A 72,089-nucleotide genomic window follows, 5' to 3' on the forward strand; every position below is an offset into this window, starting at 1 on the left:
CAACCATTACTTTTGTTTATCAGGCTTTGATTTAAATATGAAATTATAAGAAAAAATGTTTGAAATTAACCCTGCTACCATCTGTCAAAGTTTGTCATGGAATTTTGTAGAACACTCTGTATATAAACGTATTAAACCTCACTCCTCACTGATCTTTTATTACATTGTGCAAACAAGACATCGCCGAAAGTTTGCCAAATATATGATGTGCGAGCCGCTGTAGAATAGTTTCAGAGGTTGATACTGTTGCTATTCAAGGCCATAGACCGGACCTATTGAACAGTGTAAAAAAGTGACATTACACATAAATCGGACAAAATATTTTAAAGTTGTTTGGAAAAAAAATTTTGACCCCAGGAATATGTGTCAGTTTCCTGTATATTCTACCTATGTGAAAAAAAAATAAAGCAATAACTACCTAAAGCCAGTATCGAATATGTTATTGATACTATATAGAACCTTCTATTTAGTGATTTTGGATATCCATAAGAATTATTCATAATTTTATCGATCCTACACCATAACGTCATTAATTTGGGCCAAGAACGAGCTAGATCTACATACAGTATTAGAGTCACCAATGCCGATGAATAGAATATAGTTATACCTGGAAATAATAATAATAATTGTAATAACATAATTGTAATAGCATTAATAAAAATTAAATGACCGAAGTATTATTCAAATTTATTCAACTGAAAGTATAAATATTTTCATACCATACTTTTACTTATTTTTATTAATTTATTGGATACATCGACCGGCAGCCATCGGCAGGTTGAGAACATTAAAATAATGTAAATCACTATCAATACTAAAACAGAAACATTTTTCTAATATCGATTTTAGTGCAAAAAGTATGTCAATCTGCAAGTTATTTTAGTTAGTATACATAAAAATGATTTTAATGTCAGTGCACGGAATCGGAAAATGAAATGTAATACTAGATCTTGCTACATAATTTCTGGAAAATCGTATTTGAAAATTTTCTGAGAAGATCGCTTTGAGATATTCCTATATGAGGAACTACTTCCAATTTTGACCTTATAAGACTTAAAAAGGGTAAATAAATATTGGTTCTGAAAAGCCTTGTTTCTATGACAAATCTTACATTTTTGGAAACAGACGAAACTACCCTTTTAATATGTGCGACAAGTGTCACACCTAGAACAAAAAAGTATTCAGGACACGTGAGGGACGATCCATTTTGGTCGGTCCATCCATAGTCAAATTCAACGGCATGATTCCTACAATGATAAGAAACAATATGTTTCTTAATATTTAGCGGAAGTTTGTTTTTACGACACCATTAGATTTTGTTCAAGTTATTTTGAATCCGCCATTAATTAAAATTATAATTAAAAGAAGGCCCAATATGGAGCCTTGAGGAACTCCAGAAGCTGCCGCGATTGCAACATTTATTCTATCAGGGAATTAATTTAATTTGTTAATTAGCATACTGTGATCTTATTAAATGCCTTTGAAAAAACAGACACATCAACCAATAGGTACATAAGGATTTACTAAGCTCGAAGTAGTGTGCGATATAGTAAAATTGGTAAACTTTGAGCAACCGTGGATAAGTCTATTTTGACTATATATAATTTGACCCTGTACGTGGGGTATGTAAGGCCTTCTAGCATTCCTCCCAGGCCTGGAAGCATAGCCTCCAGGAGTGTATATACTCGGGAGGAAAATGTTCGACGAATTGTACGAATATGTTCAATAAATGATTTTTTTATGAATTTGGTCGCATTACTTATTGAACTTACCTTATATAACCATGAAACTCTGAGGAATTGAGTGTGTAGTACTGTTGTAACATCGTAAAGTCACCCAAGGCTTTTGTTTGTATATACACTCAAAAAATGTAATAGTACTTCCTTGACTGTACAATCAGTGATTACGAGTTTTTGAGATCAAAATCTTCAAACAACAGGTATAGAGGTTATAGAGTTATGAGGTTATGGTACAACGAGATTATGAGTTCTAACGTTTTTCCGTGTCACTGACTACTCAAGTCGGTTCGAAATCGTGAAACCCCATTCTAGAAGAGTTTCTTAATGGGATAAAAAAGAATTGATTCAGGAGTTCTTTAGGAGGACTTTAAATTGGAATTCAGATTTTATCAGAGACACTGGCCTGGGCTATAACCCAGCCCATTTTTTATTATGGCGCATTATTTTTGTCAGTNGAGCAACCGTGGATAAGTCTATTTTGACTATATATAATTTGACCCTGTACGTGGGGTATGTAAGGCCTTCTAGCATTCCTCCCAGGCCTGGAAGCATAGCCTCCAGGAGTGTATATACTCGGGAGGAAAATGTTCGACGAATTGTATGAATATGTTCAATACATGATTTTTTTTATGAATTTGGTCGCATTACTTATTGAACTTATTTATATAACCATGAAACTCTGAGGAATTGAGTGTGTAGTACTGTTGTAACATCGTAAAGTCACCCAAGGCTTTTGTTTGTATATACACTCAAAAAATGTAATAGTACTTCCTTGACTGTACAATCAGTGATTACGAGTTTTTGAGATCAAAATCTTCAAACAACAGGTATAGAGGTTATAGAGTTATGAGGTTATGGTACAACGAGATTATGAGTTCTAACGTTTTTCCGTGTCACTGACTACTCAAGTCGGTTCGAAATCGTGAAACCCCATTCTAGAAGAGTTTCTTAATGGGATAAAAAAGAATTGATTCAGGAGTTCTTTAGGAGGACTTTAAATTGGAATTCAGATTTTATCAGAGACACTGGCCTGGGCTATAACCCAGCCCATTTTTTATTATGGCGCATTATTTTTGTCAGTGTAGATACAAATAGAAGAAATCCAAAGTGACTTTGCAATATAATACATATTAGAGCTATAAACGAGATAAAAAAGACGGTTATTTTTATTAAAAATAGTGGTTAATTCTTAAACTTTAATAAAACAGTCCAAAGCTATAACTTGGAACTGTAAATGTGACATGTTATTGGACTGATTTAATTAAATATTCCAAAACTCGACAAAGCATTTAGAGTACTAGGTAATTAAATTTAATAACTCGTTATAGACATTGTAACGAAAAATACATAGTAATTATTTTCATTAAAATATTACCTAGTGAATTAAAGACGTATCCAGCATAAAACCAATCCAACAAACATAAAGTCGATGCAAAACTCGTCATTCCAATAAATAACAGAGTATAAAGAACTTTCCAACTCTTCCATCGAAACCGTAGTTTATTTGGAACTGTAATGTTTTCCACAGGCAAAATTCCCAAGAACTGGGAACATATAACAAAGAACTTCAAAGAGTTAAGTATATTTTCTCGGCTCTCCTTCACATATTTGGGTTTTATGTTGACGTTAAATACGTTTTCTTGTGGAATTACATACACCATTACAGCCTTTGACGTTTCCGGTTCAAGTTAATGAAGTAAAATAAATTTAATGCATGAAGTATGGCTTCATTGCGTGCTGCTCCAAATGCGCCCTTAAACAATGTTACAATAATTAATGTCAATAATTTTTAGTTATTATTTTTATTTTATCGTAAGGGGCGTATCCGAACGTGACATTCGATAATAAATTTGTTTTTTCATGTTCTATTTTCCGACGAAACGCGATTAATTATGGAATTTATACAGGATGTCAAAATAAACTGATATATTTTACTGGATAAAGAATACCTCTTTAAACGCTCGCTTAAAAAAAAAAATAAAAATTTGAAATACTAAACGAAATATTGCTCTATTTTAACCAAATTTGTCTTATAACTTTACTCAAGTCTTTTTAAATCATACTTGAGCAACAGAGTACAGTATGTTAATCTTAATGGTGTTACTTCTGATTTACTTCCCGTTACATGCGGTGTTCCCTAAGGATCTGTGTTGGGGCCGATTTCATTTTTGCTCTACATAAATGACTTACCCATGTCACTGTCTGACACTGAGCGTATTTTTCTTGCCGATGGTACTACCTTGCTTAGTAGAGGTGTGAGCTTTTTATATGATGATGGTTTGAATAGTGCTAAAATTTGGTTCGGGAGTAATAAACTGAAACTCAATGAAGCTAAAACTAAAAATATACTCTTTAGTTCTGATAAAAGGACCGTACTCCAGTCGGCAGAGGCCGAAAAGTTACTGTTGGTGACATTTTCTTGATAACTCGGAAATAACTACACAGGAATACTTTAAATGATGAGTACAATAACAGGCTAATTTGCTGACAAAGTATTTTATCAGGAAAAAAGTTAGTAACAATTTAATCGTGAAAAAAATTTTTTTTAGTAGTTTTCTTTAAATAACTCAGCGGGATGACTTTGTACGAAAAAATGCTTAGGACATGATTTTGTTCGTAATAAAAATAGCTACAAAATGGCGGTGGTCCGATTATGAAATTTGCAATAACAAAGCCGTGAGATTGAAAAAACGGTATAAAACGCCAATTTTTTTAAGTTGCTGTAAAAATGTCAAATATAAACAAAAAGTGATAAAACTTTCGAAAACTATAGTTCAATATATATACAATAATGACGCTAAAGCCGAAAATCAGGAGAGCAAAACTTTTTATTCTATAAGGTTTTATACATCCATCGGCATCTGAAACTCGAAACTTTGCCAAATTTGTTCGAAGCTTTGCTGACACTTGAAATTTGGTATACACATTGTGTAAATATGCAGAAACCAATTGCAATTTGCAAAATCAAGTATCTTCATTTTTGCAGTTTTGGTAAGATTTTATACGTCACCGTTTTTTTAATTTTTGGACGCATATTTATAAAATATTCCATGACTAAGGTCACTTGGTCCAAATCTGATTACTTTGACTCACCTTTGAAGTAATGTCCATTCGCTAAGAACGCCCCGTATTTTGATAATTAAAAGTGTATTTAATTTAAAACAGTGATAATCGTCAATTGAAAAACATAATAATTATTAACTGATGATATTGAAGGAAAGAATAACTTTGTGGACCAACTGGTCAGTGTTATAAACTTATTAGTTTTCATTGTGACAAACTGATGTGAACTAATAACTTCTAAACTGATATACATCTAATGATGTTACTGACGAATGGTCCTAATATTTCCTAAATATTGAGGTTTTAATTTAATAGACCGGGAGATATTAGACTGAAGTTCGACGACGTCTTTCTCGTTTATGCCTCTGAGAGTACTGAAAGGTAACCGAAAGACAAGTACAATAAACTAAATTTAAAAGATGGGTTGCGGGACACCTTTGTGAAAATTCGTTAAAATTGACACTTTAAAACCTAGGATTTTAAACTTTAAACAATAAATATACACAAAACATTTCACACTCAAATATTTTTAGGAACAATTTTGTTTTTCCTATTATGTTTCCAATAAATTTCCAATTGGATTTAATATTTTTTTGTTTTTTCTACGCAAAAATAAGGAAGGTCCTTAATTTGCTTTGCTAATCACAAGTTACGATTTTGTGCTGCTATTCTAGCTGCCTATTTTATAATACGAAATGGTGTACAGTGTACAAAATAATGTGTACAGCGACGTATTTCTCACTTATGCCATGTTCATAAGTTGAAGAGAAGTATCGATTATATAACAAATTTTTTTTGGCATAAGTGCCGCAAGGGACCTAAAAATGGAAAACTTTGTAAGAAAATGTGAAAAACATCTTTATTTGTCTACCAATTTCTCATTAATGCCAATTAGAAATATGACATTATTATATTTAAAAAGCTCATAAAGAACATTTGCATAAGTCTTACTAAGGACTAAAGAAAATAGGGCTTTGGAAAAGCTACGGAAATTTTTTTTCTCGTGAATAAATTAAAGCTTATTGCAAAGAAAAAAGTGAAAATATTCATTTTTTAAAGGGCATAAGTCCCTGGTGAGGACTATATGCTAAAATTTTTTTGAAAAGTTGTAGGAAAATTAATGAAAATTGTTACGTCTATCTCGCTTATGCCATTTTGCATGCATGTAGGAAACTACATTATAAAGTCATATAAATGTAGGCATATGTCCACATTGGATTTTCATGTTGTAAATTATTTTGAATTTTAATACGAGTCAGGTAGACAAAGTAGAAAAATAATAGAAAATTTCCACAATTTTCTCGTTTATGCCGCTTCGTACACGAGTAGAAAATATTATTAAAAGCCATTTTCAAGAGTGGCATGGTACCGTCGTATGTAAAAATTTTTAAAAAGTTTATTTCATCGCCTACGCAATTTTCGAAATACTTATACTTATTTTTAATTTTATAAATATAAGTAATTCATGTATTTAATGAAAGTTAATAATACATTATTTCGGTATAAGCCCGCCCCATTTTAGAAACGATTTTTAATAATTTTTTGAGTCATGATCAGAAAAAGAAAAATTATATAATATTGCCACAAATTTCTCGTTTGTGCCTATGAGTAGAGTATTTTATCACAATAGACCATACGTATTTATGAACAATATATTTAAATTTTAAACATTAAAAATATTATATAATTTGAATTAACCGCTACAGTGCAAGGATGATCTACTTGAATTGAGCCGACTANGGATTTAAAAAAGGTAGGTGCCTGGCATGTTTATTTGCCACTCTGAGTTGTTGAAAAGTCGGAGTGGTGCGTATTTTGTTGGAACGGTCATACCGTTGGCAGTCTGTGCCATTTGCCCATCCTTTTTGCCGTTGAAACGTGTGGCCTTTCATGCCGGAACAATCACGCGAAATTTAATAAAAAAAAAAAAACAAAGTAATAATAAAAAAAACAACGTAACAATGTCACTACTCATACAATTCCGACTCCGGTATTCCGATATGTTAATACAATCCATTAACAGAGGGCAGCACAATTTCTCTAACGTGAGGAGCAGCCCTAGAAAGAGTGATGCCAGATCTACATATTTTTTTGGAATTTGGGGAAATAGGAATTTTTCTTTATTTCTTGGTCATTTTAAAAAGTATACTTAAATAACAACTAAATGAATTTTAAATGCAGCTGAGCACTATACTCCATTTGAATAACTTCTCAGTAGGGGAAACAAGGTCACGAGATTTACAAACAGAGGTATCTACTAGCTACTGTAAAAAGTTTTCTATGTTACGCTCTTTTTCTTGGTGGCCACTATGTGGCGTGTATGAATTATGATTTCGGAATAATCCCAGAATCCCAGATTTCTGTCAAGCAAGAGTATACAGACAGACTAGCTCTGTGGATTAGCTCGAGCATAGACTGTACAAAATTGATTTTTTGTTAAATATTTGTAAAAATATATCAGTTTTCGAATGAATAAAATATCTGACTTAACCATGTACATCACTAATTCCTTCAATTTAATACTAATTGAATTGAAAAATCGCTGACAACTTAGTTGTCAGAATGCTTCCTCAAAGAGTTAGAATTACAAATTTTTAATTATAATTAACACAAACAATAACACTTAAAATAATACAAATTTTTATTGACTTAAAAGCATATCAAAAATATGAGTTTTCGGTTTTATGATTTTTCACATTTTAGGTATGCCTACTTGGCACAGTACATTATTTATAGTAAGTATCATAAATTTTCAACGGCATAAATGAGAAAGTTATAGAATGAAAATAAAAATATTCCGCAGCTTTTCCAAAGCTCTATTCTCTTTAGTTCTTAGTAGGACTTATGCCAATGTTTTTTATGAGCTTTTCGAATATAATAATGTCATATTTCTAATTGGCATTAATGAGAAATTGGTAGACAAAAAAAAAGTTTTTCACATTTTCTTACAGTTTTCCATTTTTAGGTCCCTTGCGACACTTATGCCAAAAAAATTTTGTGATAAAATCGATACTTCTCTTCAACTTATGAACACGGCATAAGTGGGGAATACGTTCGCTGTACACATAATTTTTTTGAAAAGGAAATTCGAATTTTCACAAAGGTGTCCCGCAGCCCATCTTTTAAATTTAGTTTATTGTACTTGTCTCTCGGTTATCTTTCAGTACTCTCAGAGGCATAAACGAGAAAGACGCCGTCGAACTTCAGTCTAATATCTCCCGGTCTATAATGTTGGTCGAGGCGTTCTTTCCTTTAAGATATCAGTTAAAATTGTTTTCGACATTTAGTCTTCCTTTCATAGCAAAGCATCTGCGAAATAGTCGAAAGTAGCAAGTCGGTCTCTCTCAGTTTTCCCAGTCAATTTGCATTAATCATGTTCTGTTTACGTTTTCCGATTTTTTTTTAAGATTTTATGAAATGTTTACTTATTTTTTCTGTTACTCTGACTTTATATTATATCTATTTTATAAATTATTATTTCCTTCAAACTGAACTATATTTTCACAATTTCTTACACATGTAAAAAAAATTCGATTTACTGATGGCAGGTAGGAACATCACAAAATAAGGGTACAATAGATATCATATTTTTGTTATATCTTAAAAGTCTTTCGAAATATGTTATTCATATGTTTTTAGCCTTAGAGCATCTACATACTAACATAGGCAGTATTATTCAATTTCCATATATTGGCTAAAGGGTAGTCTTAAAGTCACTGTTATATTCCTAAAAGGCATCCTTATGTTTCCTGTAATCTCCGTCTTGAAAATACCGGGAGACAATTTAAGACCGCCCTGTATTATTAAATATGTTATTCAAATGAAATGTAAAATAATATTTTCATAGTCGGTATGAAGATATGATTGACTAAAATCATAACAAAACCCACTATTAATGCGGGAAAAAATTGATAGACAAGACTTTAACGAAAAATCTTGACAGGAGACTAGAGATATGGTTAGAGGTCGAAAAATTCACAGTACACAAACCGTGCTGTATCCATTTCTAGCTTTGGCGCAATGTTTTGCTGTTTTTCCAGTATCGGGGTTAAAAGGAAACGATTTCAGGACCATCCGTTTTTCTTGGCGATCGAGACAGTCAATATACGCTTTGCTATATTTAATTTTTAGTTTGATAAATCTATGTTTCTACCTTATGAAACATCTAAATAGCTTGGAGTCCCTCTCATCGTTTGGTAACACATAAAACGTATGGTTATTTTTTTTTATTGAATGTATTTTTCAGTCGGATTAATATATTTTACAACAACACTACTTATACAAATATTTTTCATTGACTTAGCTAGACAATGGCCATGTTTAATGAAAAAATGGGCAGAAGTGGATTCATCAATGAGATCGTATGCATATTCAAGCAATTTATATAAAAAATTAAAAATTACATCAATTTTCGTAATGCTAGCTGCATTTGGTAAGTACCTACATTTATTAGTTTTTAATATGAAATTAAACTGTTTTAGGTGAACATGGATTATTTGTCGCAAATAAAATTGCTGTTATAGAGACAAATGTGACTAAAGCAGAAATGATTGAAATATATTTCAGGAGAAATTATAATCAAATCTTTAAAATTATTCCATACAATCTTTGGTTTGGCATATTCGTAGAGGTAACTCTAAAAAATTTTTGAAAGCAATTGCTTTTGTTTTTAACAAAAGCTTTATGTGGTTTTAGATTTTTGAAGTGTACTCTGTATTCACTTGGAACTATAATGACCTCTTTATAATGTTGATAAGTATAACACTTTCAGAAAGGTATTCGCAAATTGGCAACAAAATTAAACTAATGTCAAAATACAAGGCAAGTATTTTACATTACGGATATTTCATTATACAGGGTGATTCAGTCATAATGTCATTAATTTTAAGGGAACATAGGGAAAGATGAGTAGAATACAAATCCTCGATTAAAACAATTTTAAATTGCATATTTACGTTGGAAGAAAATAATTTCAAATCATTATTTAAACCCCTTTTTGGACCAGTCCTGGTAAACTCGATGTCGGCCTGAAGCGACGTTGCCAAATTTAAATATTTTTCTAGTATTAGACATCTTAAATAAACAGTTTTATTGACTATCTTAGAAACTTATGTTTTTTCTTGCTCACTTCAGCCAATAATAATTTAAAATGTTAAAATATGTATTAATTAATATATGTATATTAATGACTTGCTTGCCTTTGCCGAGCATGCCTTGCCAAAAAATATTATTAACATACTAATGTTAATTTTGCAAGCAACTACTGCTGGTGAGATTCCAGGTATGCCATATCTCAATAACCAAACATGGGACATAGAGAACTTTTGTAGAAGGAGACCGATTTTACAATTTACGAAAACAAGTTGAAAAAACTATGTTCCTCACTTAGAGGTTTTTAGATTGGCTTCTTCAATTATCGCAAAATATTTTGATCATAAATGTCAAATTCAAGTTTATCGAAGTATTTAAAATTTTATTATTTAAATGATGAACAAATATTTTCAAAATATATTCAAGTCATTTTGTCGTTGCTCTGCGGTATCAAAGACCCGATATCGCGAAGACGTTGAAAAACTCGCACGAGGATTCGCGGACTCGGAAAATGTTGTCTACGAGGGAAACACCTCCGATATTCTGCTGTGGCGGCATTCGCATTTCTCCATATAAAACCACCATTTCCGCATATTCAAAATTCGAAAAATTAGCCGTTACGACCGACACGCGAAACAATCCAAAATAAACTGCAGGTTGTATTGCATTCTGCATACTTCTACACATCCTCTCTCCATATCTATAACGCGTGATCTACAAATCTGTGGGAAAACAATGCGGAAGATGCTATTAATAGTGGTAGATTTGAATATTTTATTATTATTTATGTGGTGCTGATGTGGCAACGCTGTTGCGCTTCTATGTTCGAACGGTTTATGGTCTCAGTCAGAAAACGTAAGGGTGCCGAATTGGCGGGAGTTAAGGGGTAATTTACTTACTGAAAAGGTTAAAAAAACAAATTTATTTTATTAGGCCTTCCGAGTTAAAATTAATGATATTATGACTGAATCGCCCTGTTGCTAATAATTAATTTATTTTTAGATTATCGATAGATCACATTGGCAATCTGTTCGAGAGGACTATATTAGATTAAATGCACTTTGCAAACTAACCAACCATTTAATGACAAATATCATTGTACTTTCTTTCATGCATAACTTATTTGTGGTCCTCATACAGTTTATGTATACACTTCACTAGTAAGTAGGCTGTTTTAGTTAATTTATTAATTTTTATCAGTACAGAAACTATGACTATGACAGTTTACCCCCCCGTCCAAGAATTGAAATAACGTACAAAGACGTTTGATGGTTCAAAATTTTTATGTTATGCGTAGCCACTTATTTTGTGAATCCAATATGGTGACACTATGTAGCTTCACTTTTAATTTTCTGAATATCAGTATATTCAACAACAAAAGGGCTTTGTTCGTCTAAAAATAGTCAAATCACACTGGTACTTCACAATTATTAAATAATATTAAACCCTTGAGCCTAAAACCTAGGTACATAAGTTAGAAAATTTATAAGAAAAAGTACAAGGAACTTTTCTAATCATTTTTTGTGATTGCAGATACTATACCATGAAACCTGAATAACTTTATTACAAGAACAATAAAGAGTATATGTTTTGTATGGACCTATAAAACAATAAATTCCTAAGATAATAATCAAATAAATGTTTTTTTTTTACAGCGAAAGTAATCAGATGTTTATACGGCGTGTTTACTTTATATATTCCTTTGGATTTTTAATAATTCGCACAATCTGTGTATGTTTGTTTGCAGCAGAAATAGATTGTGAGAGCAGGAATCCTTTAGATGTACTAACTTCTCTTCCTTCGAAAATTTATAACATTGAGGTATGTTACTTTAATTAGATTTTTAAGAAGATCGTTTTGTATGTAGTACCTAAAAATTAAGAATTCTCTTAACGTTATCACTAGGTAACATTTTGATCTACAGGGTGATTTCCAAGTTGATACAATTTTAGATGCATATATAAAACAAATTAAATTAAAAAAAGATTAATATTTTGTTTACGTAACTCAAATACAATAAGGAAAATATACAGGGTGATTCAGAACTTATCCAAAAAAATTTTTAGATGTACAGGGGACTCTTACAAATACAATTTTGTACAGAAAAAATCAAAAATTGCAGTTCGAAAATGATTTAAAAGTGCACTTCTGCACAGTACTGGAAACTGGTCCACTGTAAAAGCTGACCTCGTACAATGCGACCGGCACGGTCGCAAAGTATGATAAAAACGGACAAAAACTTGAAAGAATTTCGCAAGTAAATAGAATTTTATAACACCTATTTTATATCAGCAAATTCAACTGCTTTTGCCGCTATTACTATTATTAATTAATAAAATTAATTTGTGGTTTGAATTAATAAAATAATTTGACATATCTGTTACCTGTTACAACAACTGTTCAAAATTTTGTTCATCGACGTGTAAACACATTTGGGCTCGTCTAACCCAGTTTCTACGAACTAACACAAATGTTGTACTACTTCACCATAACACAAATGTTTCACCATAATACAAATGTTGTTTTACTTCACCATAAATTAAAACGATATCAACTCCGAGTTGCTATCGTTACACACGTACACGCAAACCATTTTTGACACTAACTACTAAAAAACTATTGTAAACGCCACAGATAACAGGTAAACGCTATTGCAACGACGATTGCAAAATCAGATTTCAGTATTCAGAGTCGCTGAGGCCACGTGGTTCTCCACGCGTATTGCGAATTACGCTAGAGACTACAGTTGTCCAGCTATGTAGTGGTTGAATGTACTAATACTTCAATATTTTTTTTCTTGGAAACTATAAGGATTTTACAAATTTTTTTTTACTATATTGACTCCATTTCTCCTGCCGCATCTATTCCCAAATTTTTTTGGATAAGTTGTGATTCACCCAGTATAACCGCCAAAAGTTTCCTTGTATCGAATTATTTATAACGTAAAAAGTTTATTTATCCTGTTTATTTTTTGTAATGAAGCATGTGTGTCATATATATCTAATGTCATGTCATTATCGCTTAGTTTATAGTCAATCAGCCCGTTGTATTCTTTATATCAAAATTTGTTTTTGTAAATGAATATCACTCTGAAAGATGAAAAAATCCTTATTGACAGTTAAATTTTTTTCGAAAAAAACGTTACAAAACGTTTTATATTTCAGATAGAAAGATTTATAGTACATATTGCAAAGGATCCGGCCCACTTAAGTGGTGGTGGCTTCTTCATCATATCAAGATCACTTTTGTTACGTGTAAGTTTTTTTATCTTAATCTTAATAACTATATTGAGTTTATTATTGGTTTTCAGATAGCTGGAGCTATTGTTAGTTACGAATTAGTTTTAATACAAATGTATACTATCAAATAATGTATTTTGCAAAGCTGACGAATGAAATATAAAAAAGTAATAAACTAACTATATGTATATTAAATCACATATTTTGGTTTTCTATTTTATTTTGTATTTCTGACAACAAAAAAGGATTTCCTACCTAAAACACTAATATATACTAGACTAACAAAATCCTGATTTATAAAAGACTATAAGCAGTTTAGGTGGGAAACTTTTTACTGTCTACGCCGTTCTTTACAACAAAATAACTGAGTTTAATCAGGGTGTTTTGGAAAAACGTATAAATTCAGAGGTTGATAGAACAACAACAAATAAGACAATTTTTTTCTATGGACCATGAACTTATTGACTTTTATTTTGACAAGACAACAAATGCGTTTATCTTTAATTAAATTTTAGTCAAATCTTTTTTAAAATACAAAATAATGCATTGAAATTTAATAGAAGCTCTGAGAGTGATACATATGTCAGCATTATTAGTTTTTTACCATCAGCTAGAGCTGCTAGACAGGTACCTAATTAACTAAGAGGTTACCAAGTGACATTTTATTACATAGCTCTTTTGTGGTTGGCCATATGGGTGGATAATGCAATGTAAATTTTTATTTTTCATAAAAAACGTACCTACTCTGGTTATTAAAATCGCTAAAATTGAACCGTTTCTGAGAAAAACGCAATTGACTGTATTAAAGTCGAACAGACTTTACTCCATAATATACAGGGAGTCCTGAAATGAATGGGTAAAACTTTGAGGGCCCATTGGATAATAATAAACCAATTTAAGTTAACTTATCTTTTGGATTTGTGATACATTTTCCAAAACACCCAGTACAAAAATAAAAATCAATAGTAGGTATATTTTGCACTACCAAAAATAGTATTTCCTATCAAGTTTTGTCAACTGTTAAATTTATTAATGATTACATTTTTAGTTGCTTCCACAGAGTAATACATATAAGATGACATTTTTTGTCGATTTAAAAAAACTGTTTTTAGATTCTTTTCAAACTAAGTTAATTCATGAAAATTTAGTTAGTTTTTTTAATTAAGAAAACTTACATTTTCATTTTCGTTTTAAGAGCGAGAAATTGTCAGTTTCTTATTAACTGAGCAATGAAAAAATCTTTAATTTTGTATGAGTAGAAAAACATTCTTCTAACCAACGCTGTGAAAAAAATTACTCAATTTCACTTAATTTTACTCAATAATGAATCAATATTTCTGTCCTCACCCAATTGAGTGAAATTTTCACTCTATTAGTAGGTATGAGTATAACTAAAATTTTATGAGTGAAACTATTGCAACAGAAGTGACTGAATTTTACTTAAATTCGAGTTTCTGCTAACTATCAAGTGAGTGACTTTTGACTATTCTGAGTTTCTAAGACCAATTAATTTAACTATTATTGAGTCATTTTTTACTCAGGTTTGTTTTCTATTATTTTTAAATTTTAATTTAAATATCATTGTCATAAACTTCTAAGCTGCCACAGTGGTTTCGATACAGATCTGTTTGAGAGACAATATTTTACGCCTCGATTAAAAGAAATGTTTAACTAATCGGACGAATAGATTGCCATAACCTATATTGTACGTTACAAATATGTAAGTAAGTATAGGTAACAATCTAACTATCCGTTTACTTAATCAAATATTAATCCATCCTCAATATGTTATTGTTTTTAATTATTGTAATCAAACCACTGCATTTAAACATAATTTTCCCCAAAATAAATGGATAAACGGATACTTGTCCAGCACTACACGCCATACACCACGCCACGAGATATCCTAATGGGGGCGATGGGAATAGACAATCACAACGCACGACAACCATAGCATAGGGAGGGGTCACTTAATAATGGCATTTATTCTGATTTAGGTACAAATGTACCAAACACGAGTTTATTTGGAGAATTTATTTAACGGGTAATTATAATTTTAGTTAAAATACTCAATTTTAATTAAAATATTATCACACCGATTTTTTTTACAGTGCAACAAATTATTTTTTTGCTCTTTGTGAAACGAAATAAAATTGTGTACCCAAACAAAAATCACAGAAGTAAAAATATTTATATCTGACTAAACGGTTTGATATTTGTATGATAATTTACTTACCTTTCGAATATTTTTCTTCTTCTGAATATAATAAAATATTCAAGTCTTTGCTAGGTACCTGTGCAGAAATGTAAAATGATAAATAATAAATAGATATTTGTAATACCAAAAAGAATACCTATATTCAAAATAATATCTGTTGCACGGAGTTTTAGTAATTCTGATATGTAATATGTAGTGAACTTCATTGGGTAAGATAAAATAAACTACTAGCGATATTCAATGACGTAAATATTTTATTAGAGTGGCATTTGAAAACAACATTGAGTGCGAGTTGATTTAGTATTGTCAAATCGTTAATAAAAGCATCGCGTGCTATGTGGAGCGTATTTTACAAAATGAAACGACAGAACAAAATAGCAGCTGCTATTTCTAGGAACACAGCTCAAAAAAACATGTCTTTTCACGTCTCGATAAGAAATATATTGTTAACAGCACAAATTTTGGGATATATGCCTGTAAAAGGTATTTATTACCCGCAAATCTCAGGTGTAACATTTTCATGGTTATCTCGCAGAATGCTTTATTCGCTATTGACTCTAGCTGGAGCGATATTTTTGACAACGATTCAATTGAAGAAGAGCTTTTATGTTAAAATTAAAATGCCCGATATCCATAAGCTTTGTTTATATTTGATGGAAGTATGTTCTAGCATTTTGTTTATAAAGCTAGCTAGGGAATGGCCCCAGTTTATAAAAACTTGGAGTAGAATGGAAAATTCAATGGCTCTCTACGGATGGCCTCCTAAACTGAACAAAAAAATAAATAGTATCATTGTAGTATTCATCGTTCTTCTCTTGAGTAAGTAATGTCAATAGTTCAATTTATTTTATTATCTTTGAGTTACTCTTAACATATATCAGATACCAACAAAGCGAAAAATTTCTACTAATCATTATACCATCTAAGGTACGTAAAGAAAAACATTCACCTACAGTGATTAGAGATATCTTTATAGAATATACTTACAAACATACTTATTCAGAACATAGGAGAAAATCAATTTGTACATTGTATTTTGTTAATTCTAAAAATACTTATATACAGTGTATCTCCAAATGGGGTACCGCCCATTTGTAAATTATTTTAATGCTGATTTTTCGATAAAAAGTTTTGCTTATATCTTGGGAAGCTATGGGCAATAATCAAATATGTAATAAATTATACAGGGCGTGAAACAATTTCAAAATGTGAAATTTTCTTTAAGCAAAGTGCCTTTAATTTTTGTTTTCGTTAAAAACTGTATTTAACTCAAGAAAAACTTATATACGAGGTTTAGTCAGAAAAGATCAATAATCACATTTTCCAAACAAAAAGACGCCGGAATATTTAACTATCTTACATACCATATAATTACCATGGATATTTCCTTATTAATGTAAAAGTCAACATATTTATTTTATTAACTGCCCACCGAATAATTTTTATTAATAATGCTAATCCTGGTGCAACAAATTTATCGTGTGAAATGTTATGGAATCGGTAATGTTTCATATCGATATGATAACTCTGTAGCAGACAATCCAAAGATGTCACTCAGGAAAAGGTCAGAAAACGTAGATATTAGCAGGTCATATTCAAAGAATTTTAGTAGAAGATAGATAGAAGAAGATAGATAAAATAGAAGATAGAACAAAATCTATCATTCCAAATCAGTGTTTAATCATAAATTGCTTGATGGAGATGATGATCGTCAGTGGCGACTCGCCAGGTGACACAAATGACGCACCGCTTCACCTAAAATTTCCGTTTTTTATGCAATTTAAAATTATTTTTAATTTTATATAAATTTTATAATTTAGGTAAGTATAATTCTATATTGAAAATGTATTGTGTTTGTTTTATACACAGAAATGTGCGATGAACGCCTTCTAAAAAAAACATTGCCTTCGTTGAACGCGAAGATCAACCTCGTATAGCAACAACAACGTATACAACGTATTGCACAAATAAGTGACGCGGATCGAAATCAGTATGTATTCCGCTTCACTTCATAGCGTAGTTTAGGGCGGTTGTCATTGCAACGAGGCAGCCAACACGTGAGTAAACTACGGCGTGGGGGAACGAGTGACGTGGAAATTGAAGCAGCATCGCCATCGCCCATCGCCTACCTTTAAACAGTTTATACGATACATCTCCGTCGCCAGTGCACGATTACAACGGTTCTTTGTTAATATTTGTTTTGTATCAAAAATTGTAGAAATGTTTCCTATGTATGATCCAGTATGTATTTTATTGGAAACGTCTTTTTCCAGATGGAAAAAAAAGGATTTTTTAAATTGCGAGAGACCTGTGCCTTCTCTAGATGTGGAAAAAAGGGGAAGTATCTGTAGCTATTTTTATATCCACGAGCCGAACTAATAATTCTATTTTTTATAAAATCTAAATGAAAATCCTTCTCGCGGACGTCAATTTTTCGGTAATATTGCAAATGCAATTAAAAATCCCTAGATTCATTTAAAGCCGTTTGACCTTGAAAATTTGAAAAATTTTGCCTGCGGCACTTTCTTTTCTTTTTAGTCAATCATTGAATATGCTTCACCTATTCTCAATGTCACAAGCCGCCACTGTTTAACAATGGGTGAGAATCAGATTCTTTTATCACAATATTTTATTTATTGACGAATTTACATTCACAATTAATAGCCTGGTTTCCTCTCAAAATTGAAGATACTGGGTTAAGGATAATCAAAATATTCGATTGATAACTAATAGTCAAAAATTTAAAAAAGTAAATGTCTAGTGTGGCGTGGCATAATATATCATAAAATAATTGCTCCTTATATTTTTGGAAGAAAATCTTAAACAAAATTCCTAATTGGAAATTATCAATAATTTTGTTTTGGCAGAACTAGATAACGAAAATTTAGAGTTCATGAGAAAACTAATACCTACTTCAACAAGACGAATACCCTGTACATTCCACACTTCTAGTGAGAAACTGGCTTGACGTTCACTTCCCAATCAAGTGGATCGGACGCTATGGACCAATACCTTGGCCTGCACGGGCACTCGACTTGTCCCCATTAAATTATTTCCTATAGGAACATCTAAAGCAAAAAATGTATACAACCAATTTTGACGATAACATTAATATACTTAGGCAAGAAGTTCAGGAGGCTGTTTCCACCATAAATAAAGAAATGATCTCGCATATGCACTGTAGTATAACAACCTCGGGTTCGATCGAAAAAATAATATAAACGTAGTTGTGGCCAAAAATACGTCATCGTCATAAGAAATACCTAGGTTGTATAGATATATTTTTAATTGACCGAAAGGCGCTGGCTACTAACTTTAAAGAGGGGAAGTATGGTTTTAATTTTATAAAACAAAAGCGGAATAAATACACCTAACTTTATTATTTACGTACAACAGTCTTCAAATTAAACATGTGACAAATAGAAAGAACAACAAAAACATTAACAACCATTTAACATAAAATGTGAGTGCCAGGCTCACCTAGAGCTCCTGTGGGGAAAGAGGATGGCAGAGAAACCCACGATCGTTGCTCTAACTACCCAAATATAAATACAAAACAACCGGTGACAAAAGGCATAAACCTTTGCTAATGATGAATAACGCCCGACTTATCACTAAATGCCACCACACTCGAAATAAACATACACACTTCCAAATAAAACTGAAGAGGTTTGGTGTTAGTTAGCCGGCAGGGCCGGAAAGTACCGGAGTCCCATACGGGAGGCAATCCAGCTATGTGTTGAGATTTCGGAAGATCTGTTTTAGCTATTCTTTTTTTTTGTATTTAATTATTCTTTTTTTCCAGATTCGTGCCTCAAGGGCGAAAATGTTAGTAAATTCAACAAGGCTCTTATAGGCGTATGACATAAAGTGAGCACAAGAAACGCTTTATTAGTCGTTTTTCGAACAATGTAATCATGACAAAACAAGTTAGATGTGAAACAAAGGAGTTGTTATTGCAATATCTGGGCAATCACGACAATACATACATAACGAGCGTTCAAATAAAAACGTGGTCGAAGTTGGCTCTGACACATTGGACGTAGGGAGTAGCTTATAGCGACCAACTTAACCTCATTTCTCAACGAGCTGTATAGCAGCTGTCAGTTTCAATAACGTTAATGACTATATAACTTTATTTTAAAGAATAATCGTGATAACAATAACAAACAATTAAAGGAGCTGCGGAAAGTGTCCCCCTCCTTGTTATAACAATAAATTAAAGCAGCTGCTGAAAGTGTCCCCCTCCTTGTTCCAAGCACTTTTCACACCTGTTCCTCAAAGAATTAAAGACATTTTCTAAGATGCTCGGGGTATTGTTAATTTCACGAATCTTGTCTATAAGTCGAGCCTGCAGATGGTTTAAATCAGGAATAGGCAGNATACACCTAACTTTATTATTTACGTACAACAGTCTTCAAATTAAACATGTGACAAATAGAAAGAACAACAAAAACATTAACAACCATTTAACATAAAATGAGAGTGCCAGGCTCACCTAGAGCTCCTGTGGGGAAAGAGGATGGCAGAGAAACCCACGATCGTTGCTCTAACTACCCAAATATAAATACAAAACAACCGATGACAAAAGGCATAAACCTTTGCTAATGATGAATAACTTCCGACTTATTTAATGTATCACTAAATGCCACCTCACTCGAAATAAACATACACACTTCCAAATAAAACTGAAGAGGTTTGGTGTTAGTTAGCCGGCAGGGCCGGAAAGTACTGGAGTCCCATACGGGAGGCAATCCAGCTATGTGTTGAGATTTCGGAAGATCTGTTTTAGCAATTCTTTTTTTGTATTTAATTATTCTTTTTTTTTTCAGATTCGTCCCTCAAGGGCGAAAATGTTAGTAAATTCAACAAGGCTCTTATAGACGTATGATATAAAGTGAGCACAAGAAACGCTTTATTAGTTGTTTTTCGAACAATGTAATCATGACAAAACAAGTTAGATGTGAAACAAAAGAGTTGTTATTGCAATATCTGGGCAATCACGACAATATATACATATTTTAACATGTAATAAATGATGAGCAATCGCTAATAATAATTGTAACAATTTTATCTTAGAAAAATATATGCCCTTGAGCATAAAGCAATGGTGGCTAAACATACTAAGAATTATTATCATTAAACATCTGTAACCATCACAATCATAAGATTACATAGAACAATTAACGACAAAGTACTTACAGAATAATTACCTGCTAATTAATACGGATCAAACACTTTGATTTTTCACTATTTTGCCTCACTGCCCACCGATCGTCTTACTCCCATCTCCACACTGTTCTCACTTCAACTATTTAAGCTTCCTTCCAGAATTCCCCACCTAAGCGTTTGTTTTTGCGCTTCCTTCTACCAACGGTTAATATTACGATTTCATTAATATACAACACCCACGTAACAGGTGACGTCGAAGTTGATACGATAAGTATGGTTTTGCACAGCACCTACAAGGAATTTAGAAAAAGATTAGAAAAATGTGTATTACTTGAAAGTTTACAAGTTGAATAGTACTTGCTTCTTTGCTGTTGTTAATTGAAGTTCTAATTTGTTATTTTTATTTTTTAATTAGAAAATCATTTACTTCGTTTGCAGCCTTATGTGGTAGTTGTTAATATGTAGTAGAACAATTTCCGGGCCGATTGCCTCGTCGTCAGTTTAGGTTTCTTGACGTTTCGAGAGACATACCGCTCTTTTCAAAAACTCGAAAACTTTCAGAGTTAACTTCTGAGGACGAGAGCGATGTGTCTTTCGAAATGTCAAGAAACCTAAACCGACGACGCGACGCGATGTGGCAATTATATTATATTTTCAAAATAAAAGTTTACTTATTTTTAAAAATTCCGGCCGCCTTAAAGGAAAAAAGTAAAAAACCCCGCCTCCTAAATGAAAAAAGGGAATAATCCTCCTTTTTTAACAAAACCCAAAATTAAACAATTCCTGAAGTCCCCAAAAAACTTGGTAAAAAAAAGTTTTAAACAAAAAAAAAAATAAAAAGGTTAAGGGAAAATTTCACATTTTGAAATATTTTGGACGCCCTAATCCCTGATGTATGTTTTATTACATATTTTCTCGAAGAATCAACAATAAAAAAGATTACAAGAGTGCGGTACCCCATCCTGGGACATACTGTATATATTACTACTCGTTTTAGTTGAATATGGTTTAATGCAGGCAGTAGAATTTTCCTGGGTAAATTACTGCGAAGGTTACCTAAACAAAAACAATTTCTGCGAGGTTTATTTAACAAAAAACTTTTTCAGCCATTCCTTTTTCAGTTACAATATAATTTCCACAATATTTATATTGGTAAGACGTGTTTAACATATAATATACATATTAATATATATAATTCCAGTATGCTAACTTTCAAGCGTTCTTTTCTTGTACCATTGTTGACGTTATCATAATGGTCTTGAGTATATCTTTAGCAGCAAGACTGAAACAAATCAAAAAGAGAATCAAAACAGTTATCAGCCTTCAAGTAAGTACAAGATTATGTAACTTATGTAAATTAGATATAATCTTTTTTATACACATACTTAAGCATAAACGCAAATTGGTCAGATAACTTCCAAACGTTTTGACTCCCTATTTCTGAATCATAGGTTTGTTTATTCTTCAACAGTGACGTCAACACAGACATTTTTCTATAAAATTTTAGTTGTTCTTGATTTTAAATGTATTGAACTAATTCAATTAAATTTAAAAAAATTGTTTCAACCAGTGTTTTCTGATACAAAAATCTAGCTAGGTATGCAAAGTATATCTATCCTCATAAGCAAGGTTTTTAATTGATGATATTGCTCGTTATACCATCAATTCTCTACTAATCAGCTAATATTTATACAAGGTGTAACTTCATATTTATACAGAGGCTACGTTTGACCTTTAGAAATACTTATAAATAGTATATTTTTCCAAATTTGGCCTTGAAAACTTATTTTTTTTTAACCTTTTTTTAGTAATTTTCATATATCCTGCCGCTAGACAAACTAGTACGACCTCAAACAACGACGCGTTTTAGTCGCAGAGCATACACAATTGGTAACTGGGCTGTAAATCTTATATTTAAAAGAAATGTTATTAAAGAGCAAATCTCACAAACATTTTCTTATTCGGTATTTATAAGTGGGCAAAATCTATATGGTATCGTCTTGTTTGCTCCTGATAAAAAGTAGCTTCTAACCATATCAATTCTTTCTTAATTCGTATACATGTTTTTCTCATAACTTCACACAAAATCTTGAAAATTAAAACACAAAATTACACCGTTCGTCACTATACACTGAAATAAATAACTTTATAAGATTATAAACTTACACCACATAAAGGCACTTTATGAACATCCTCTCGTAAAACGATAAAGTTGAAAACTATACGAAAAATTTAGCCAAATGAAACAGTAAAGCATTCGGCAATTCAGGTTTTATTCCAGGTGTGAAGACAGTCGCTGTATCCGCTTTCAAAGGCGATACTGCAACAGAACAATAGCTAACCTTCGATGCACCTCAGAAGCGTTCAGGATATGATAGAATTTTTCTTAAATTTAAATTATTCACGGTTTAATTTTTGAATTTCTTTGAATTAATTTAATACCTTTAAAATTAAGTAAAAGTACAAAAGCTAATAATAAAATCCTTAGGGGTTATTTTCTATTTATTTATCTATCTCCCGTTATGACCAGTATCATAACGATATTAACTTGCAAAAGAGCTTACTATTAACTTCTCGAAACAGACTTTATAATTAATTATCATCTACACTTTAATTGATGCGTGGGGACTTGGAAATGCTGTACGTTCAGAGAATGAGGAAAGTTTTTAATAACAATAAAAACAAAGCAAACAAACAAAATAACGAAGGCACAATGGATTCGAACAAACATTATTAATTAATTTACATGCGATAACGCAATCTGAGCTTCAGGGAGCTCAAAGTGATTTCATAGCAAAATTTCGAAAGACTATCCATTATTAAATTAACCCGAGACTCTAAAATTAAGAAAACTGCCAGTGTGGAATCCATGGAAAAACTGCCTTTTTTTCGGAGATCTCTATTGAATTTGACACCTCGCTTCGACACGCCCATTTCTTGGGTCGGAAATTTCAGTTCTTATCTTATTGGCGGGATCCCTGAATATCGGGGGTTGAAATAGCTTAACTATACAATGTTAATATCTAATTGAATGAATTTACAATTTTATGGATAATTTTGTGATTAAACTGAACTTACAAGTAACACTACACCTTCCTCTTGTGACTCCGTATAGCAACACGGGACGGATTAGTCAATCTCATTTAATATATTCTTATAGCTTGGAAAATCCGCCTAAAAACCAGCTATTTGATCTATTATTATTTTCCTCACAACATTCTAACAACTTATTTAAATATCTTGGAATTCATATGTCTTTTTGAATGTATTTTGCGCGTTATTAGAAATATCGATTTTTCCCTTCACCATGGGCTAAACCAACGAAGTTATTCGATACCGGATGCCCAACACATGGCCCCGACGATCTAAGTCTACTTGTTCAAAATCATTGCTAGATTTCATGAGGCCTTCTCCCAAGGACTGCGGTGGTCGAGCTTTACAAATTTATTATTCCCGGTGACAAGAGGCACCAGTTTCTCAACGACTTTATGGCGACGCTAAACCTACTTGAAAACCCTTAACTTTTCAATAATTATTGTCGACTGAGTTGACTCATCCGTACCGAGAACTAACAAATAATCTATCACGAGTCCCGGCTTTTGTTACATATATATATTTTAAAAGATGTATTAATTTTCATTTTAAAAAGAAAAATAAGATTATTTAAATTAATGTATTCGGGTAAAAGAACTTGCTCACTTTGTACAGAAAACTTAAATTTCATTGAAATTTTATATGCAACCGTTATTATTGAGAACTAATCTTTTAATACAAAAGAAAATTGTCTTTAAAATTGAGGCCCGTATTTAATGTTTTACTTTTTAGGATAACTTCAGCTTATTGTTATTGTTTTTACCAAACCGCAGTACAAATGTTTTTTTACTATATTTCTATTTTAGTTATATAACATTCCTGTTCCAATAAACTTTAATATAACACAAATTTTTTGAACTTATTGCATGTCTTTTGTACCAGGTATTTTCTGTTTATTTTTAGAGCACCGAAGAAAATATTTGGAGAGAAATTAGGGAGGACTATGACAGACTAGAACATTTATGCAAATCAGTAAATTCCACGTTTTCATGGTTTATCGTACTCTCCTTTGTAGGGAACCTGTCTCTGATACTTATTCAGCTTTTTATCACTCTTCAACTCAACAGTAGCTTAGAAAAAATATGTCTGTACTACTCTTTTGGATATTTGATAGCGAGAACTGCATGTGTTTGTATATATGGAGCAGCGGTGAACGACGAATGTCGAAAAGCGTTGGTGCATTTATATAACTTGCCAGATTCGATCTACAATAGGGAGGTTTGTTAAAGAAAATTCTGAAAATATCGAAATATTTAGTTACCTATGTACGTAACCTATCTTATTATTCATTTAGATAAAATATCGCGAGAATGGAGGAAGAAGGAGGACAAATTTAAAACTTCTATATTTTAACAGCGACCAATCTGTTCGTCTCAAAAAGACCTATAAAACTTTTTTATGAGCTGAAAAAAACTAAGAAAAATTGTCCAAGTTATGACTATTTGAGGTTTGCGATTTTTCGAAAAAACGCAGTTTTTCGCGATATTCAAATGCTTACAGTACAGAAAACCAGTTCCAATTTTTTTCCTGAAACATTTAGGGAAGTTACGTTTGACCAACAACAACAAGAAGAAAATGTATACATTGTGAGGAATTTGCATTTTTTTTTTCATTGCCGTTCATTCAAAATTGAAAATTTGACTTTTTCGTATTTTCTTTCACTTTCTACGAGACCACTTCTCCTTGTGAGTTTTCTGAAAACTCTTCAAGATGCTCATGCAAGCTAAAGAGATTATAGTCCATGAGCTTTAATTTAAGCCGTGGAAGAAGCCCCTAGGTGCGGAGTTATAACATTTAAGATTTTTTAATTTTCAAGGTGTCAAATCCGTGAACGGTAATTTTCCGCAATTTCGCTACTTTAGCTTAAAATCGCTGATTCTATAGCACTTAGAAACCTCCCCAAAAAAACCAAATTACAGGTCTTTTACTTTAATTTAATAACCTACAATGTAATATTGTCCTGGTTTCCTTTTCATTAAATCCTGAAGAGAAACAAGGCGAAAATTATTAAAAAATCTTGTTTTTGGGGAGACTCTCGGATTAAAACGGTTGTAACTTGGATTCTATAGCACCTAGCAACTTCTTTAAAAAACCAAATTGAAGGTTTTTCTCTCTACTTTAATAATCTATGATAAATGTTTGTCCTAGTTTCCTTTACATTTATGTTTAAGGAGAAATAGGCAAAAAATTTGAAAAAACCATAGTTTCAGCGAGATTTTCAAAGGATTTCCCGTATAGGAAGCATTTCGTCCTTATTGTTTAATAAAAGTACATCTTCAGACCTTCAAAAATCGCCCTGGTTATTTTCCGTAGCCCTATTCTATGAGGCGCTATAGATTTTTGTCCAATTTAGGTCGATTTAGACTATAGTGTGCCGTCTCTAGTAAAACAACATTTATCCGTAAAAAGCACTTTGCTTCTAAAATCCGGATCTTGTGCTATTTGATACCGAAATCGCTTCATATGCAACATACAACACACATGCACAAGGTGCACAGGGCGGGCTTATACTTATGGTAATTTTTTTTAATTAATTTAAAATTAGTTGCTTAATAAAAAGTAACACCCTTTATAGATGTCACTTTGACAATAAAAACTAATCGAAATTAAGAAGTTTATTATTGCATGCAGCATGGGGGGTCAATACTCTTAATTATTTTGATTAATTTATCTCATAAAAGACCAACAAAAATGGAGAAATACAGAGTATTTTCTAAATCTACTCGAAAACTTGAGAAGGTTATTTCTTGCGTCACCCTTAAGAACAAAAGGTTTAGACCAAGGGTCGGCAACTGGCGGACCGCGGAAGGTAAAATACTGGACCGCCAAAAATTTTTTGAAAGTATAAATTACTCAAATAAATTATTTAAAAAATGTTTTCTAGTATTTTACAATTGTGTAAGTGTGTGAGTTCTTAATGGTTAGTAAGCAGATTAAATTTGAGTCCAAATTAAAATAAAAAAATAAGAAATATGAATTTTTTTNCAATTTTTTTTTTATAACTGGAAAAATATATCGAATTAATGGTGGTAAATTATAGGGTTACAACTTTTTAATTATCCAATACAGGTATCTTTCTTATTTTAAGAGATGGTTAAATGAGCAAAAATGTGTAGAATTTTATACCGGTCACAGAATCGTTTTTAAATTTAGAAAATTCCGAAAAGTTCCGAAGATATCCGAATGAAACCGATTTTGTGCTATTTCTTTTTTTGGTCGTATTTCACTTGTTTTAAAACATTTTAGGATAAAAATGTGTAGTCTGTTATAAAATTATGTGAGGAATCGATGTTTAATATGAATATCAACGTACCTCTAAAAATGTGTGCTGAGCGGTAGTTAATATTTGTTTCTTTATGGTCGCCATATTGAATTTGGGAAATTTTCTTCATAACGATGTATAATTTATGGAGTTTTCATAAATATACATAACCAATATATTGAATATAATTATAATTTTAATAATAAATTCAAGTAGCCACGTGAAACATTTGATTTTTTTCTATAAATTAATTCAATATTTCTTATATTTAATACTTTTTCTTGTTATTGTTATGTAAATAAAGGTTGCTGTGTCAAAAATAAGAAATATTAAAATATAGAAAAAATTCAAATGTTTCACAAGACTACTTGACTTTTTTATTAAAATTATAATTATATTCAATATCTTGGTTACTTATTTATGAAACCCATAAATTATATATCCTATAAAGAGAATTCCCCTTTTCTTCTAATGAGGCAAAAATTCAATATAGCGTCCATAACAAAAATAAAAGTTTACTACCGCCCAGCATACAATAAAAATCGATTCTTCACATCATTTTATATCAGACTACACATTTTTAAAAAACAACTGAAATATGCCAAAAAAGAAATGCCATAAAATCAGTTTCCTTCGAATATCTTCAGAACCATTCCGAAATTTCTAAATTTAAAAACGAGTTCGTAATCGGCTTAAAATTCTGCACATTTTTGCTCTGGTATCTAACCGTTTTCGTATCTCTTAAAATAAGAAAGACACCTGTACTGGACAATTAAAAAGTGGTGACCTTGTAACCATGAAACCAAAAATTAATTGAATTAGTATAGAAATTTGTTAACAAGCGGAGATATTGGGAAATATTGTCACTAAGAACTCCAAAATTTCTATTGTTGAGTCTTTTGGTAATAGATTCTTTTAGTGTGACTTCACATATTTAGGCAACCAGCAGCGAATTATTATAGTTGAAATTGTACAAACCGAATCTGACCCTTGTGTACTATTTACATAGATTCTATAAAACAACTTCAAATTAATTTATTTTTACAAGGATTTAGAAGTATGTATTTAAGAACAACACGTGCTTGGTAAAATAGATACACTAATGCACTTAAAACGATATAAAAGAATATTCCTAAATTTAAATAAAGTAAAAATTTAACATTAGCCGTGTTATTCCTACTCTCACTTGGAAAGAATAGCCTCATACACAAGTGAGATCTTGTTGATACGTTATTGCTATCATCATTAGCATATTTTCTCTTCTTTTGTTTAATCGTGACATTTTCTAGTTCTACTAGGTATTTTTATTGTTTTTCTTGGTGTTGCGCTGTGTCAGTCTGTTTATCGAATGTTTTTTCTTCAAGTGGATTATTATAGACGTACTCTTAACCATAACTAAACTTTTCTTGAATGATATCCTTCGCTTATATGAAATTATCTTTAATGCGCATGCTCAGTAACACTGATGTAATTTTAATTTATTAATTACTATAAAAGTCAATATTATTCTATAATTTTAAATATATAAATTCTATAACTATTTTAGTTTGTCACTTGGGGTTTGAAACTTCTTAAATATTTCTGATATTTCCAGATTATCGCGATATTTAAGGTCATGACAAAGAAGAAATTTTTGGCACTCATGTCCAAAGTACCTACATAAGGTCGAACATCGATCTAGTAAAAATATTGGGAAATTCTTCATGATAATGTGCACTATGGGGTTGCCTATTATTTGGCATATGTGACGTGACCACTAAAAAGGTCTATTGGATAAATGTCTTTATTTCTTACTGTTAATTCACAGAAAAAGCTTTTTCCACCTTATCAGAAAAACTTATATGTATACACAAATATAGCTATAGGATTTTTTTTCTCTCAAATATAGTTTTTAATACAATATATGCAACCTTCAATTTTCAAACGTCTTTAAAAATCATCGCAGAAATTTTTATAGTTTTGAAAGCTTCGGAGTTAAAAACGTAATCGATGAGTTGAGTTTTATGAACAACTGATTTATACATTTTTTTCCTAAAACTTTAAAAATAAAATTAATTTCAGAGGTTTTAAGTCTTTCCCGGGATTACAGTCTGTACGATATTTGTTGACATATAATTTCAAATAGACCCCTGCATTACTTTCTTGGAATTAATCGCATTCGACACCAGAGGGAGAAAGACATTGGCGGCGTGGCATTCAGTGTAGCAGCTTGCGGTGCATACTGTGTTTTGCAGTTACGAAGGCGTGTTTCTTCGGTTCTTTTTTTAGAATTCCATTTCAACAAGTATCGTACGAACATATCTAGGATCTATTTTTGAAAAAATAATAATTAACTAAAATCTATTTGCTTCTGCCATAACTATTTACAAATTAATTATAATAATGAAAAAATATTTTTCTATATGATTCAATTTTTATTCTACACAATTTATTCATTTAATTCATTTTAAATTACTAGGAATAAAAGCCATGCGATACTGTCAACATGATTGGCGTTAAATGTACGCCTCGGACTGACGGGTGACATTTGTTTACTTCTATAGAAAACATGTCCAGCAAAATATATGTACATTTAACACGAGAATGTACAGAACCTTATTTACAATAAATATTTGTTCATAATTTGATGCTCTAAAATGAAAAATGAAATTGGAATTAAAAATCGAATTTTGTATTTACCTGTGCTGATTTTGAAAAAGGAAAACGATTATTATATTATTTTAACCTAAATGACAAAATGTGTACACCTTGTAAATCAAACGAACAGAAAGGAATAAGACATAGGAATACGCTATATCGAATATTGTAATTAATTGCTTGTACTTGTTTATAAATTTTAAGCTATAAATTAGTCTCACTTTGTTTTTATTAAAAGTAGTTTACAGTTGTTGAATAAATAAAATATAATTTTCAGATAGAGAGGATGATTCACCAAATTTCAAGTAACAACATGGCTTTGACCGGTCTAAACTTTTTTGTTGTAAAAAGGGACCTAACTTTAAAGGTATATTTTATAAATATTTATTCTACGATATCTATAGAAACTAAATTACTCTTTCAATTCTATGTAATACATTATTGTAGCGAAATTAAACTTTGATTGCTGAGAGCTGGGTCTTATGGTCGTGTAGAAACGTTATACAGGGTGGTCCTTAAGTAATTGTACATAGAAGTATGATAGATTTGTGACTTTAAAACATTACGATTTGAGCCAACTTGCCTTAATAAAATATTGATAATAAGAAAGATACAGGGTGTTAAANAATTACTCAAATAAATTATTTAAAAAATGTTTTCTAGTATTTTACAATTGTGTGAGTGTGTGAGTTCTTAATGGTTAGTAAGCAGATTAAATTTGAGTCCAAATTAAAATAAAAAAATAAGAAATATGAATTTTTTTTCTGGACCTCGTTAAAAATTTTCAAATGTATCCGGACCCCACCTAAAATTACTTGCCGACCCCTGGTTTAGACCTTCAGCTGCTGCTTTTTGAAATGCGTGATAAAGTTTTAAAAAATTAGTCAGAGGTATTGATGATCTTTGGCTTGGAGCATGAAAGTTGAGCTAATGATATGATCATCATCAGATCATTTGGGTATTAGTGATAGCACACCTAGATAGACGGCTGTGGTGATAGCTTACTCAGTCTCTTGCGAAGATATCCTTCACAACGCAAAATGTTTTATACAATGGTTTTAAATTTAATGCTTTGTTAGGGTGTACCTCAGGGATCTAACCTTGGGCCAATTCTTTTATTTTTATTTCTTAACAATCTATTTTTAACACTAAAATCTAATTATTTGTTTTGCGTTATCTATGTCGATTTGTTCGTTGTTCTTGTTGCTGTTACGCAAATGAAGATTGCGGTGTTAAAACGTAAAGAAATATAAAATTAATTTATAGAAAAAATTCAAATGTTTCACAAGACTACTTGACTTTTTTATTAAAATTATAATTATATTCAATATCTTGGTTACTTATTTATGAAACCCATAAATTATATATCCTATAAAGAGAATTCCCCTTTTCTTCTAATGAGGCAAAAATTCAATATAGCGTCCATAACAAAAATAAAAGTTTACTACCGCCCAGCATACAATAAAAATCGATTCTTCACATCATTTTATATCAGACTACACATTTTTAAAAAACAACTGAAATATGCCAAAAAAGAAATGCCATAAAATCAGTTTCCTTCGAATATCTTCAGAACCATTCCGAAATTTCTAAATTTAAAAACGAGTTCGTAATCGGCTTAAAATTCTGCACATTTTTGCTCTGGTATCTAACCGTTTTCGTATCTCTTAAAATAAGAAAGACACCTGTACTGGACAATTAAAAAGTGGTGACCTTGTAACCATGAAACCAAAAATTAATTGAATTAGTATAGAAATTTGTTAACAAGCGGAGATATTGGGAAATATTGTCACTAAGAACTCCAAAATTTCTATTGTTGAGTCTTTTGGTAATAGATTCTTTTAGTGTGACTTCACATATTTAGGCAACCAGCAGCGAATTATTATAGTTGAAATTGTACAAACCGAATCTGACCCTTGTGTACTATTTACATAGATTCTATAAAACAACTTCAAATTAATTTATTTTTACAAGGATTTAGAAGTATGTATTTAAGAACAACACGTGCTTGGTAAAATAGATACACTAATGCACTTAAAACGATATAAAAGAATATTCCTAAATTTAAATAAAGTAAAAATTTAACATTAGCCGTGTTATTCCTACTCTCACTTGGAAAGAATAGCCTCATACACAAGTGAGATCTTGTTGATACGTTATTGCTATCATCATTAGCATATTTTCTCTTCTTTTGTTTAATCGTGACATTTTCTAGTTCTACTAGGTATTTTTATTGTTTTTCTTGGTGTTGCGCTGTGTCAGTCTGTTTATCGAATGTTTTTTCTTCAAGTGGATTATTATAGACGTACTCTTAACCATAACTAAACTTTTCTTGAATGATATCCTTCGCTTATATGAAATTATCTTTAATGCGCATGCTCAGTAACATTGATATAATTTTAATTTATTAATTACTATAAAAGTCAATATTGTTCTATAAATTTAAATATATAAATTCTATAACTATTTTAGTTTGTCACTTGGGGTTTGAAACTTCTTAAATATTTCTGATATTTCCAGATTATCGCGATATTTAAGGTCATGACAAAGAAGAAATTTTTGGCACTCATGTCCAAAGTACCTACATAAGGTCGAACATCGATCTAGTAAAAATATTGGGAAATTCTTCATGATAATGTGCACTATGGGGTTGCCTATTATTTGGCATATGTGACGTTACCACTAAAAAGGTCTATTGGATAAGTGTCTTTATTTCTTACTGTTAATTCAAAGAAAAAGCTTCTTCCACCTTATCAGAAAAACATATAAGTATACACAAATATAGCTATAGGATTTTTTTTCTCTCAAATATAGTTTTTAATACAATATATGCAACCTTCAATTTTCAAACGTCTTTAAAAATCATCGCAGAAATTTTTATAGTTTTGAAAGCTTCGGAGTTAAAAACGTAATCGATGAGTTGAGTTTTATGAACAACTGATTTATACATTTTTTTCCTAAAACTTTAAAAATAAAATTAATTTCAGAGGTTTTAAGTCTTTCCCGGGATTACAGTCTGTACGATATTTGTTGACATATAATTTCAAATAGACCCCTGCATTACTTTCTTGGAATTAATCGCATTCGACACCAGAGGGAGAAAGACATTGGCGGCGTGGCATTCAGTGTAGCAGCTTGCGGTGCATACTGTGTTTTGCAGTTACGAAGGCGTGTTTCTTCGGTTCTTTTTTTAGAATTCTATTTCAACAAGTATTGTACGAACATATCTAGGATCTATTTTTGAAAAAATATTAATTAACTAAAATCTATTTGCTTCTGCCATAACTATTTACAAATTAATTATAATAATGAAAAAATATTTTTCTATATGATTCAATTTTTATTCTACACAATTTATTCATTTAATTCATTTTAAATTACTAGGAATAAAAGCCATGCGATACTGTCAACATGATTAGCGTTAAATGTACGCCTCGGACTGACGGGTGACATTTGTTTACTTCTATAGAAAACATGTCCAGCAAAATATATGTACATTTAACACGAGAATGTACAGAACCTTATTTACAATAAATATTTGTTCATAATTTGATGCTCTAAAATGAAAAATGAAATTGGAATTAAAAATCGAATTTTGTATTTACCTGTGCTGATTTTGAGAAAGGAAAACGATTATTATATTATTTTAACCTAAATGACAAAATGTGTACACCTTGTAAATCAAACGAACAGAAAGGAATAAGACATAGGAATACGCTATCTCGAATATTATAATTGCTTGTACTTGTTTATAAATTTTAAGCTATAAATTAGTCTCACTTTGTTTTTATTAAAAGTAGTTTACAGTTGTTGAATAAATAAAATATAATTTTCAGATAGAGAGGATGATTCACCAAATTTCAAGTAACAACATGGCTTTGACCGGTCTAAACTTTTTTGTTGTAAAAAGGGACCTAACTTTAAAGGTATATTTTATAAATATTTATTCTACGATATCTATAGAAACTAAATTACTCTTTCAATTCTATGTAATACATTATTGTAGCGAAATTAAACTTTGATTGCTGAGAGCTGGGTCTTATGGTCGTGTAGAAACGTTATACAGGGTGGTCCTTAAGTAATTGTACATAGAAGTATGATAGATTTGTGACTTTAAAACATTACGATTTGAGCCAACTTGCCTTAATAAAATATTGATAATAAGAAAGATACTGGGTGTTAAAAGTGGAATTTCAAAATTCATTTTTTCGCAATAACTTGAACATTTTTGGACATTTATACAAAAAAAAATTTAGCTGGGGGTTTTTTGGTATAAGAAATCATAATTTGGTATCTAATTTAATGTATCTTTTAGAGGGCGCCACATAATGCACATGTGTGGCATAAATGTACACTAATCTTTTTTACCCATCAAGATAGCTCTTTTTTGGGGAAAAAATATTAAAGGCACGGCATTGTAAGAACAAAAATGTGTACTTGTTAACAACCTCTAAACTTAACGGTTTTCGAGATAATCGAATTTTAAAAATCGGCTGCATAATTCTTTAATTCTAGAAACGTAGTAGACGGAAGTCACGAATGATTTTAACAGCTAAACATTCTTGTTTTCATAATCTATGACGTTTGAAAAAGTTTTAATTGAATATTTCAGATAATTAAGTAATAGCAGAAAATGCCGAGACAATAATTGTTCTAATACAGAAATGAGATATATGGTTACTATTTACTGCCAGCAATATTTCAACGGACGTGCTGCGAAATGGGAATATTTCAGAAGATATCAAAACAGGCTGCAACCTAATCACCAAACATTTGAAAATTTATTTAGGAATTTAGGCTAAAGTGGTTCATTTCGTCCTAAACGTGATAATTTAGGCCGACCGAGAATTATTACGCCTGATCAAGATGATGAAATTGGTTCACGTTGCAGATGATCTTCAAGTTAGTACAAGAAGGTCATCTTCAGCTTTAGGAATCAGTAAATCTTCAGTTTTAAAAAGACTAAACCTCGATACATATCACCCCTACCATTTTACGCCTGTGCAAAATTTATTGCCAGCAGATCTACCATTAAGAAACTAATTTGCAAGTGATATCCGAAATAGGCAAAATCTTGACCCCACCTACCTTTTTTAATAGAATATTATTTACGGACAAGGCAACATTTAGCCGCCGTGGTATTTTTAATTTAAGAAATAATAATATCTGGGAAATTGAAAATTCTCATTTTTAAAGAGAAAGACATTTTCAACACGAATTCAAAATAAATGTATGGTGTGGGATCATTGGTGATCATTTTTTAGGGCCATACTATTTCCCGCATACCTTGAATGGTCAGAACTACTTACATTTTTTACAAAATGACTTCATTGATCTTTTGGAAGAATTGCCACTAAATTTCAGGCAAAATATGTGGATTATACAAGATGGTGCACCTCCTCATTATATGAGAGAAGTCAGGACATATTTAAATACCAACTTTCCTGCACGCTGAATTGGTCGTGGTAGTCATTTCCCTTGGCCAGCACGTAGCCCAGACTTTAATCCTCTCGATTTTGGCGCATGGGGCGCAATGAAACAACTTGTTTATAAAAGTCCCATAAATACTCGCAACCAACTTTGGGCAGAAATAAATGCAACTGTAGTTTGATTTGGACCAATCATGTTATTTAATATGAGGCGATCTTTTATGGAACGTATGGATAAATGCATTGAAGAGAATGATGGACATATCGAACACTTACTTTGACATAATTAAACTTGTACTGTTAGTTAGCTTAGTTTTTTCTTTTCTTAATATGTGTACAATTTATTTCTAATTAAGGTTATTAATACTTATAATTTAACTGTTTTTATTTAATTTTTTAATTTTTTTAAATTTTTTAAATTTTTGATGTCACTCCTACTATTACGTTAATATTCATCCTGTTGATGTAAAAACATGATGAGGGTATACTACTTCTACGTTAATATTTCTCGTAATGAATTAAAAGAAGAATTATGCAGCCGATTTTTAAAATTCGATTATCTCGAAAACCGTTAAGTTTAGAGGTTGTTAACAAGGATACATTTTTGTTCTTACAATGCCGTGCCTTTAATATTTTTTTCACAAAAGAGCGCTACCTTGATGGGCAAAAAAGTTTAGCGTACATTTATGCCACATATGTGGCTTATGTGGCACCCTCTAAAAGATACATTAAATTAGATACCAAATTATGATTTCTCATACCAAAAAAGCTATTGCGAAAAATAAATTTTAAAATTTCACTTTTAACACCCTGTATATTTTTTATTATCAATATTTTATTAAGGCAAGTTGGCTCAAATCGTAATATTTTAAAGTCACAAATCTACCATACTTCTATGTACAATTACTTAAGGACCACCCTGTATATCTTAGAATTTTTGTCTGTAAATGTAATCACATATATTCAAGATTATAATATGCCATATACCTATAAGTACAAAAATAAATATGTTTTTGAAATAAGATTCTTTCTGTGTATTGTTGAATTTCATTTAAGCATTTTTTTATGCTTAAACTTTCAGTCAATTTTTCATTATTTAATCTTGTTCTCTTATTTTCAGATTGCTGGTGCTCTAGTAGCGTATGAATTGATAATAATTCAGATATTTGGGGATCTGTTACAATTAGATTACATTAATGGTTCACTGTGTATATCCCCACACAAATAATACGGTATAAAAAGAAGGGTTCATTGATTTCGGACATTTTCAGGAAATATTCTTATGTCTAGAAATACAATTGTCATTTCAAATATTTATTTTGCACATATGATAAATACACTTGCAATGCTTTAAATCGATATAAAATAAACTTTTAAATCTTAGAAAGTTGTTTTATTTACTTTAAAATACACTTTAGGAATTTTTGTAACCACAATTGAAATTATGATTAATGACCTCATATATTATTAAAATAGGGACAGCAATGTTCTATAGTTTAACTAACAAAATAAATATGATTACTTTGGCACTGTCAAATTAATAATAAATTATAGTAATAGACACTATGCCTAGACAAAACAAAACAATAATATTAATGTAACAATAATATTATTGTCAAATATAATATAAATAGTGATATTAGAATTATATTTTATCAGCAATATTATTATTGTTATAACTATTTACATTAGATTGTTTTGGTTTCTATAACAATAATTTCAATTGACCTAAATATATTTTTTTCTAAAAAATAGTATTGTTAATTTAACGAAACATATTTTTTAAAGTGAATTAAGATTATTTTTCTATTTTCAATAGAATATTAATTAAATAAATAAATAATATTAAATAAAAATATTTTTAAACATGCATATAAAAGATACACTAACGTTACGGTTTCTTTCCTGAAATTAGTCTATAAATTTGGCACCTATTTTTGAATGAGATGTCTCAGTTTTATTTCTTTCATATTAGATTGCGCTGAAATTTAAACAACAGACTTAAATAACATTAGTGATTAAATTTCTCAAAACGCACTTTTGTTTAGAAAACTAGGAAAAGTTGCTTTAGTTTTGGAAGTAATTTCCTCTACTGTCCGCGTGGTTCAGATCACGTAGTTTATTTAAAATATTCAAAGAATTACTTGAATAAAAGTACAGAAAAAGTTCAATTCATATTTATTGCATCAGTAAGATGTAACTAACTCCTCTGCCAATAACCATGAAGTAAATAATATTTTTTAATATTGTTACTACCACAATTTTATTTACTGAAACATTCAACCTGAGTGCTGTAATGGTTTTTGAAACATTGCTAACATCCGATTTTTTCCCGTATTCTTTATGAAACATCATAAACAGTCTATTTTACATAACGATACACATACATAACATCATATTACTGTACATTTTAGTCGAAAACCATGTTTATTTATTTTTCAAGGGTAATAATATTTTATAATAATAATAATAATAATAATAGGCCTTTATTCAGTTACAAAACAATTACATAAACAGAACATCTATAGCGGGTGGCGGTAACCAACCAAGTTGCTCATACAACCACCCCAGTTAAAGAGTACATTGAATTAAATTTTAAAATCTATATCAATTCACAGCAAGAGAGAAGACATACAAATGAAATATATAAGCAATACAAATATCAGTTAACACGATCACGATTACTAAGAAACCAGACCCTAACTTTTCTCCGAAAAACTGTTAGACTAGTTGCCCCCCTGATGTCATCTGACAAAGAATTATAAATTTTAGCCGAGTTATAACTAAAACTACGTTCAAATAGAGCAGAGTGGTGTCGTGGCACATTCAATAAATCACGGTGACGAGTAAAACAATTATGAATATCAGAACCCTTTACAATCTTATCATGTAGATATGCAGGTAATTTATTACTAATAATATTGAATATAAGACAGGATAAATGAATATGATATCGCTCTTGTAAGTTAAACCATTTTGAGTTCTTAAAGGCATTAGTAATATGGTCAAATTTACGTAAGTTATAACAAAACCTAATGCAGGCGTTTTGAATTTTCTGCAAGCTATTTTTATCTTGAACTAATAAGGCAGGCCAAAACACAGTATCACAATACATCAAAATAGATAAAACTAAAGTATCGGTTAGCCGAATTTTGATATCCGTACTTAAAATATCTTTAAAAATATATAACACTTTTAGCTTATAGTAACATTTTTTTATTAAACTTTTAACATGAGACCCAAATCTAAGATCAGTATCTATGTGCAGACCGAGATTTTTACAAGAATTAACTGGCAGAAGTAAATGATTATTAAGTCTAACTTGTAAGAGAGGATTCATTGAAATTAAATGTCTGTGAGGGCCAAAAACTAACATCTGAGTTTTGTTATGATTAAGGACCAGGCTATGTGCCCCAGCATACAGACTAATAACTTCAAGGTCCCTATTAATGTCACGAACAGCATGCTCCAACTCCTTATAAGTAAAATGATAGTAAACTTGAGTATCATCAGCATATTGATGTATTAAACACGACTTAAGAAACTTCCATAAGTCAGCAGTATATACAGAGAACAATAAGGGGCCCAATATACTGCCTTGGGGAACACCATTATTATTGGGAAGAAACTTAGAGAATGTATTATATAAAACTACCCTTTGACGCCTACCAACTATATAGTTTTCAAAAAATGTACATTCTACATCACCAATACCGAAATATTTTAATTTTGTTATAAGAGTTATATGATTGATAGTATCGAATGCCTTACTAAAGTCCAAGAGTATTAAACAAGTGTCTTTGTTCACGTCGCTTGCCCGCAAAATATCATCTGTCACATTGATTAACGCAGTTGTAGTACTGTGATGACGCCTAAACCCAGATTGGCATTTTGCGAGAATGTCATGCTTAGCCAAAAACTCACTAAGTTGCACATGTACTGCTTTTTCTAAAATCTTGGACAAGACCGGCAGAATACTTATGGGTCTAAAATCGGAAACATTTGACGGAATATCAGTTTTTCGCGTCGGTATTATATTAGCATATTTCCATGATTGAGGAAACTGACCGGTAGTGAGACAACTGTTAATTATAAAAGTAATGTGTTCACTTAAATGAGGTAACAAATACAGTAACATTTTCAACGAAATACCATCAGAACCCATGGCATTCGACTTGACATTCATTAGAAATTTATCCAAATCAATACATGTAATGGGTTTAAAATTAAAGTTATTATCCATGTTAGACCAAGCTTGATTTATATAATTAGATTCCAAAAAATTATCATTATCATTACTTACTACATTTACAGAAGGTATGCTAATAATATTTTCAATTTAATAACATTTTTTGTCATAATCAAACCTTGTATTTTCCAAAAGGAAAAAAAATTACAATTTTTTTCATCAACCTGGTTAAGAAAAATTGAGTTCCAAGTAATTCATTCTTTTTGTAACTCATTAATAGCTGAAAACATGTACCAAATTTAGTACTGTTGTTTCGACTGGTTTAGAATATATTGCCGCTACACAGTGGCGCCTCTTGACCTGGCCTTAAATATAACTGGGTAGTTTTAATTTAAGTACTATTGCAATTTAGGGAAAATGTGTTTAAGAGTATTTTTATAGTGTGTTAAGTCCATTCTTCTGATTTTGTCCGAAATAAACTTTTCAATTACTTTTCCATTAAGGTTTGGTATTTCTCGCACCATTGACTTGAAATAGATAGTATGACTGTTAGTCTGTCTTTACAATCAATTTAAACTTTTACAATCTTTCATAAACACAAGAAGCAATACGTAACAGTAACAGTAACAGTAACAGAATTTTGCCACACCTTACTATGGGCCAGGAAACCGAAAAAGTGGCCAAAAAGCGACTTTGGAGATAAGTTCAAACAAATGTCTTGTCATTATCTAGATAAGCCAAACTAGTTATTTTTAAAGTTTCATTGAATGTGACTGGCTACTCCCAATGTGGCAACGACTTGGTACATTTGTATTTCAACAAATCAAAAGTCTGCTATTGCATCTCATTCATCATTTTACGTCGATAAATTATTGGAATAGGGCGCAAAGTACAAACGTTATATTCATATATTAGTGGATGTAGATACTTTGACCATACTTTGGAAACAGAACTTCCCTAAACTCCACTACTTATCAAAAGGAGCGATGTATCATTGGATTCCTTAGAGCAGGGTTGTCCAACTGGCGGCCCGCGGGCCGCATCCGGCCCGCGATGCTATTAGTTGTGGCCCGCGTAATGTTTTACGAAAAGCATATATTTTCTTTAAATGCTGCCATGTGAAAAAAAGATTTATATTTTATGGTCTCTCTAACACTTGCTAATGTACAACCATGTAAGGAGGCTGAGTGCAGGAATGTGCATGGAACGATTTTTTGCCATAAGAAAGGAAATCCCTGCATTCCTCAATGAATACGTTTCATCTGACACAACTGAATAGGAAGAGAAGTTTAAGGATCCAGAATTCTTAAGACAGTTAGCTTTTATAACAGATCTGACTAATCATCTTAACAATTTAAACTTGAGTCTTCAAGGAAGAAACCAGACGGTTTCAGATTTGATCGGAAAAATAAACGGATTCCGGAATAAGCTGAACGTGTTTAAACATACTTTGGAAAAGAACAACCTGACACACTTCCCTAACTGTCTGCAACTAGCAGAAAAATTCAATAGTGAGGAAAATATTGAGTTTTCATGCTACAGTTCACAAATTCAACAAATTATTGATGAATTCAATACAAGATTTGAAGAAACTGAAAGTCTTAAAAGCAGTGTACTGCTTTATAATAATCCTCTTGGATCAACCATTGAAGATCAACCACCCGACTTACAACTTGAGTTATGTGATTTTCAAGCTGACATGTTCCTAATCACCAGACAAGAAAAAGGACCTGAATTTTCAAATTTCTGTCTAAGGAGAAATTCCCAAACCTGCGAGATTTTGGACTGAAAATGACATCAATATTCGGAAGCACATATACACGTGAAAGTGCCTTTTTCTCCATGAAGTACATTAAAAACCACAACAGAAGCAACCTTTCCGATTCTTCCTAACGTCATCTCATGAGACTGTCTACAACTGAACTGGAGGTGGACATTTCTTCATTGGTGGATGAAGCCGATCGACCACAGTCTTCACATTAGATACAACTTTTCATTATTATTGCAATGTTTGTCTTAGTTCTTGAAAAAAATTATGTATAAATTTTCTATTTATCTAAAAAAATGTAGTTGTTGAGCAATAAACGAAATAATACTCCTTTTTTGTTTTAATTATTTTTATACCTCACGTTATTTTGTTATTACTTTAACAAAATTATTATATGGCCCGCAACCACATCAAAGGTTTTAGTTTTGGCCCTTGAGGCCTTGCAAGTTGGACACCCCTGCCTTAGAGTGTGTACTTTAAGGAAAACCGAGGAACTTTTGCGAATATTCACATAATTCGAAGAATTTTATAATAAACCGTGACAGCGCGCGTGAAAGAGGTTAGCTCTTTGAGCCATACATTTTCTTTCCCTATGGTACTTTTTGTAATGTGGCATCTAAGTATTTTCGAATTGTAAAATTCAAATTGGCCGATCCAATATAGCGGATCAACAATTTCAAAAAAAAATTTTTAATTTTCATAAAAATCAGTACCTGGGGTTTTTCGAGTCGCTGATTACGAATCAGAAGTCAAAATTGTAAAATTCAAAATGGCTGATTCAATATGGCGGCCAATACTTTAGAAATTTTTTTTAGGTTTATTGAAAATCAGTAGGTACTCAGGGTTTTTTAGGGTCTCTGATTACGAATAAAAAAACCCTCACGACACTATTATAAGAAATATTTCAACATCTTATTTGAATTTGTAACAGAAAAAAACCGATATTTCAATTTTTTTTTCTATTAATTTATAGTATTATCTATTAATTTATAATAAACCACAACGCTGCGAAAAAATATGAAAAAATTCTGAAAAAGCACTCCGAATTACCGATACGGTAATTAAGACGTTTGAAATTGGCCCTGGAAACTACAGATTTTGTAGGCGAACTGCAGGCGTTTCAATCTCATTTTGTAATTTTATAGTCATTGTATTGGATCCGCCATTTCGAATTTCTTAATTTTATGTACAGAGTCAAAATTAGCGACCCAAGGAACCTTTCAGTACCAGATTTCAGCAAAATCGGAACATCTTTAGCATTTTTGTCTGCCATATTGGATTTCTAAATTTTGAGTATGGAATCGAAGTCAGCGACCCCGAAAACCTATTAATACCAAATTTCAGCATAGTCGGAGCATCTTCATCATTTTCGTACGTCATATTGGATCCGCCATTCTGAGTCTCTTAATATTGAGTACAGATTCGAAATTAGTGACCCCAAAAACATTGTAGTACATTTCATAGCTACTGGAGCACTTTTAGTATTTTGGTCACTTTTTGAGTGACTGCGTAGTAAATATGCGCTACTCCCACTCCGTCCTTCACTGCTGTGCGATGGTAACCATGACCACCGCTATAAACACTTTACAGATGTAGGAACCAGCTACGCAGAGCCCACGCATTCAACGAGTTTTAAACAAATTTTGCAAGTCAAGTTAAATTGACAAAATTAACATTTCCTTTTTAATGTATTTCATATCTAATGCTAATCTATTTAATTATCCAGGTAACATTGCAAACCAAATTAATTTTTTTTTTCTATGAATATTTCTAGGGTGGGCGACACCCCAGAGCTCCCCGCACTGGTCGTCACAGCCGCTACATTTTCTTATGAAGCAGAATATTGATCTCTGGTTCAATTGAACCTTTTGTCTTAATTTTAGGCAAACAATACCTTGTAGAAGTTTGGACGTCAAATTAAAGGGCATAATCTCTATAAAAATAAACTTTTATTTATAAAAAAAAATTGTATAGTTAATTATATGGAGCTTCATGAACAATTTTATCTTTTTGGATACATGTCAGCAGCTGTTTCTCAATAATTTGATTCCTGATCGACGGTGGAGTATTGCGTAGTGTTTATGCATTCTCTACAAAATTCGCACTCTAATTTATGGTACAGAATCAGATTCTCTGAGCGCACGAGCAATTTGATTGAACTTTTTAAACCTGACAAGTTAATCTATATTTTTATTATAGTGAAGTTTATTAAATCTAAAAACAACTTTGGGAACACATGTTTGTATCTTATAAGAAATATCTCTTTTTAAAATGTTTTTCTTAATTAATATTAAATATGTTACTACTGAGTAACCTAATTTAAACACATTTATGTATAATACTTTGTTATTTGACCTGCCCACGTTCAGCTGAGAATATACTAGGGATAATAAATCAAATTCTAATGCATTGAAGCGGAATTAATGAGAAATAACCGTAAAAGTGTAATTTGACAAGAAAATATTAGACCTCATGTAGTGTGTGCAGTAAACATTATTACCTTTACCTTTTATCTATTTTCACATCAGTTCTTGTTGCGAAGTAGTTACCTACTTGTATGCGGACATATTTTATTGACAACTACGTTTTATAAATTACTATTAAAAAATAAGTAGATACATTTTAAGGTAAGTTGTAAACATACCTATATAGATTTAGAAATAATGTACAGGGTACTTTCTTGTATTTCCCGATTTAGGGACAAACTCAACCATTTTGTGAACTATCTCCTCGGTAAATGAGAGAAAACTCCTAAAAAATATTGAGATTGTCCTAATTTGTATGTAAGAACTATTTAATGGAGTAATTAAGATTAAAAATTAGTTTTCTGCCAAAAGGATCAGTCAACGGTTATTTTTTATGAAAATAGTTTTACCTATACAAAAATCTCACACAGAAAGAGCAGATCGCGTTTTAGAATTAGTTTTGACAGATTAAATTTGTTTATTTGTCCATAGCTAGAGATATCATATGGTACTTATTCCATTATTATTTACATCAGTCAGGTTTTAGAAAGGCGGTTTTGTACTACATTGTTACATTTACCTGATTGTATACTTCCATCGCTTGAAAAGGGTGAACTGGTATTGTTAGATTTTTCTTAGGCATTTAACAGTCTGCATATATCATTATTAGTATTACGACTGGGGTGCCCCAGAGGTCCGTTTTGGGTCCTGTTCTTTTTTTTATATATATGTCGGATGTGTTCAGTATAATAAAAACACTCTTGCATTTGCTAATAATACTTATTTCTTTTTCATTTAGTCCTAGTCATGCTGCTGCAGCCAGTGTAAATTTAAACAATGACTTATTGTCAATCACTGCTGGTAAAGAAATCATAGGTATTTGGCTCTTAAACACCTTTACAGGAGCAGGAATATTGTTGATTTTGGTTTAATAAAATCTCTTGCTGCATCAATGTTGGTTTTATCTATTATTAATTACTGCCTCATTCTTTACTTTCCGTATCTGGACAGTACAACAAGACTAGACTAGACTATAGAATACAAAAAATTCTAAACCTCTGTTGCAGTTTCGCATTTGGTTTAAAGAAATTTGATAGGGTATCATTCAAAATAAAAGAGCTTCGTCGAAAACATTTTAAAGTGCTATTTATAAACATTTGTGTATCGTTTGTTTCCATCCTCTGCTCTTACTTATCTTACAATTACTACAAATACTACAAATACTACAAATACTACAAACTCTATAAATACTACAATTACTACAAATGCTGCAAATACTATAAATACTTCAAATACTATAAATACTACAATTACTACAAATGCTGCAAATACTACAAATACTACAAATACTACAAATGTTACAAATACTACAAATATTGCGAATTCTACAAATACTACAAATACTGCAAATACTACAAACAATACAAGTACTACAAATACTACATATACTACAAATACCACAAATACTACAAATACTACAAATACCACAAATACTACAAATACCACAAATACTACAAATACCACAAATACTACAAATACCACAAATACCACAAATATCACAAATACTACAAATACCACAAATACTACAAATACCACAAATACCACAAATACTACAAATATTACAAATACTACAAATACAATTACTACAAATGGTAGAATACTATAAATACTTCAAATATTATATATACTACAATTACTACAAATGCTGCAAATACTACAAATACTACAAATTCTACAAATACTACAAATGCTACAGATACTACAAATACTGCGAATAGTACAAATACTACAAATACTGCAAATACTACAAATAATACAAGTATATGATACATATGATTTACCATTTAATATAATAATAAAATCACGGTCAATTTTAATTATCCTGTAACAATATTATTTTCCCTCTCCAAAATTTTAACCCCGATGGAATTATATAGTCGTTATCCCAGGCATAATCGAAAAATTTTAATTTAATGTAATTTTTAGTCTCGTCTATTCAAAACACAAATAAATATTGGCCCTTATTTCTCGCACACCCTGTATATGATAAGGGAAGATGTGTCAGGATATTCAAACCTCAAACGAAAGCTGTCATACTTTTTAAAAACAGCAGTTTCAGCCTCTTCCAATAACTTAATTAAGCAACTTATTTTTCAGGTATCCTCAAAATAATTTCTGCAGAAATCCTTGTTCTCGTACAATGAAAAACAAAAGCAGTTTAAAATCTATAAAGTCTATAAAAGTGAATATGGACACCAAAGTTATTTTGGAGTCTCAAATACTTTCAAGCTCATTCTATGTAGCTATGAGATTCCCGTTGCAGTTAGCTCAATGCTTTGGGTTATTTCCGATAAATGTGGGAGGAACAGTACCAAAGAGTAACTGCTTAAAAATAAAATGGTTCCATTGGAGGATGGTGTACTGTCTACTGACATTTGGATTTGCCTTTTTCGACTTTTTAGCACAACTATTTCAATTAATTAAAAGCACAAATCAGTCTTTAGGAATTAGTAAGTAACAACTAATTAACTATTTTTATTTATAACATTACGAATAATAGCGGGTCCAAAATAGATCCTTGTTATACACCTGATCTCTGCCGGAACATTTCAGATTTATTCCCCCGGAATTGAATAAATTGGTATCTATTCTGTAGATACGAATTCAACAAATTAATCATTGGTGTATTGAGATCAAACGTTGTTAATTTCTCTAATAAAATTCCGTCATTTCTGTTAACCAAAAGTATTAACACGGACCATTTTCTAAATACATTCGAATTACTATGTCTTTCAACATATACATGGTACATTAGGTAATTGTAAGGACAGAAATATGAAAAACAAAATTGAAGAATTGTGAAATAGAAATATAAAAAAGTAATTAACGAATTGCTCGACGCATAAGGAATGTCGATTGTATTTTTTTTAATATACCAAAACAGTAGAGTTGTTTCCTTCTTTATTCTTTATTACATTAATATAACATAATTGATATATAAAATCAATAAATGACATAGTAACTTTTTTGTTCATCATGTTTTATCTGAATTACCCAAAACAAAATTAAGATGATATGCTGAATCAGCTAAAGTGAAATTTAAAAATTTCGTTAAATGCATAGGTACAATTATTGCGTCTCCTCTGTGGACGGTACTAATGACAGCCAATAGCAGCTGCTAGTCGTTTAATTATAAATACAGTACATTAGACTTAATTGCAAGATTGACGAATCATGCTCATATCTTAGAATTACACAGGGTGATTCACAACTTGTAAAATCCTTATAGTTGCCGAGAGAAAACTTATTGAAGTATTTACAACCCTTACATCGGTGGGCTACTGTAGTTTCTAGCTAGCGTCATTCCCGCTGTGCGCTGTAGGTACGTAATTCGCTCTCTCTCGGGGGTTTTAAAGTGTAAAAAATGGCTTATGTGTATAGAATAGAATGGAATGGAATAGAATAGAATAGAATAGAATAGAATAGAATAGAATAGAATAGGATAGGATAGGATAGGATAGGATAGGATAGGATAGGATAGGATAGGATAGGATAGGATAGGATAGGATAGGATAGGATAGAATAGAATAGAATAGAATAGAATAGAATAGAATAGAATAGAATAGAATAGAATAGAATAGAATAGAATAGAATAGAATAGAATAGAATAGAATAGAATAGAATAGAATAGAATAGAATAGAATAGAATAGAATAGAATAGAATAGAATAGAATAGAATAGAATAGAATAGAATAGAATAGAATAGAATAGAATAGAATAGAATAGAATAGAATAGAATAGAATAGAATAGAATAGAATAGAATAGAATAGAATAGAATAGAATAGAATAGAATAGAATAGAATAGAATAGAATAGAATAGAATAGAATAGAATAGAATAGAATAGAATAGAATAGAATAGAATAGAATAGAATAGAATAGAATAGAATAGAATAGAATAGAATAGAATAGAATAGAATAGAATAGAATAGAATAGAATAGAATAGAATAGAATAGAATAGAATAGAATAGAATAGAATAGAATAGAATAGAATAGAATAGAATAGAATAGAATAGAATAGAATAGAATAGAATAGAATAGAATAGAATAGAATAGAATAGAATAGAATAGAATAGAATAGAATAGAATAGAATAGAATAGAATAGAATAGAATAGAATAGAATAGAATAGAATAGAATAGAATAGAATAGAATAGAATAGAATAGAATAGAATAGAATAGAATAGAATAGAATAGAATAGAATAGAATAGAATAGAATAGAATAGAATAGAATAGAATAGAATAGAATAGAATAGAATAGAATAGAATAGAATAGAATAGAATAGAATAGAATAGAATAGAATAGAATAGAATAGAATAGAATAGAATAGAATAGAATAGAATAGAATAGAATAGAATAGAATAGAATAGAATAGAATAGAATAGAATAGAATAGAATAGAATAGAATAGAATAGAATAGAATAGAATAGAATAGAATAGAATAGAATAGAATAGAATAGAATAGAATAGAATAGAATAGAATAGAATAGAATAGAATAGAATAGAATAGAATAGAATAGAATAGAATAGAATAGAATNCTTTTTTTGGATTCTAAAGGTTTTTAAAGCGCTAGAGCAGCCTCCCCATAGCACAATACCATAAGACAAGATTGAATTAAAGAGGGAAAAATAAACTGATCTTAAAGTATCAGTGCTAATCACCTCTCTCAGTTGCCTTAACAAAAAAACTACCCCAGACAGCTTTTTATTCATGGACTCAACATGGTCAGACCAAGTCAATTTATTATCAATTGTAATACCAAGGATTTTAACAAATTCTACATGCCCTGGAGTAGTGGTAAACGTTATACTCTGGGATTTATCTCTATTAATTTTTAGATTGTTATATGTAAACCAATTTATGGCTTTAGATAGCATGTTAGATGAATCTTCAGTTAGACATGAGGAATCTTTATTCATATTAATCAGGGTGGTATCATCTGCGAATAGTATACACTTATTAGGTGCGATAGCAAAGCAAAAGTCATTAAGATATATCGCGAAAAGCAAGGGCCCCAAAACAGAACCCTGCGGAACACCGTGATCAATACGGTAAAACTTGGAAATATTACCATTCACTGTAACACACTGACGTCTGTTTTTCAAATAACTTGAGAACAGATTAAGGGCGCAACCTCTAACACCATAGCAACTTAGCTATAGTTATAACTATAGCAACTCATAGTTGATGGATATCGTTTTAATTTATGGTGAAGCAAGACATCATTTGTGCCATGGTGAAGCATTTGTGTTATGGTGAAGTAAGATAACATTTGTGTTAATTCGTAGAAACTGGGTAAGACGGGCCTAAATGTGGTTACACGTCTGTGGACAAAAATTTGAACAGTTGTAACATAAGTTATGTCAAATTATTTTATTAATTTAAACCACAAATTAATTTTATTATTTAATAATAATAACGGCAAAAGCAGTTGAATTTACTGATATAAAATAGGTATTATAAAATTTTATTTATTTATTTCCATGGGAGAGACAAGTTTCCAGTGCCGTGCAGAAGTGTATTTTTCAATCATTTTCGAACTGCCCTTTTTCATTTCTTTTTTTACAAAATTGTATTTTTGAGAGTCCACTGTACATTCAAAAATTGTTTTTGAATAAGTTCTGAATCCCCCTGTATGTACCTCCGAAGAATGGTATTCATATTTTTTCTTTTTTGGAAAGGTTTTTATTTCTTTGAATATAGCTCTGGCTAATTGGTACTACCAAAGCCATCAATCCACATTCACACACACATTTTCTTTAATGCTATTATTCAACAGTATCATCACAGACAATATAGCTGCAAGCAATAAAAAAATATAAATAAACCTTAAATCAAAAAGCACAGTTAATTTTCACATTCGTAACAAATTTTATTATATATCTGCAATTTCCGCAATTCAAATACATTACTGCAATATTATAAGCATTATGCGTATGTCAGAAGTTTTATGTTCTTCATAAAGAAGCTGTTTTTACTTCTTTTGTTAGATATCAACTTATTTCTGGGCGTATTAAATAAGTTACACAAATATAAATCAAATCAAAATGCAAGGACTCGCCAAAAAATATTTGTCAGTGAAAACTTTGTTTCCATATGGAAATTAAAGAAAATCAACTCTTCAGACCCATCTGCACTAAAATGTACTAATGGAAATTTGTAATAAGTTAACGCTTTCTATTTTAGGTCTGAAAATAGTGTGAAACTTTATTAGAATAGCCTTTATTAGATAATTGATCTCATTTGGTACTACAACTTATATATTTCGTTATAATTAAAATAATATTTTGAAATGTAGGTAATATATTTTTTTTCTAGTATTTTCTATAGACTGCGTAACCAAATACATATTATTTTTTAAACTGACTTTGGATTGGCCCAATTATCTAAAAGAGTGGCAGAACATTGAAGATAATATGAAGAAATATGAACTTTGCAGTCATTTGCAGAAGAGTTTATGTCGAATTACAGTCATTTTGATGTGCCTTGCCGCTGGTAATAACGGAAACTTATCATAATTTACCCTAAGTATTCTCTAGTATGTAATGTTGTTTTTGATATAAAATCGTTAAAATCACGTCTCTCTGATACACAAAAACTAGAAATTTTAAACAAACAAAACAATTGTTTTTGAAATGATATGGCAGCAGTTAACTGTTATACTTGTTTTTAGTGGAACATGCTGCAATCAACGGATTTTTATTAAAAGACTGTATAGATAAGGAGCCTACCGTCCTAAAGGCCTTCAGAAAGTATTTTGTAAAGGAGAATTATAGTGCTGTTTTCGAATTAGTGGAATATTCTCTTTTAACGGGAATTATTTTTGAGGTATGATAGGTATATTGTTAAAAAAAATAATAGTGCTATAAATTAATTGCAGGTGCCTAAAATAGGGATGATTATTATCATAGGGCTTAAGATATAGTGTAGCTCAAACTAACAAAAAGTAAAAGTTAAGGTGACTATTGAATATGCCGTAAATAGATCTCAGGCATATACTTTAGGTTAGGGGAATTTAAAGATAACTGATTTTTTTATTTCGCATTTTACTTATTTTTTCTGATGTTGAGCTGGAGCTAAAAATATGTAGACTTTTTCGTAGGAACTTTCTATGTTTTTGGTCACTTCAATGTTAGTTTTGCTCCTCAATATTTCGTTTCGAATTACCATCGTCAGCTTACAATTCATTAAATACTTTCAAAGTACATAGTTTTTAAGTAATTTTATTCTAGCTTATGCTTATCAGGAATTGTTTTGAAAACATAAAAATTTATGTAGAATTAAACTACCTTCAGCCAAGGAAAATAGAATTTAGTCAGTAAGACAAAACATTTATTGTAACAAATTAAATTACCCTGAGCTTTCTTTGGCATTTTAATGTTGAATTCTACTTATTTTTTAACATACTGTTAAATTCTATCAAAAAAACTCCTGATGGAGTATGTAAAAAGTTGTCATGAAGAAGTGTTTCTTTTTTTCTCCGATAATAATATTTCAAAAACAGTATAATAGAGAACTGAAACTGAAAATATTTCGAAAACTGATTTAACCATTTCAATAGTCCTCTAAAGACGTAACTTTTTTCTAATTTAAGCTACCCTGTGTCTTTCATAGTTTTCGATATCTCGACTTATGATAGATTTCTTTATATATTTTAATATAATTAATATTTTTAAATTAAACTTAATTAATATGTATACCTATATTTTTTACCATTTGATTAAAAATTTCGACCAAAGTAACTTTACACTTTATTATTAATTTGTAATAATAATTTTAGTTCATCAATCTTCAAATGACGTTTATTTGGAATTATGGTGACATTTTTATAATACTTATTGGTACTGCACTGCAATGCAAATTAAATCAGATTACAAAAAGGCTACAATCTATTTGCAGACTTAAAGTAAGTGCTCTTTTTTAATTTATTTTAATTGTAAGCTGTACATATTGGTACTATACATACATAAATGGGAAATTCTTTGTCGAAATCCCACCCCATTTGCCCAAAAATTGAAGTAAACTAAAAAATTATTTTCAATATCATTTAATAGCTAGGTATATTTGTATAGTTATCTCTTATCGATCTGTGCCCATTTCAAAAAAATCAAGATGGTGGACCGGTATGACCGAAAAACTTCGAGAAAGTGACCAAAGTTATAGTAGTTAGAAGTCGCAAAGGTGGTAAAAAAATTACGGTCAGGGCTTTTTCTTATGTATTTTGACCCGCTAAATAAAAATCTAACCTTAGTTTTGGTCCATATCTCAAGCGTTTGTGCATGGGGACTACACTACACTACACTATCTAGTCTCCCTGCGTTTGTGCCTAACCTTGGAAACACCTAAAACAACAGTTTTACGAGGAGAGGGGAGAAAATTATAAAAATAGTCTATTTTTGTGTATTCCAACCCCCATAGAACTACCGTTTCGGGCGTTTTTTGATGTTAGGTACGAACGTTTGGGTTGTAGGACTAAAATAGAAACAGATTCGTATTCTGTGGGTTGAGATACACAGGAATACACTATTTTTATAATTTTCTTCCAACTCCTGCTACTCACCACCCCGTAAAACTGTTATTTTTGGGTGTTACGCTTGGGATTTTAGCCAAAAATAAGGTTAGATAGCTACCAAATGAAGTTTTAGTTTTCTTAAAATTTTTGGACAGATGGGGTCGTCTTTTGACAAAGAATTACAAAATATATGTATTTTTAGGTAAGAGATATGCAAGTATGGAATGTTGTTAGGAAGGATTATCTAGAACTCTCAAAATTATGTCATTCGACAAACAAGAAAATTTCCTTGCTAATAATTGTCAGCTTTTCTTCAAATCTTTACTTTCTCTTGAAGCAAATGTTTGGTAGTTTGCGGCCAATGGAAAGCACTTTACAAAAATTTTACTTTTTCATATCGTTAGGATTGTTACTATTAAGGGTTATTTGTGTTTGTATATTTGGAAGCAGTCTCCATGTGGAATGGGAAAACATATCCTACGTTCTTCAGTCAGTGCATTCATCTGCTTATAACATAGAGGTAAGAATTATTTAAATTATAAAATGTATTATTTTTCACATTCCCTTAATTGAAAGTGCTGTTTCTGTTGCTAATATCAGTGCAATTTTTAGTCTCTTAAAGATTAACAGCCGGATTCATGAAAAGGGCGCAAGGCGATAGTCGGACTAAGGAGTTTTGCGCCCGTGTAAACGTACAAAAAATGCGTTTCCCTTGCGCCTTTTACTTGCGCTAATAGTTACGTCAAAATTTAGACCTTCTACATGACATGCATAAAAATCGTGCAACTTAAGGTGTAGTTTATCAAGTTACGTGGCATTATAATTAATAGTTGCGCCTTCTTGGCGCACTTTTTGTGAATGAGACTACGCTTTTTATTTAAATTCGCGCAATACGGGCGCAAAATTTTTGTGCAACTTCCGCTAGTCAGACTAACGTTACGGTTAGGTGGTGTTAAATGGGATGAGGTAAGCTCCATTTTCAATCGAAAGTATTATCTTTGGGATTTGACATAAATGACTAATGACGTCATCAATTATATTTTTTCCATAAACATACCCAATTTATCCTGTTAAAAACCTCTCTTTTTTCTAATAAATTTTTATTAGAGAATTTTTTCTGTATTACTTCCCGTTTAAAAGTTATAAGCAATATCGTCCTACAGCGTCAATGCCACCTAAAAATCACATTAGCGGTGGAAGGATCAAGTAGTCATTGGAAAATAATTGAATGTTCGTTGTTTAAAGTGCATAAATGTCATTAAGAATAAATAAAAGGACTAAATTCGATAATTCTTTAATACAGTTAAAACAAAAGGTGATAATAATAATAACTAAACTTATAAAATGGGGCAAACGCTTTCATACTACATACATATTACAATTTATTCTCTATATGACCTCCTCTAATTTCAAGACACATATCCAATCTTCGCCTGACTTCTTTGTGGGCTGCGTTTATAAATATTTCGCCGTTTAACTCATTACAAGCGTTTGTGATTTTTTCTTTCACATGATCTCACGAAGGTTTTTGTAAACTTTATTTTTTTAAATCCCCACAAAAATAAGAGGGGTTTTACATCTGGTGACTTTCCGGGCCACTGAATAGGTCCATTAAGCCCAATTCATTTTTCTGGGAAGTAGTAGTAGTAGTAGTTAAAGGGGCGGCCTCAGCCTGGCAATTAGGCCACATGTGGGCCCTTTTTGCCTACCCCGCCGTCCCATCACCTAACCACTCTCTGCCTCTGACCCGACGCCCTGATGAACGCCAGGATTTTAGTCCATGGAAGGTCTCTCGCCTCAACCCCTTGCAGCTCTTCAGCACCAAAGACTTTATGTCTTATTCTCCCAAAGGCTGCACACTGTCCCAGAAGGTGGACAGGGTTGTCCTCCCCTTCGCCACATTTTGGGCAATAGGCAATTCCTATTAAGCTTAAATGCCTCCTAAGTCTGCAGTGGCCTGTCAGAACCCCCACCATTTGGTTTAGGGCCCTTCGATCGAGGCTCTGCAGCCATCTTGTCTTGGATTTGCTAGGTCCATGTATAAAACTATGGGCCTGCCTACATCCTCTATTTCTCCTCCAATTATGATCTAAAGTTTGATAGGCCCATTTATTTAGGGCCCCGTTAATGCTGCCTCTTGTGATACCTAAGATTGGTTCAGGTCCATGTCCGGGCCTCGTTACCAGGGATACCCATATGGCCTGGGTCCCAAACCAACTCTACTTCTTTTCGTCTGGCCAATGACTCTAGAGCGTCTCCACATTCCTGGACAAGGACAGACCTAGTCCTCGGGGAGCTAACCGCTCTGACCGCGGCCTGACTGTCGGAGCAGATAACAATCTTCTCCTCTGCACAATTCCTTACCTCCTCCTTACTTGCTACCATCAAAATAGCAAAATCCTCGGCCTGGAAGACTGTAGCATACATACCCAGTGAAAAGCTTTCCTGGATGCCGCTGCCTTTTCTTGGAAACTGTTATCTAAATATTGCTGCACAATCCTTGCCTTGTGGGGTGGAAACCATAGGTTTCTCCTTACCTGCAAAGGCACATTCTCCAGAAGCGCATGAAGTTCTTGTAGGAAATTTAGAAAACTCATGCTGTTCAATGAATGTTCACAAAAATAAGGCCCAATTGAATGCATACGGATGTTGCCGCACCATACATCTACTCCAAAATGGCCTTGGTATTGGACTGGATTTACAATGTGGGGATTTTCAATGGATCAGTAGTGTTCGTTGCGCCTATTTGGCAAACCATTACTGATAATTCGACTTTCATCCATCCAAAGAACGTGCCGAAAAAGGTTCTGATAAACAGTTTCTACATTTACTACAATTTGAGCTATATAATTAAGTCTGTTTTTAATGTGATGCTCAGACAAATACTCCAAATTGTGAATTTTGTAGTAATAATACCCATTGGTCTTTAAAAATTCGTTGAACGGTTGATTTATCCAAATTCCATTCTCGGCTAGCCTGCCGTATAGAATTTCGTGGATTTTGTTCGAAATACTGTAACAGTCTAACATTGTTTCTTACCCTTCGGTCAATTATTTGTTTTTTCCCAACAGAAAATGCATCTTCATTCTCGATGTAACTCTACAGCTCTTCTTAAATTTTTTTGTGACTCACCGTAAATTAGCACCATATAAACTTTTTCTGAATGAGAAAACATTTTGTAAGCAGAAAAGTTATACGTCTGATGTTCGTATTGAGTATAGACCAGTATTTTGCGACATTTATGCACTTTAAACAACGAACATTCAATTATTTTCCGACTACTTGATCCTTCCACCGCTAATGTGATTTACAGGTGGTATTTCTTTTGAGACTTTTTAGGGCGATATAGTTTATAACTTTTAAACGTACAGAAAAATTTCTCTAATAAAAGTTTATTAGAAAAAAGAGATCTTTTTAACAGGAAAAAAATTTGGGTATGTTTCTGTAAAAAATATAATTGATGACGTCATTAGTTGTGTCTGTCAAATCCCAAACATAATACTTTCATTGAAAATGGAGCTTACTTCATCGCATTTAACACCACGTGTCACAAATTTTATTTAAATTTTTTGTATCCTCACAGTAGGCCCATTCTATCGATTTTGAGACACCCTGTACATTTAACTAATACTATTATTTGTCCAGGTTCATCGATTTGTAGAAAACGTATCGACTTCTGAGCTGGTCCTTACGGGAAAGAATTTCTTCAAAATAACAAGAGGTTTAATTCTAAAGGTCCTATTAAATATTCGTAATAGAATTTTTTAAGAAATTATAAATTCTTTTAGATCGCTGGGGCCATTGTTACCTACGAATTGGTTGTTATTCAGTACAATATGGAAACCCTAAAGAGTAAACCATACTAAGAACATATTCAGTAGCTGTTTTTATTATTTCGTAGTATTTTTATGATGTTTTTAATACTTCAATCAAGCAGTATTCTTTTTCAGTCAAAAAGTATAGGTATATCAAAATCAGTTAACTAATTTTTGTTCATTCGTTCCCTACCGACGAAGATCTATTGAAGTCATACAAAAGGAATCAAAATGTTTCTCTTTCCATTAAATTTGAATACACTCTGCACTAAATGTAGTTTTTTATCTTTTGAATCAGTATTAGAAATTGGTTGTACCAGCAACAGTAATACGGCATGTTGCCATTTCCAGTATGCCAGCTCATCTGGAATGAAACTCTTTTAAATATGTGTTAATTTTACAATGATAGAACAGTTTACCTAAGATATATTAACACTGTTTTTAACACTTAGCTAAAGTAATTGTCCATATACATTAACAAGACATTCAAAGTTTTCCTAACCATATAATGAAATTTTAAATATTATGGAATATGTCTGATAGCGTATTTCTCCATGTTTTTTGCTACATCGAATAGTAAATATTGGAAATATGAACTCATGAGATGTTTATGGAGATGGTTTATATGGTATTATGTGGCAAGTAGCATTTAAATGCCCTCTCAGTGGAGATTACCCTAAATATTACACGTTGTCTAAATCAACTGAGTTGATGCATTAATTTGATTGAAACATTAATATCCATAAACTTCTCCGATTAATAGAATTTTTGTCTAATGAACGCCAATTTGTTTTCCAAAAATCGGTACATATTTTATATGTTTCAAATTGTGAAATATATACAGGGTGGTCCGTAAGTAATGGTCCATAGAGACATACCAGATTTTTTACTTCAAAATATTACGATTGGAGCCAACATGCCTTAATAAAATGTTGATAACAAAAAAGATACAGGGTGTGAAAGTTGGAAATTAAAAATTGAATTTTCGTAATAATTATAATATTTTTGAGTGTATGAACGTGAAAATTTAGGGGAAGATAGATGTTTCTGTATACGAGAAATCATAATTTGTTATCTATTTCGATGTATCTTCTAGAGGGCGCCACATACGCCGTGTTTATGACGTAAATACGAGCATAATTTTTTTATCCACAATCTTAAACCTACATTATTTTCGTGAAAAAATGGTATACTTGTCATTAGCTCTAGAAATTGTCCGTTTTCAAGAAAAACGCATTTCAACAATCTGCTGCATGTTTCATTACAGGAAATTTTATCGTAGTGTGCGACAATGCCAAGACAGTTTTAACAATTAGAAAAAATCATTGTTACAGTTAGCAATTATTTCAAATTGTATTTATTAATTTTTGGTAAAAATCAATTAAGTATTTAAAAGAAAATAACGAATTATGCCGAGACATAATAATTTCTCGAATTTGGAAATGAGAGATATGACGGTTGTTTATTGTTAACAAAATTTCAATGGACGCGCTGCGCAACGTGAATATTGCCGAAGATTTCCAAACAGATTGCAACCTGGTAAACGACTGTTTCAAAATCTATTCAGAAACTTAGCGAAAGTGGTTCATTTCGTCCTAAACGTGATAATTTAGGTCGACCAAAAATGATTACGCCTGACCAGGAAGACGAAATACTAATTCGCATTGAAGATGATCCACAAACTAGTTCAAGACGATTAGCTGCAGCCACGGGAATTAATAAAACATCAATTTTAAAGACATTACATAAAGAAAAATATCATCCATATCATTTTACACCAGTTCAAAATTTGTTACCTGTCGATCTTCCTTCAAGATATCAATTTGCAAGTGATATTCGGAACAAGCAGAATACTGACTATACATTTGTCAACAGAATATTGTTTACAGATGAAGCGACATTTACTCGCCGAGGTATTTTCAATTTAAGAAATAAGCATTGTTGGGAAGTTCAAAATCCTCATGTAACTCGAGAACGGCACTTTCAACATGAATTTAAGATTAATGTTTGGTGTGGGATCATTGGAAACCATTTTCTAGGTCCATATGAGTTGCCAGGAAATTTAAATGGTACAAGTTATTTAAATTTTTTAGAAAATAGCTTTGTTGATCTATTGGATGCGTTACCACTGAATTTGAGGCAAAATATGTGGTTCATGCAAGATGGCGCTCCGCCACATTTTACTCATCAAGTAAGAACATATCTAAACCAACACTTTCCTGAACGTTGGATTGGCCGTGGTAGTATATTTCCTTGGCCGCCACGTAGTCCAGACTTCAACCCTTTAGATTTTGGTGTATGGGGCACAATGAAGGAAATTGTTTATAAAAACACTATAAATACTCGCGTCCAACTTTGGCAAGAAATTAGTAATGCCTCAACTTTTTTTGATCCAATGGTATTATTTAATATTAGACGATCTTTCATAAATCGTATGGACAAGTGCATCGAGGTGAATGGTGGACATATTGAAAATTTACTTTGAAACATTTCCTATTTTTCCTTAGGTACATATTCAGTTTTTTACTTGTTAAACGCTTGATAAAATCATAGTTTTGTTTAATTAAATTTCTCCTTTAACTGGTTTTGTAAATAAAATTTATCAACTTGATAATTTGTATTTTAATGTGTACAAAGGGATAATGTTTAATTGTCAAAATTAATGTTTTCATTAGCGCACACTACGATAAAATTTCCTGTAATGAAACATGCAGCAGATTGTTGAAATGCGTTTTTCTTGAAAACGGACAATTTCTAGAGCTAATGACAAGTATACCATTTTTTCACGAAAATAATGTAGGTTTAAGATTTTTAAAAAAAAGAAGCGTTAACGTTGTGGATAAAAAAATTATGCTCGTATTTGCGTCATAAACACGGCGTATGTGGCGCCCTCTAGAAGATACATCGAAATAGATAACAAATTATGATTTCTCGTATACACAAACATCTACCCCTAAATTTTCACGTTCATACACTCAAAAATATTATAATTATTACGAAAATTCAATTTTTAATTTCCAACTTTGACACCCTGTATCTTTTTTGTTATCAACATTTTATTAAGGCATATTGGTTCCAATCATAACATTTTGAAGTAAAAAATCTAGTGTGTCTATGGACCATTACTTACGGACCACCCTGTATATTTGGAACAGTCATTTTCTTTAAAATTTTCGAAATATATTTAGATATTACTATGCTTTAAATGTAATAAAATGCAAATTGTAATCCATACTTCTTGAAAAAATGGCAATAGCAAATTATTTTCGATGTTTTCCTGACAATATTACTTTATTTTGTGATACAAACATTGTCAAAAATGCTTCATTAGATATGTTTTCTATAAGGAAATTTTGGGTATATCCATAAAACACCATTTTGAAAATTTTAAATATTGAAAAAAGTGTATTATGATATTTTATTAAAGGTAGTAAACTTAGTAATTTTCTTTCTCTACATTTTTTAACAGTATTATGAAACTTGGGCATAATTCCGTATCAGCATTATCTGCCTGTACATTTAGTTGCATTAATTATAAATATTACCTAATCATAAAATTAATAAATATTTTAAACGCTAAATTTCAGCATCGTGTCTGAAAGTGTAATTTATAAAAAAACAATTTTCTTCAAATTAACTTGCAGCCATTTATTTGTTCCAATATTGCTGTATATTTTGCGGCATAAAACGAATACCACTATTTTCTTTTTATTTGCTCTAGTAATTTTAAATCATTTCATAGTTCTAGAACGTTATTAACTTTTGATTAATGTTAAAGATATGAACTTCAAATACTTAATTTGTTTACGCGTTACTAGCAAATATGTTCAGTGAAATTGAAATATGAAAAGGTAGCACGATAGGTATAAAATATGTACTTTATGAAAATTAGTTTTTTATGTTTATAAATAACTTAGAAAGTACGATTGTAATAGGAAATTATATACAGGGCTTGTCACTTAACAAACCCGTTTAAATTAATCAACTTAAAATCTGAATCCTTGTCCTAAAAAAATGAACACATAAAATAGTAAATACCACCAAACTTTAGAACATATGTAATGAAGTGTTTACTAGACACTGAGGGAAATCGACCAATAAAAATGTTTTGCTGATATAATCTGTGTTATAATAGGAATTTTTAAGTAGTGTTACATGACAAGTTTAATTTCAACTACAACTCCCTCTTGAAACTTGTATACATGTTGTACAGGGTGTCCCGTTCATGTTTCAAAAAAATTTGTGTGCAAGTTCCTTATGGAAAAATAATAGGGGTAGTTAATGTAACGTTTTTTGTCTTAAACGCCCTGTTTTCGAGATACAGTGTGTTGAAGTTGTTACTTTCCATATGATTTTCCTTAATTATCTTTAAATTGGCTAAAGATAAAAATGTCAAAATTTGTACACGAGTAAAGATCATCTGTGCGTTAAGAAAAATGTGCAAAAGGTTTCTTTCAGAAAAGCAGTGTCGCCGATATAGGTAATTGAAAGGGTACAATCGAAAAAGAAATGTTAAAAGTAAAAATTTATTACATTTCTAAACGGTTCTGTAAACTCTAAAGTAAAGCATACCAACTTCAACACACTGTATCTCGAAAACAGGGTGTCCAAGAAAAAAACTATATGAACCACCCCTATTATTTTTCCATGAGGAAATTGCACACAAGTTTTTATAAAACATGAACGGAACACCCTGTATATAAACAACCTCACAATTTGAAGTTTCTTAAAATCGAGCGCACGTGCAATTAATTGAATTGTTGAATTGTCTAATGTCTCTTTCCTTGGCTTTGCTTTAACTAGAATAATTTTATTTTAAGTTTTCCGTTTTTTAAGCGTTTAATTGAAACGTTTAAAACGTTAAAAGGTTACGTACCTGCGCCCGTAACGTCTCCTATGAGATATATTACGTTTCTGTAACTTTTGGTTGAAATATCGTTTAATTAAAAACGTTGTACGTTCAACCTTTAACGTTATATCAACCAAAACTACGTTGATTTAACTACATATAATCATCACTGGGACATTTTTTAAGGCTTCTTATATAAATACACAAAATTTAACTCATTTCTGATTAAACCGAAAAGTACACGAGAATTTGGATGCACTTTAGTAGTTTTTATTCAAACTTATATTAAAAAAGTTATAGAATATTATTTCTATTTCTTTTAAGAAACATTAAATGGAATTGGAAAGAAAATGCCCAAAATTTATGTGCACAATAATGCCATACAAGCATATGAAAATAAGAAAACTGTTTTTGACGAGTTGAATGCTTTGCCTATATGGCCAGTAGCGATTAAAATAAGTCTCTTAACACACCCTGCTGTATAACACCACAGACAAAATAGCTATCGCCACAGACCGCTACTGGAATAGGCCAGCAGTTTCAAATTTCCGAATTGCCGGTAGAGTACACCACCAGCAGAATTTTAGGAAGAATTAAATGCAGCGGTCCGCATACCTACGCGTATCCTAGCAACATATAAACAAGACTTTGGTAATGTTGCCAGGCGTACTTACGGATTTCTTTTGTACACTTTTTTATCAATATCTGTTTTTTACGTTTGTATTTACTTAAATGTATGATGTAGGTATTGTTAAAAATGTTTTTAAAGAATCAACGAATATCTATGTAGTTTCATATGATATTCTGCAGCGGTGTTACAATTAAGTTATTTAATCATAATTTCGTTAAATAGCTACCTACTATTTTCATTTTTTGGTATTGAAATACTGCAGAAAACATATTTCCAAATAAACAAAATTCGTAATGATATTTTAAACAGCTTGTAATATATATTTTTTTAATATTTGATGATGACGATCAATTTATTTAATATACAAGGTGGGTTATTAGTACGTCGCGGAATGTAGTTACAGGTTTTTTTTTTGTATTTCGACATCCAATTATATTATATTTATTAATTAAAGATAGAAAGAAACTTTAAATACAAATGTATGACTTTTATTTTATTTGACATCAAAATTTGCTGACATAAAATATATATGTTTAAAATAAAAAAAAAATTAAATTCATCCTTATGAAAATAACAAACAACGATTTTTATAACTAACTTTTACAACAAGATAAGGAGAATACCTAAAAACGAAATAAAATTAAAATACCTACAATTTTTACAAATCAACATGCAAGTAATTGTGATGATACAGTTGAAAATATGTTTTAATTTACTATTAATTGCTTCAAACACAAATTCAAAATTATCAAGCATTTCGTCCTGTATTTTTCTTTCAATACTTGTAAATTTTCAGGTCTTTAAAAAAGTATGTCTAAAGGACTGACAATGAGATCGGAGCTGTTTTCTGGCCATCTAATAATATTTTTTAGTGTTCGTTGACGGGATTCTTCCTCCAAAATAAATTTGCCAATATCCCTGAAGAACTGTTGCACATTATTGTTATTTGAATAATACAGTTAATTATGTTTTATTTTTCGTCATCAGAATAACCCATTGTAATTTTTTTAATTTTTTAAAATTAAATGGGTTATTCTAATAATGATAAATCCCATGTATTTTTAAAAGAAGGTTCGTTTCTGTCTGATTGTGTGCGAGAGAGAGAGCGACTCTGTCCTCATAGAGGGCTTCTCTCTCTCTCTCTCTGATATTTTCAGGAGTCTCTCCAGCAATTTCAGGACACCTAGGGAGGGAGCGTCGGGTAAAGCGCGTGACCTTTTTAGCCTTCGTTATCGATCTATGATGTCACACATTTAAGAAAAAAAACGGATTTTGCTCGTAACTCGGAAATGGCTGGTAATATAAACAAATTTCCCCTTGGTTCTGAGTAGAGCACAAGATGGATAACGCAGAGCGGGGTGTCACAATATATGAAAGAAAAAAACAGTATTTGCTTTGACTGTAAGTATAGAAAAACTCCGCATGTCAAAAAAAAAAAATAGTCACCAACGCAACGGTGTGTGACGTCATAGGATAAAAAAGTGTACCCTCCCCGGGTTCTGTATGTTCCTTCTGCGTTGAATGCAAAAGGTCGGAAGTCCGTATGTCGAAAATAAATTTTGGAAACAAGAGGTGTGTGACGTGTTAAATAATTGAAAAAATCTACCCACACCCCTGGTTCTGTATGTCAGTTCTGCGTTGAATGGAAAAGGTCCGAAGTCCGTATGTGGAAAATAAATTTCGGAAAGAAGAGGTGTATGAGGTGATATAGTAAAAAAGGTCTTATAATTCGGAAACCATGCGTTGAATTGAAAAAATAATTTAAAAAAATCTCCCCACTTCTCTGGTTCTGATTGTCCGTTCTGCGTTGAATGAAAAAGGTCCGAAGTCAGTATGTCGAAAAACAAAAAAGTTAGTCAAAAATTGCAACAGCAGTAGCAAACTCATTATCTTATCTCTGTATTGATTGATGATTTGTTGTTTTTTCTTTAAATAAATAAATTTCGTATTCAACTACTCCTTGAGGTTTCAGCAATTTTACATTGTGTTAATTTTTTTGAACACCTTGTGTCACAAATATGAGCATTACCAATGGCATCCATGATATGCAACATTTGTGTCAATAATTATTTTACCTATCTAAAGAAATCAACAATAAGAGAGCAGTACCCATCTAAGGATACACAATCTGTATAGTAATGCAATTTTTTTAGACATAGGTGTTAATATCGTGCCATATTGGAAGTCGACGCACAAATCTTAAAACGTTAATTTCGAGTTTTCGAATTTTCCCATTCCAAGGTGATATAAAATAAATAATTAATTAGGTAAATTCATAGTTTTAATTCTAACTTGCTTTATTTTATTTAGCATTTAGGGCAAATGTGATTTCCAAACAGAAGATAAATTCCATATCTCTTTAATTACATAATTGAAAGCATTAAATTTATTTAGCAGTTATTATTTGGCAACACAGCCATCACTGGAACTGCCGCCTATTACCAAGTAGAAGAGTTACCACGCTAAATTTCATTGATGGAAGCCGGCTAACAAAAGCCAGCTTCCATTTCGGGTTGCTAATTACCAGCATTTAAGAAGCAGTCTGTGGCGATACGCTATATTGTCTGTGATAACACTGAATTCTTAAATTATGTGATTTCAAATAGCAGGTTTTTAAAAACTAACATTAGGCGAAATTTTAGGTGGCTTGATTTTTTGCAAGCGAGTGTATTAGTTCATATTTTAGGTAATATATAGAATTATTTACTGTTCTAACAACAATATTAATTTTCGGCATTGTTCTCGGTATTGGCGAATGCGCTAGTGATACAGACAGCGAACCCATATAGTTGTTCTTTTTTCAATCATAGCTTTACCAAAGAAAAAATCCTATGAGAATATCAATGAAACTAAAAAATATTAATTTTAAAAGAAGTACTTTGTATAGAGTGCTGCAAAAAAGTGTGGCGCATGAATCTGTATATCTTCCAATGCACTTCCACTATGCATTTTCTGGTTTCAAGAAAAACTCATTTAAGTCTTCTTTATAACCTTAACTTTATTTTGAAAACATTTAATTGTAATCCAAAATTATTTTCTAAATAGGTATCGATATTTTAAAAATATTCTTTATTTTATAACTAGAGTTTGTCACGTCGCGTCAATGTAATAAGCGCAGTAACGGGGTCTACGGAGTATGTATCGCGTTCCTTTTAGTGCATGTTGAGTGTCTCTTAAAAAACACCATATGAGCCGCTATATTTAAAGAAATTTAAATATATTTATACCAAATTAATAAACATACCTATTAAATGTTTTCTTCATTTACTGTGATGAGAGTAATAAATGTCGTGTTCGTAACACGATAGTGTAAAGGACATATGAAAAATTAAATGCACAAAAGAAATGGGCTCTTACAGCTGCAGTATAGGATACCTTTATTATATGACTTAATTTTTACATTCCGTTGTTTGAGGCCAATAATGCATCGCGTGAAAGAGAAATGTATGGACAGACTTAAGCGAAAAAAAAATGTGTGTAGACAAAATTAAGAAAAATAATAAAAAAGGGCATCTTTTAGCATATATTTGACACAGATAAAGAGAAGCACAAAAAATTAAAAAAACTTGTTCTCTTCCACGGAAGAGACCATCCTGACTATGTATTTAAATGCTATGCTGAATCTGCTATAGCAAATGCTCCAGCTTTCTTAAATTGTCAAATGGCCTTAATCACAACCAAAGGTGTAGCAGTTTTCTCAATGAGCATAGCCTTGGAAACGAGTCGACGCATTATATTCGTGTAACTCAGCAATTTTTGAGTATTCAAAGGTACAGTCAACCCTTGTAAAGCTTTAGCTTCGGGTGAATTCCAGAAAAGCACATATAAATCATGATCAGCTAGACTCGTCAATCACAAGCTAAAAACACGTAGCGAGATCCACACACAAATCCACAGCCAATCACATATTCAATAAAACAATCTACAGCAACTCTACGCTTTATAAATAAAACATTTTTATTAAACGCCATTTTCGTATAAATAGTCCTAATTAAGTACTCCTTCAAATTTTATATAATATCGACTGGTGATGTAATAGAAATTTTAATTATTTATTAATAATTTGATTATGATTAAAAACATAAAAGAGTTGACGCAGCATTTAAGATTAAAATAAATTTAGGGTTACATAGAGGACCTTAGGACACTTTAATTTGAACTGGAACATTCATAATCCATTTAAAAAAATACATATGTATGAACTATACTCTTTTGAAACACCCACTACATACATCACTAATTTTAAAACGTGTATATTTATATATTTCAGAAGAAGGAACCAGTCGCTGAACCAAATCCGTTTAATAATAATAATAATAATAATAATAATGATAATGATAATGATAATGATAATGATAATGATAATGATAATGATAATGATAATGAGAATGAGAATGAGAATGATAATGATAATAATAATAATAATAATAATAATAATAATAATAAATGTCTTTATTTAAGATACAGAAAAAATAAAATTAACAATTAGGCATTGTGGTTGGCGCCGTTCAGGTACGCTGCTCGTAACCAACCATGAACAAATAAGAACAAATGTAGTGTCCATATAAACCATATAGGCGAGTACACAAATAGAACACTAGCATACATAGTGCATAAAGAACATACAAAAAGTGGAATTAATATAATAGAACGTAATATGACAAATACACATTATAAATTAAAAGTAATAGAACGAGATGAACATAAGAGGCTTTTGATCTGTTTTTTGAAAGAAAATACGGAGGACGCATTTTTTATGTTAGTAGGCAAGGAGTTGTAAATTTTGACAGCATTGTATAGAAAAGAACGTTCATATTGCGCAGTACTATGTTTAGGGACATCATAACAGTTACAACGTCGAGTTGAATGAGAATGAATATCGGTACCCTTTTTCAATTTATCAAATAAATATTTTGGAGTTTTAAATGTATTAATCCTGTAAACTAAAGTTGCTAAATGTGAGGTAAATCTTTGATCTAAGGTTAACCATTTTACTGAAGAAAAAGAACTAGATATATGATCATAAGAGTAGCTTTAACTCTTGTAACAAAGATGGCCAATATACTACATCACAATATGCTAAATGTTAGAGAATGAGGGAGTCAAATAATTTAATTTTAATAGATTTATCTAACACGTCTTTACTTAGATAAAGCATTTTTAGGATACAGTATGACTTTTTTGTTAAAGAAGTCACATGATTATCAAACCGCAGTCTATCATCAATTCGTAAGCCTAAACTCTTAACTTGTTTTACAAACGTTAATAATTTATTACAAAAAATAATATTGAAATTGGGGTCCTTTTTTAATACTTTCAGATTTATTTCCAAACATTATCATTTCGGTTTTATTTTCATTCAATAATAGATTATGTGCTCGTGCGATCATTGTTATTGAATTTAAATCTTCATTGATATATTCTGAAGCTAAAAGTATATTAGATAAGAGAAAAATATAGTTGAGTATCATCAGCGTACTGATGCATTTTACAATGTTTCAAATAGGAGGCGAAGTCAGCAGTATATATAGAAAATAAAATCGGTCGAAGTATACTACTTTGAGGCACAAAAATGAAATAGCAACTGGATCATGTCCAAAATATTTCAGTTTTTGTAGAAGAATTTTATGATTTAATGTGTCAAATACTTTGCTGAAGTCGAGCAAAATTAGACATGTGTTTAAGTTATTATCATTAGCGGAATAAATTTCATCAGTTATGTGCAGAAGTGCAGTGGTCGTACTATGTTTTTCTCTAAATCCTGATTGAGTTATGGGTAATACCACTTTCTTTGATAAATAACTACTTAACTGCCAGCACACAACTTTTTCAAGAACTTTAGATATAGTTGGGAGTATACTTATTGGACGAAATTGGGTAATATCAATTTAGGGTTATCAATTTAGGTAAAGGTAATACGTTAGCATCTTTGCAAGCAGATGAAAATGTCCCTGTCTTTAGACATGTATTAATTATAATTAATTTAACCCCATCACCTCAGGTTTTACCAATATCCCCATTTAACCTCATAACCCAAGAAGTGATGTCCTATTACACGCAACAATCCTGTAAAGTGAGCTGTGCACCTACAATAATCCTATAACCCCATAACGGTATAATCCCACAACCCCATAACCGATAGCACCAATAACCACGTTACTCAGTAATTTGACTTGATCTCTCATCGCGAGATATATCAGAGCGCTATGAACAGAACCCTATAATCCCCCAACCTCCTAACTCCATAACCCTATAACCCTATAACCCCATAATTCCAATAACTACGTCACGCTGTAGTTCGATTGTTTGATGCATAGTCTATATCGTTATTGGCTCCCAGTTTCATCATCTCCAATAAATTCTCCGTTAATTTCAAAAATATCATGCCAAATAAAGCTTTATTTCGCTTATGCTTATCCAAGGCAGCTCCTCGCGGCTAAGGCGGGCAACGGAGTAACCCCGTTATTTGGCTGAGTGCTCGGCGACTGGTCAGGGTGCAAAAGCGGGCCCCGCGAAATAAAGATTCATTTGGCATGATCCCTTCGAAATTGACGGATAATCTACTGGAGATGATGAAACTCGAGCCAATAACGATATAAACTATGTTCCTTGTATCAAATAATCGAACTACAGCAAAACGTGGTTATTGTAGTTATGGGGTTATAGGGTTATGGGGTTAGGAGGTTAGAGGATTATAGGATTCTGCATATAGAGCCCCGATATATCCCGCGATGAAAGATCAAGGCAAACTACTGAGTAACGTGGTTATTGGAGTTATCGGTTATAGGGTTGTGGGATTATACCGTTATGGGGTTAGGAGGTTTGACGTTGAATGTATAGGATTATAGGGTTAGCTCCCTTTACAGAATCGTTGTGTGTAATAGGACTTGATAGCTTGGATTATGAGGTTATATGGAGTTTTTGGTAAAACCTGGCGTGATGGGGTTAAATGGATCACGGATTCGGATTCAGCGACTCCGAAAACATAGTAGACATGGTCTGACTCTCCAGACTCAAAAAACATTATTTTTGTGTGGCTGTGTAATTAATTTTAAAGCTTTACGTTGCCGTAAGTTATTGATATACATATTGCTATTTTTATTGTAATACTTTGTAATATTATTCACACTACTTATGCAATAATGTAGTTTCAGTTTAGAAATAAATGTTACACAATAACTGTTTTATTTATTTTTTTTAAAAAGTACAAAGCTAATATAATAAAGATAAATTGCAACTTCTGGTACATTGGTATATTAAAAAAATATATATATAAGGTAGAATTATATTTAATACCTGTCACGACATAGTAAAAGAGTAACATGTAATTATTTTTAACGCTATTTGGTTCGAAATCGAACTCATAAAATTTTAGTAAGTATTAAAAAAATTATTGTTGTTGAATAAAATCAATGAAGTGGAAATTATAACCACGCAAACTGCTTGCAGATAATACTAAACCTATACATACAGTAATTTGATAGAATCTATACGTTAATTTTTTTTATTGCGGTAGGTACTTATTTGTAGGTACATTTTACAGAGATGGCAATTTTCAAATTTCCATTAGTAGATGTTGAACATTGATAACAATGTATTCAATTTTAGTAGGTAGAAATAATAAAGCCTGATATAAAAAATTAATCAGGAGATATACAAATTAGATACGTATTTTATGTTTTGAAATATTTACTTAGTCTTATTGATTTTACCTTTGTAAAATGTTTTCTCTGTATCAAACAAAAAAAATATTCTAATGTAAGGGCATAGTCTGTTATTCATAAGATGATGGCAAAAATGGCATAAAAGTATATTATGAAATATATAAAATGAACAATATCGCAATGGCAAGAAGAAGTTCAAACACATTTTATGTGGCTATAAGATTTCCGCTGCAGTTGGGTCAGTGGCTTGGTATATTTCCAATATATGTGGGAGGACCAACGTACACGTTTTTACAAATAAAATGGTTCCATTGGAGGATGCTGTATTCTTTGGTAACGTTTTTGTTGACTTTAATTACACTTATTGCTGAATTGCTTTTGTTGATGAAAGGGACAAAGAAAAAATTAACAATATGTAAGTCTACTAATATATAAGAGTTAAACAAATAATTAATTTATTAACAAAAAGACTGGAAACTGCAAGTAAAATAAATTTTTGAAAATTATTTATTGAAAAATATATGTCTTCTGGTCTATTTGCCTCAGGAGGCTTAGTTTTAGAAATGTAGGGCGTTAAAGTTTTGGTAACAGTAAATATCTGCCTCAGGAATCTGCAAAGGGTTTGAATGAAATTTCGAATGAAATTTTAATTAATTTTGAAAATTTACAAATGGGAGGTCCTTTAATTGGTAGAATTTTACTTCTAACACTTTAATCAATGATTTTTCTAAAAAAAGTAATAATTATACGGTCCTGCCCAAAATCTGTCAAAAAAATACTAACTATTTTTTTTAGAACATGCACTGTTTATTTACTATTCTGTTTTTTATTATACGTAATTAACTTATGAATTTATGTAGTTATAAGGAAAATATTAAACATTTTTTACGGATCTAGAAAGACGAATGGCAAACATTTTAATTTTTCTCGGGGTAGTACAAACAATAATAAGTTTTTTTTTTGTTAGTTTGCTTTAATCCATTACGATTTTGTTTTGATACTACAAACGTGACCTTTTAAATGCTTTCCAGACAAAATGATTCAATTCAGGCGAATTAAGTGGTCAACCTATTGACTCTTGACAAGGAAACATTTTTCATAACCAGTAACCGACCACTTCAATGATGTGCATAATATTCTCCCAACCACCGATAAATTTGTCAGTCAAAACACGTAGGATTTTTATCTCCACAAATCAAGAAATATCTCGTAAACAGTGCATCTTTGTAAAAAATAATTGAAGACGCTTTTAGTAAATTTTGGACAGGAACATCTGCTACATTTTCAAAAAAACTTGTCTTCATTTACAAGTTAAGTATATCAAATTTTATTCAAATCACTATAATATTCCTATATGATATAACAGATATTCATATTTTTCAAAACTTTAACGTCCTTATATCGAAAACTAAGCCTCTTAAGGAAAAAGTTCGTAGGACATCATTTATTTTTCAATAACGAAACCACTTCCGCGATATCTTAAATTTATGGATTTCAGAAAAGTATCTAATAATCGCCTAAGGTTATCTAATATACTTTTTAGTGTTCTATCTAAACACTGTAGTAGAACTCCTGCTATTTTTTAAATTAACCCTGGAATGGCCCGACTACATGAAAGAATGGTACAAAATGGAGAAAAGTATGAAAGGCTATGAAGTTTCTGGTAAACTACGTAAAACTTTAATTACGATTACACTAAGCACCATAATAATTGGTCTAGGTAAGATATGTATTTAGTAAAGCGTAATGTCCAGATATTTTGTTATTTTATACTCAGAAAAAAATCGCTATTGGTAGGTGAAAATTTACTTGCATTAAAAAAAAAGTTGTATACATAGAGGTCAGATAAATAATTCAGTTAGCTACCAAAAAAGGATTTCACTAATCAAAAGCGAACAGGTCACCTAACTAAAGCCACTAATGCTGGCTAAAGTTTCTTGCTGCTGTAATTAAAGTATGTTGCTGTTGTAACCAAAACTTTCAGCTAAATATAATTTTGATACATTAAAGGTAAGTGAACTGTACGTTAAAGGTGGATAGACGTAATGCTGTGGTAACTTAATATTTCAGCTGTAGCAAGTAATTATTTTATTTTGGATAATCAAATTATGTGAACCGTATTCCTACAGTAAGAAATTATTATTTTTTTAATAGAACTTTAGAAACAAGAACTTGTGTTGCCGTAGGAGTAAATTTTTTACTTTTTAGAATGCTTTCATTTCACTTCAATAAAATCTAGGTAAGTAAGCCAACATATTTAATCCCAAAAAGTAGGTGTACTAAACAGTGAACAGTAATTGTTGGTGAATTTGGTACAAAAGTAAAGTTTTCTTTTAAAATTGGTATAAGCAAACTATTAGTCAAGTGTACATTTCACATAAATCAGGATGTAATATTTTTGATTAGGTAATATTTATTTTTGTAAATCAACCCTTTTCCGTGCAAGAGCTTATTTAATATAGCAATTTTATTTTAGTGCCAAAATATCTAGACAAAAAGTAGTAGATAAAAATGTCAGAAAAATTATCCAAGTAAACATTTATTAGTTAACGCATAACGAATTATTTGAAATAAATAATATAAAAACATAATAGAATAATATAGAATATAAAAGTTATGCGACAAGTTTGAAATATATCTTTTATAACCACAACATCATGTACTACCAAATTAATGTAACCATTTTTTTACCTAATAGAGATGATGCAACAAGGAAAAAAAATATTCGAAACTACACGCTTACAAAAGTAATCACCAACACAATGATTTATGACGTGGAATTATCTTCATGACGCCTTTTTTCGTGACGTAAATGGGAGTGCAAAAAAGAGAGTTCGCTTATCAAGCAACATTTTTACTTGTGGCAACTGTCTACACCTCTGAGTACAATACGTTTAGTTATGACAGTAATATAAGTTACAATAATCCTATTTATCAACCACAGTTAGCTGTACAATAGTAACAAGTAATCTAATAACTTACTGTAGGTCAATAACAATAAAAGTGATGTACGAGTAATCATTGATCACATTACTTGTGCTTTACTTGTGGGTACCTGCCACATTAGAAAAATATACGCTATTTCATATTTTTTAGTAACATACTTTAATTGGAAAGTTTTTCCCAGTTGATTAAAAAAAATTAATGTTAGGTAGATGCAATTTTCGTTTAAATAGAAGACAATTACAATT

The 72,089-nt window shown here is 31.1% G+C and overlaps 3 protein-coding genes across 3 annotated transcripts in view; 2 read left to right on the plus strand and 1 right to left on the minus strand.

Moving 5' to 3' along the window:
* LOC108903755 (gustatory receptor for sugar taste 64f-like) overlaps positions 1-3,400 on the minus strand; it is an 11,358-nt gene extending 7,958 nt beyond the window's left edge. The window contains exons 1-2 of the mRNA XM_023454192.1: positions 3,115-3,400; positions 419-607 (exon numbers count right to left, since the gene is read on the minus strand). Coding sequence (XP_023309960.1) covers positions 419-607; positions 3,115-3,400 — 475 coding nt within the window. The remainder of the gene's footprint in view (positions 1-418; positions 608-3,114) is intronic.
* A 5,659-nt stretch (positions 3,401-9,059) lies between these two features.
* Positions 9,060-13,263, plus strand: LOC108903756 (gustatory receptor for sugar taste 64a-like; the record flags this gene model as incomplete). The annotated part of the gene is made up of 8 exons (XM_023454187.1): positions 9,060-9,234; positions 9,284-9,432; positions 9,498-9,623; positions 10,896-11,053; positions 11,549-11,553; positions 11,641-11,714; positions 13,058-13,147; positions 13,204-13,263. Coding segments are annotated over 8 exons (837 nt in total), but the record flags the coding sequence as incomplete, so codon positions are not given.
* An 8,511-nt stretch (positions 13,264-21,774) lies between these two features.
* On the plus strand, positions 21,775-55,805 carry LOC108903758 (gustatory receptor for sugar taste 64f-like). The gene is made up of 7 exons (XM_023454188.1): positions 21,775-21,849; positions 48,716-48,722; positions 50,101-50,255; positions 51,208-51,333; positions 52,142-52,459; positions 55,585-55,674; positions 55,728-55,805. Exons 1-7 carry the CDS (start codon positions 21,775-21,777, stop codon positions 55,803-55,805), a joined length of 849 nt encoding a protein of 282 aa, XP_023309956.1.
* The last annotated feature ends 16,284 nt before the right edge of the window (positions 55,806-72,089 follow it).

Source organism: Anoplophora glabripennis, unplaced genomic scaffold (assembly GCF_000390285.2).
Source record: "Anoplophora glabripennis isolate ALB-LARVAE unplaced genomic scaffold, Agla_2.0 scaffold154, whole genome shotgun sequence".
Classification (NCBI taxonomy): Eukaryota; Metazoa; Arthropoda; class Insecta; order Coleoptera; family Cerambycidae; genus Anoplophora; species Anoplophora glabripennis.

Bases quoted from the DNA above. Each gene is read 5' to 3' on its own strand.
- LOC108903758 (XM_023454188.1), top strand. From the start codon at position 21,775: ATGGTCTTGAGTATATCTTTAGCAGCAAGACTGAAACAAATCAAAAAG. The intron at 50,256-51,207 runs GTATGATAGGTA...TAATAATTTTAG, and splicing joins TAACGGGAATTATTTTTGAG to TTCATCAATCTTCAAATGAC. The intron at 52,460-55,584 runs GTAAGAATTATT...TTATTTGTCCAG, and splicing joins CATCTGCTTATAACATAGAG to GTTCATCGATTTGTAGAAAA.